We start from the raw sequence: 70,928 nt of genomic DNA on the forward strand, positions 1-70,928 counted from the left end.
TTCCTGAATTTAAACGGAGCAGTTAAATCAATAATATAAGCACATGCAGTCAGCTCATCAATGTTACCTTGAGGAGGATTCTCAATAGTACAAACTAGAGGAGAAGTTACATAGGCAGCTGAAAACTGACTGACTGCACGAAGTGTAATAGGGCGTGTGCAATATGATGACAGACTATGTTTTAAAGAAGAAGATGGGATGGCAACATCAAACAAGATAGGTCTGTGACCAGACAAACATGCATCCGCTATCTCTAAATTGCACACCGGGAAGCCAAATAACAAAACAAGGTCCAAAGTATGTCCAAGCACATGTGTAGGGCCAAGAAACAGAACTTTATTAGCGCTAGGTAAAATTACTGTTTAAAAGTCTGAAAATTTCTGAAGAAAATTCCTATTGATTTTGGGGGGTCTGTACACAAGAGCACAAAGCACAGAACATGACAACTCCACTTTACACAGCTGCACTTCAAAACTTGAATGCTCTCCCACAGTCAACAAGCAGCATTTAAAATGATCTCTAAAAAATGTTACAAGGCCTCCCCCTACCAGTGGTTCTAGGTGTATTAAAAAAAAATACAGTCACTTGGAGACAACTCAACAAGTCACCAGAAGTTAACCAGGTTTCAGTCACAAAGAGAAAGTCCAGTCCACGGGAGACAAAGGATCATATAGTATAAAGGTCTTATTAACCAGTGATCTAGCGTTGACTAACGCTATTCTAACTGGTGCCGGTTTTGAGACCAGTTCTGAAATGTTGCCAGATAAATGAATATTCAATGGATCATATTCCAGATGATCATGGTTACTAAAGTTGACACCGCTGCTTTGGCGGACTCAAGGCCCTAAATAAATCCAAGCAGGGCTAATTGCCAAATGTATATTCAGAGCACACATCACAACTTCCCCATTTGTACACACAGCCAAGTTTATACCATGTAAGCCAGCAAACCACTGAAACCATCTCAGAGCCTGTGTCTAGGAAAAGTGGTTGAAACTACATACCCGACACCATGGATCACCAGCAACTTGCAAAAGTGGGAGCTTACTCGCAACTCATGAATAGCCAAGAAGACACCCGGTGGAACAGGGCAGCAAGCACTCACGTTAGGCAGGTGATGGTATAGGTAAGTCAGATAAAATCCAGGAAAACTCCAGGTGTTGTGAAATCCAATTTAAAAGATTAATCCAGTCTGTAGCTCTTCTTCCCAATCCCAAGAAGTAGCATCAATCCACCAGTAAACTGCATTAATAAAAAATAAAAACAAACACAGGGGAGCAGCGGCAGACAGGCACGCCAGTGTTTGCTTCCCCGGAAGTTAAACTCCATTAAAAGTTATTTAATGTCCAAGGCCAGCCTTACCTATATTCTTTGGGGACCTGTTCTGGTGTGACTAACATGTCCAGAAGACGAGCAGAGGGGTTCTGGATTGAGGCAAACAATGAAGAGAGCGACTTTGCCTTTCCACCACTGACAGACTGCAACCAAATACCCAACAACAGAACTGAGACACCCACACCCTCCATTTCCCCTTTCTCAAGTCTGTAGCAAAACAGTCCTGACATTGACCCCAATGCAGAAATCCTCCTCTTATTAGGGAGAGATATCATCTGAGTGCCTAAGATTAGACAGCAGATAAATGATCCATATGATGCATGCTTTTTGGCTGATCTGGGCTCAGTTCTGGTAAAAAGGTATGTTTTCAGGGAACACACAAATCAAATGTAATCTTAATTAAGACCTGTGTTTTTCAGAATAGTCAAACATCTTACCTCACATCATGTGACAGCTTCACATCTCTTCTTGGTGTCATACCTTAAATTGTAGGCCTGAAAGATCAGTTTATGATGTTCTTGGGTAAACTTTTTGAGAAGGTCATGTGGAACAAGCAAGAAGAGTGCTGGTACTTGCTGTTTTGGGGGTTTACAACCCGTAGAAACCTGGGCAGTTTAGGGTGGTTTTTGGCTCAAGTGTGCAGCACCACGACATGCCCTTGAACAGTGTGCTTCTGACAGGCCCACATCTTAATAACAGTTTGAAGGCGGTCCTCATCTATTTTAGAAAGGAGAAGGTGGCATTTACAGCTGACATTCGGCATGACAATCACATTTTCCACTGTTTCCTGGTGAGGGTGGACCACAGGAACTTTTTTAGGTTTCTGTGGTTCAGAGATAATGATCTCACGAAAGACATCACTGAGTACAGGATGAAAGTCCACGTCTTCAGCAGTAGATCTTTGCCAGCTGTTGCTATTTGTATATATGAACTGAGGCAAGCTGCTGAAGCAATTAAATGTGAATATGGAACATATAGACACTAGTTAATTCAGAGGCATTTCTATGTAGACAATGGTCTTATGTCCCTGCCCTCAGATGAAGAAGCCATTGATTTCCTTAAGTGAATCAGGGCATCTATCTCCATCTGCATAAAATTGCATCCAACAGCCCAGTGGTCATGGAAGCCTTCCCTCTGGAAGACCATATCAAAGGTATAAAAGATTTACATCTCACAGGAAAGACAGAGCCAACACAAAACAGCTGGCGCTTAGCTTGGAGATAGAATTGTATGTCTTTACCTTCAGTAAGTCTGTCAGTGACAAGCCCTGTTTTATTTAGAGTAAACAGTAAACTCTTCGACCCCCTCAGGTTTGTGGATCCTGTGACCATGTAGGGTCAGGCCCTCCTGTGAGAGCTGAGCAGCGATACTTGTGAGTGGGATGAGCCATTACCAAAAGAGTGGCATTAGGAATGGATGACCAGGAGAGACTCAAGGCATACTCACACTATGCCTGGTTGCCATGTGCCATGCCCGAGCACGATTGTCCCCCTCCCCACTCTGCCATTGGCCTGTGTTCACATTGTGCTTAACGTTCCAGGCTCAAGCACATTTATGTCATAACAAAGTGACATTTTTTTGTGGAAGAAAAGCACTGTCACATAACACAATGTAGTTCAGTATCCTAGTTCTGACACCAGTGTAGTGCCAGTAAAGAACAACATGTGGGACACATTTCACTATGTAGGCCAAATGCTCTTTTATCAAACTGCCTGCAATGGAGAACTGTCACTCAGCACTACCCAAATGGTTGGAATAGCAGGCAGGTCACATCTAGCCAGACAGTTCTCCCTTATGGTAGATAGTAGACCCACATGAACTACCTACAACCCAATACAGAATAATACATGCAACACATGTACATGTCAACTAACATCAACAGCTTAAACTACAAACATTAAAGACTCTCTTACCACAAGTCCTGCGCCTCCTTGCATGGCACACTCCTATGGCAGTGCGGCCAGAGGCAATATGCCATAATATAAAATAATAGCTTAAAACTTATACATTTTAGAGTGTTACATATTAATAAATTAAATGCATAATATTTTATACTATGATAGGTTATTATTATTGGCAGTATAAATGCTTTTGATCATTTTCAGCTATTCTTAAATGTGTTCACATGTTTATTTTGCATATTATTCCACTCCTGGAGCATATGACTCTTGATTGTTACCATATTGGTTAATTTTTCACTTTTTCCATTAAATAAATTCATTGGTTTTCCTTCAGCTCATGTTTTTCATTTATCAACTCCTATTTTGTTCTTATTTACCATGTTTCTTAACGATTTATTTAATACATTTGCATTAATCTTGTATTGATCTGGTCCTGGTTGCTACTAGCTAATCATAGTTAGTATATTAGTTTATCTTATCATTTTAATTAATCTTAGTTAATATGTTAATATAAGTTACTATATTAGTTAGTTATTACATTAGTCAATCTTAGTTGCTATATTGGTTAATCTTAGTTATTGTGTTGGTGAATCTTAGGTACTACATTAGTTAATGTTAGTTTCAGTTATTTATTCTTATTTACTATATTAGTTAATCTATCTGTTCATTCTGTAAATGTATGTGATGTTAACTACTGCAGAAACAAGCAACTCCTTCTCATGTTCATTCAGTGGAGTACACTGTAAAATGTGGCTCGTCAGATCTACCTAAAAATTGCTTCATGTGGTAACAAGTAAATTAACTAGTTTTATTCAACCTAAATAAATACTTTGAATGAACGATTCTTTCAATCAATGTACAACCCGATCTTCAAAAAAAGTTGGGATGCTGTGCAGAATGTAAGTAAAAAGAAAATGCAATGACTTGAAAATCATGTTTGTAAACCATATTTTTAAAGGAAACTGCAAAGACAACATATGGAATGTTGAAACTGAGAAATTTTATTATTTTTTGAAAAATATATGCCCATTTTGAATTTGATGCCAACAACACATTCCAAAAAAGTTGGGACAGGGGCATGTTTACCACTGTGTTATATCACCTCTTCTTTTAACAACAGTCTGTAAGTGTTTGGGAACTGAGGAGACTGACTGCTGTAGTTCTGAAAGTGAAATGTTTTTCCATTCTTGTTTGATATGGGATTTCAGCTGCTCAACAGGTCGGGGTCTCTTTTGTCATATTTTTCATTTCATAACCCTCCAAATGTTTTCAATGTGACAGGTCTGGACTGCAGGCAGGCCAGTTTAGCACCTGGACTCTTTTAATACGGAGCTATGCTGTTGCAATACATGCAGAATGTGGTTTGACATTGTCTTGCTGAAATAATCAAGGCCTTCCCTAAAAAAGATGTTGTCTGGATGGCAGTATATGTTGCCAAAACATGTATATATCGTTCAGCATTAATGGTGCCTTCACAGATGTGCACGTCACCCATGCCATGTGCACTAATGCTCCCCTATACCATCATGAATACTGGCTTTTGAACTGTGCACTGATAATAAGCCGAGTGGTCTTTATCCCAGAGGACACAGTGTCCATGATTTCCAAAAAGAATTTTAAATTTTGATTTGTCGGACAACGGGACACTTTTCCACTTCACCTCAGTCCTTCTTAAATGAGCTCAGGTCCAGTTGGCACACCAGTTTCCTCCACTGTCATCATCATATACATCCCCGTTTCCAAAAAATTGGGATGCTGAGCAAAATGTATATAAAAACAGAATGCAATGATGTGCAATTCATTTAAACCCTATATTCAGAGGTGTAAGTAACAAAATACATTTATTCTCGTTACAGTACTTGAGTACAGTTTTCCCTGTAACAGTACTTTTTGGAGTAGAATTAAATCATAGTACTTTTATTCTTACTTGAGTTCATTTTTAATGAACTACTTTTACTTCGCTACTTTAATTTTTAATAATGGTAAAGTTAATTACCAATTAAAAAACAGCAGCTCTGGCAGGACGAACACTACAGAGATGTCCAGTTTAGTGGAGAAGGACAGAGGAGAACTACATGAGGAACAGGCTGCATCCAAACGGTCATCTGTATTAATTTCCGGCAGCGTTAGCCGAGCTAGCTGATCCGAGCTAAACAGGTGCCGTGTTTATAGTTTTCTTATTTCTTTTATAATGATTCTGTTTATTACACTGGAAATCTGTTGCGTATATTTTATTACAGTGTCTGTCAGCTGCTTTAGTTAACAGGTGTCGCCCACAGCCTGCAGTTTACCTGTTAAAAATACAGCCTAGCTTTTTTTGTTGGTTTGGAGGTACACGGTCGTTTACGGTCATGAGACAAGAAATCTAGTCTAATACAGGCTCTTCATCAACTCTGGATTCTGTGCTGTACACAGACCAATCAGAGCTCACCTCACATCAATCTCTCTCTCTCTCTCTCTCTCTCTCTCTCTTTCTTTCTCTTTCTCACTCTCTCTGTCTCTCTCTCTCTCTCTCTTCCTCAATCTCAAATTGAAATTCAAATTTAAAGTAGCTTTATTGCATGATGTTTTGAGTACAATGTTGTCAAAGCATATAAAATTCAACTCAAAGCAGAACATACTTTGTAGAACTATATATATATAATAGTAACAATGATAACAGTCATATTGAAATAACAGCAATATTAAAATAAATAAAGTCAATAAATAAAATAAGACAACATATATAATAAAAATAATAACAGATAGTATATTTAACATATATACAGTGAAGAGTTTGGGAGGGGGGTCAGTGAGGTCAGGGTGTGGAGTGTTGCTGTGCTGCCTTCTCCAAGGAAGATTGATAGTTTTTCAGATTGTTTTAGAATTTCAAAATTTGGGTGAATGTTTTTCAGTTTTGTTATGAAATTTTCTTGTGCCAATTTGAATTTTTCACACTGAAGGAGGAAGTGCAGCTCTGTCTCGACCTCACCGCTCTCACAGTGACCACTCAGTCTTCTCTCTCCGGGCAGCCAGGATTTTTTATATCTGTCCGTTTCAATGGCCAGACTGTGGTCACTGAGCCTCTACTTGGTCAGGATCTGTCTCTGCTATGTGTCTCTGACGGTGAAGAGATACTCTGCCAATTTGTACTCTCTGTTTAGGGCTGGATAGTTCTGTAATTTAGACTGAGTTCTGGTTTCACTGGCCCAATGTTCCAGATAGGTGTTTTTACTGTGTTTGATAATCTGGTTTACTTTGATTAGGGGTCAGTTTGTTAGTTAGTCTTAGAACCAGCTGACAAAGGGGACGGGTTTAGGGCTGAGCTCTTGGGTTTTAAGTGCTTTATATTATAGTGAATTTGGATTACTGAATTTTAGATGCAGCCAGAATTTTAAAGCTCTTTTCTGAATGGGTATAATCAATGGAAATTGACCTAATTCTGCCCTACATGCATTTCTCTCTCTCTCTCTCTCTCTCTCTCTCTCTCTCTCTCTGTCTCTCTCTCTGTCTCTGTCTCTCTCTCTCTTCCTCTCTCTCTCTCTCTCTCTTCCTCTCTCTCTCTGTATCTCTCTCACTTCCTCTCTGTGTTTCTCTCTCTCTCTTTCTCTCTCTCTCTCTCTTTGCCTTAGTGTTTGTCTTTAACTGTGAGAGGCTGTTTAGCTGTAGCCATTTAACTTTAACCGTCAAATGCAGTAATAATGTCTGATTCTGTATGAAGTGATCAGCATGATTAGTGAAATATAATGCAGTAAAATCAAAGCTGGGTAAGTTGCTGATGTTGCTGCTGATTTTAATGGTAGAAATGTTCTGAACAGATATCAGTGAAAATATAGAGTTTGAAGGCTGTGATTGTGTTTACTGTCTGTAGTGGTTCACACCCGATAACGTAAACTAGACAGCTGATGGGCAGCAGGATTCTCACTAAAACTGCATCATTAATTAAGCAATCTACTCATAATTTTGACTCAGTTTTTTTCTTTTAAGTGAACTTAATTAAACAGTAACTGCCTCTGCACAGTCTTTCAGGGATTCTGAAACACTTTATTAGAAACAGATAAACTAGAAAGTCTTATATAATCATCTAACCATGAAATTCCATGTTTACCACACCAGATCTTGCATCATCTTTTATTTAGACAACAGTCTGTAAACATTTGGGAACTGAAGAGCCCAATTGCTGTAATTTTGAAAGTGAAATGTTTTCCTTTTCTTGCTTGATATAAGATTTCAGCTGTTCAACAGTTCTGGATCTCCTTTTATTTAATTTAAATAAAAGTTAAAAAAGTGGAAAAACATATTTATAGACTTATACTCATGTACTCAAGACTCACACATGAATGGACAACTTGACTGGGGTCCACTTGGGCCTAGGTGGGGCCCATAATATTCACCCAACTGGGGCCACAAATGTAACCTAACTACACGTCATGTAGGGTCCATGGGGGACCATGGGGTCCATGACTGTAGCCTAACTGGGACCCATGGCTAAAACCCAGTTGGGGCCCACATGCTGCGCCCATCAAAAATCCCACTATAAAACCCACGTAAAACCCATATAGGGCCCACATGGGTATATTAGCATGTTAGCAGGGATGCCATGTGCACTGATGCACTCTCATACCATCACAGATGCTGACTTTTAAACTGTGCATCTAAAATGAGCTCAGGCCCAGAGAAGGTGGATCCTGTATATATATATATATACACGTTTGTGGATATAGTGACAAACTGTGTTCACGGACAGCGGTGTTCCTGAGCCTATGCAGTGATTTCCACTACAGAATTGTGTCTGTCTTTAATGCAGTGCTGCCTGAGGGCCCCAAGCTCATACAGACAGTATTGCTTTTTGGTCTTGTACTTTGCATTCAGAGATTTCTCCAGATTCTCTGAATCATTTAATGATATTATCTACCATAGATGATGAAATCCCCAAGTTCTTTGCTGTTTTATGCTAAGAAATGTTCTTGAATTGTTGCACTATTTGCCGGTGCAGTTTTTCACAGAGTGGTGACCCCCTCCCCATCTTTACTTCTGAAAGACTCAGCCTCTCTGGGATGCTCTTTTTTATACTCAGTCATGTTACTGACTGGTTGCTAATTAACCCAATTGGTTGCGAGATGTTCCACCAGGTGTTTAACATTACCCAACTTTATCAGTCTTTTGTTGCCCCTGTCTGCACTTTTTTGAAACATGATTCAGATTCAAACTCTGGCATCAAATTAAAAATATTTTTCAACAAAAACAAAATTTCTCAGTTTCAACATTTGATATGTTGTCTTTGTACTGTTTTAAACTAAATATAGGGTTTAAATATTTTCCACAACATTGCATTTTGTTTTTATTTACTTTTTGCACAGTGTCTTTTTTGGAAACCTTTTAAAGACAGTGCACACCAGTCTTGAAGTCAAATTCCAACACCTATCACTTGATGACTACAGCTGCAATGTCATGAGCCTGTTTGTTATTTGTCACATCTTCAAACTTGAATCTCCTTTATGCCACACTCTGTAACAGTGAAGAACCAATGACAATTGTACAATTGTACTGTATTGCTGATATCAGCTGTTTCATCTAACATTACATCAATGAAAGCTGCTCTCTTTATTTCATTTTTGATGCTTTCTCCAATTACTTCAGCAACGACATTCATCAAGTTTTTCTGTTTTGTACCTGAGGTGCCACTGAACACCTTGGATGAAGATAAGTGATAATGTAAATCACCCAAGGTCAGCTGCCCCTTGTAATAATCTGTTAAAACAAAAGTAACTCCAGGTAACTGCCATGATTCACAGTCTCTCTTCCTTCATGGCACACTTAACCCACTCTAATTTACCCCACAACCTGACACAACAAAACCATAAACATATTCCAACTGGTGAACAACAACATGGTCATGTCCTTTGTGCAGTGGCTCCAGGTGTGCTGTCCTCCTCTACCCCTGATAGGCCAAATTACAGCTCCGTGGGAGTCCTCTCCATGAGTGCTGTAGCAGGGGAAGGCCACTTAACTCACCTATTTCCCACTTACCATAAACACAACTACTTAGGTTTATCTCAGGTTAGCGTTTTCCTGTGGATAGGGATTAATTGATCTGATTGTGATACACACAAACACACACGACAACAAGTGATAATTTTAATTAAGGGTCATAGATTGATAAGAAATATGTAGGTACTAAATAATGAATAATGGATAAGCAGAGAAACTAAAAACATAAGTTTCACTGGAAGAACATACTATAACATACTGAGACTGGTTATTATTAGTAGTAGTTATTTTATGGCATTTGAGCAGTACACAGAACGGAATATCAATGCTAGCATAACGACTGACCTAAGTTTAGATAAAAAAACGGGAACCATGTAGAGCAGAAGTGAAAGTACGTCTTACAGCCTGGAGTAGAGCCGTGCAGCACTGAGAGGGGTGCTCAGGTCACAGCGGAGTCACTGGGCCATTACCCCAAGACACCACAAAGACTGGCCTGAACAAATGAGCTTGGTGAGCCTCAGCTGGCTGAGCTCTGCAGGCGCAATGAGTGAAATTACTGTGTGAGTAAAGATAATGAATGGTAAATTAGATTTATATCACCTTGCATAAACTAGGCCATAGTACCGAAGATGCAGTAACTACATTGGTCCACTTTGTGTTAAAACATGTGGACAAGCCTTATACATATGCTAAAGCACTTTTTCTGGATTTTTCTTCTGCATTTAATACTTTCAGACCTGATATCCTACTGTCAAAAATGGTTGAATTAGATATTAATCCTGGTATAGGAATTTTCTTATTAATAGAGTACAGCCTATTATAACTCATGTTGGAGCAAGTTATTAGCGTTGTTGACAGATAATGATGATATTGATCTATTTCAGCAGGGTGTTAATGGGCTGGTAGATTGGTGCAATCAGAAGGCTCTTATTATTAATACAAAGAAGACAGAGGAGATTATTTTTGGTCTTTCTCCTGATTCATATCCACCTCCTTTAAGAATTCATGATCAGGAAATTAGGTTAGGTCATATAAATGCCTTGGTGTACATATAGATGCAATGCTATAATGGAATAGTCATATTCATTATGTCTGTAGTAAGGTACAGCAACGTATTTATTTTCTCCGTAGGTTAAGATTGTTTGGGGTCAATAATCAGATTTTATTTTTGTTTTATACTACAGTAATCCAGAGTGTGATGCAATTCTGCAACAGCGTGGTATAGTTGTCTCTCTGTGAAATTAAAGACAAGATTGTTTAGACTGAAACAAATCTGTTCCAAGGTTGTAGGTCAGCCTTTGGAGGAAGAGTTTATAACAGCCTGTAGGAAAAGATTGAAAAGATTAGCTTGTGGTATTTTGTCTAATCCATTGCATGTGCTGTATGGTGAATATAATATTTTGCCTTCAAATAGATGTTTTAGAGCGCCGAAGTCAAGACTTGACAGGTTTAGGAATTCCTTCATCCTTCAGTCAATTGTGATACTTAACCAAATGAGCGAACTGTTTAGATAAGTGCTTAGGTAGTAACACACAGATCTTGGGTTGTAAGGTGTATAGTGGAATGTGGTGATAGCGTATTGTTGTGGTTTATTGTAATGTTTGTGTTTGTCTGATTGTTTGTGAAAGCCATCTTTCCCTCCCCCTACCCCCTATTTTCCCATAGAGCTACTATAATGCAAGAAAAATTTTAGAGAAATCTGATAATAAAGTGTATTGTATTGTATTGTTTCCTATCATATAAACAAAGAAAAAAAGATACAATGAACTGAGACATAACAAATTTAAAAATTTAAAAATCTGCAGATGTAAAAGTGCAAAAAGGAGACAGGATTTCTTCTTTTACATTTTGGTCAGAGAGTCATTTTCTGTCTCACACTGTCTCTCTGTCTGTCTCTAGTAATAGGGAAATATTTCTTGTGGGTGGAGCCAAGGTGGCAAAAAAGGGTTTTCATACTCAATTTCTAATGAACATGCAATTTCTTTGTCTGTGTGTCTGCTCAAGTTTTGTCATAAAACTTTACATACATAGATTTCTGAGCTAACCTTATGATATTTCTAGGAAAACAATTAAATGAAAAAAATGGTTACAAATTGCCAGAAGAAGGCTCCAAGTCCTAGTAAGAGGATAGGTGGAACAAGAAAAAGAGAAATACAAGGAGGCAAGGCAGCAAAAACAGGCACCCTATGGGTCGTAATGTGTTCCCCTATGGGTCGTAATGTGTTTTTTTATTATTATTATTATTATTATTATTATTATTATTATTTTAATGTTACAACTTCATAGGTCTAGGGGATTTTAAGAGAGGTCGAACATAAAAAGTCCAAATGCCAACCCAACCGCCAGACCAAAACACCATAAATCCAGATAAGATGGAAAAATATCAATTTATTTCTTTTGTCAATCAGACATGAATTGCCATTTTTTGAAGGTAACATAGTAAGATAGCAGAAAAGAGATTTGTTTACATTAGCCATCTGCTAGTTGTAATATAGTAAGATATAATGAAAGGAGATGAATGACTTCAGAGGAGAACTAATGCCCAAAACAAGCTAGAAACAAAATCAAACTAGCTTACCTAGGATGAAAAGAAAAATACAAACAACTATCCTGCCTCCCTGAACCAAACCAGGAGAAAACAGTAGCAAACAAGACAGGGCATTCATCCCCTACTTTAGAGAACAAGACTTACATGATTCATTACAAGAAACATCAAGGGCTGAATAAGACAAGCTGAAGCTAGGGTTTGATCTGCTCAGTGGGAGCACGGGTGGCACAAATGTAACAACCGAAGCAGCCAACAACCATCTAGCTGGCCCAGGCCCTTTTATAGTAGGAGCATCCCCTGCTGCAGCCAAAAAGAAGGCTCCAAGTTCCTGTCCTAGTAAAAGGATAGGTGGAACAAGAAAAAAAGAAAGTCAAGGGGGTAAGGCAACAAAAAACATGCACAGACACCCTAAGGGTCGTAAAACACGAATGATCAAAGGTCAGCTACATAATAATCTTGATCAATGAAATTGGGTTACAATTCAAGAATCATGAAATAACTATAAAACTGTAGGGAGTCTTAGTATCAATTCACGTCTGACAATACTGCATGGGACACCATATGTTGAGTTACACATTGATATTTTAACAGAGACACAGATATTTTTCACAGTTCAGTCTCTGGATTTTGTAACGTGGGATGGCTCACCAGAGACAGGATGTGAACCCAGCCATCTGAGTTATAACCCAGAGGCCTACCAGGTGAGCCACCACAGGTTTTAGGGAGATAGTGCCAAGCTAATGTACAAGAGGAAGGATGAGCTCAACTAAGAAACTTAAAACAAGTGATGTGGCCAGGGGTTGAACCCAGGCTGTACCGGCACTGTGCTCTACTGCTACACCACTGAAGCCATGGTGTAGAGTGCTTAAAGGAATGCACATTATAAGGAAGTGCCTGGGTGGGAAAAATATATCAGAATTCTAAACCTACCCATTTTGGTTCAGGCGGTAAGAGAGAACAAAGGACGCCATGGAAAACTAGGCTGAAGGCTGAACCAAAATGAGACGGTCTGCCCTACAGCGGATTTTCTGTTTGCGTCACAGCACCGCTGTTCCCGCCCTTACCGTTGCATCATGAAAAGCTGCTCCTGTCAAGTTATTTTAAAGTTCTTTAAAGATGGAGCCAGAAACCTTGATTTTAATTGTTTGTTTTTTCATTTATTAGAGCTGGAGATGCTTCACGGCTGGCTACTGATGAGATTTGTTTTTTGTTTTTTATTTTTTTTCTACATTTGTATTGTTAGTCATTCACCTCAGTTTAAACCCAATACTTATATTTATATATATATATTTAACTTATATGCACTATATGTGTTAAGTGTACTCTTCAGCCACCGTTCGCTTCTGTATTGATGCCGCCAAGTTCTCGAATCCTCGCCGGCATGCAATGAGCTTGGGATATGTTGGCTGGCGAAGGATGTACCCATTGGATCCTTCGTTGCCATGGAAAAGAGGGTCACATTTCTCGGCCGTATATGATTGAACCTTTGAAACGGGACAGCCTAATCGTGCCCAAGGATTTACGACTGCTGAGGAATGTTTAACATGTTTAGACAAAAGGGGTTTTAGAAAGGGGTTGGCATTGTAGGCTCAGGTTCATCTGGCCTGGTGTGTTATTTGACTTTTGCCAAATGTCTTTTTCTGTAGGGTAGATGAGATATATGTGTGTGAGTAAGGCAGAAGGAAATTTCCAAAAGTCATAAAACTCAGTTTGTATCCAGAATTTACTTGCATTAAGTCAAAAGTCTACAGACCTACTAGGTCAGTTGAGAGGGAAGATGGTTCTGAAGTGAGCCCCCTGCCTCACACAATGCTGCCATAAGGTGAGAGAGCAGATGAGGGGGTTGGAATAGTGTACTTAGAGCCTTCTCGGTCATAAAACTTTATTAGTGGGATTTCCCTCAAATATCTGATGCCTGTGGATTGCTCATTGTATCTTAAGCTAAATATTTAGCTCTGTCCAAAAGTTCTGATCAGTTTAAAAATTAAAAATAGCCAAGTTCACTATAGCGCACTGGAGTGGAGGGGCAAGAGAGCTCGGCATCCTCCTTTTGAGTGCAGCAGGATTTCTTACAGCTCACCCTAATCAAGTCTGCCGCTATTTAGGGTATCAGCAGTGGCAACGGCACTGCTCTCAGCCACTCTCCACTTTCTCCACTATCCACCACTTCATTGATGTGAGGGTGCTGCTCATGTGAGCTGGAGCCCTGACTCTCTGCCTAGGCCCTGCCACTAGCTGCTGTGACCAGCTTAATTTGTTGAAGCCCAGAGCACCAGCTGCCACTAGGAAATCTAAGCTGAGTATGTATCCTCTATGGGTGCAAGTCAGAATTTGTACACTTGGCTCAGACCCTCAAGGATGACTGGGTGACACTTTCATCTATTTTGTCTTTTGTACCATTGTCTATTAAAAAAGTCATCACTGACCTTTTAATCAGCTTATGAGGTAGGAATATTTCTTATCATTCAACATGATATCTTTTACATCAGCCTTGAAGTACATCAAAAAGTAAATGATGTCAAGTCTAATCAGCCTTAGAAGCATCTTAAGTAAGTCATGTCAAATAAGTTACAGTAAACTATCATTGGCCTTTTAGTCCATTTAGTCTGGAGGGCAAAAGGTGTTTTCCATCAAACACTAGGGCTGGTGAACTTCACATCAGCCTGGGAAGCATACAACAATAAAACAAGCCATAATGCTTCTTCCAGTCAGCCTGTTTTTTATGTCTCTTGCATCGTAATCAGACTGAAATGATGCACATTTTCCTTTTCAGCTTTGGAATCACTTAACAATAACATTCTGATGTGACTAAAATACACCAGCATTTTTTTTATATGACAGTCCTTCATTTTTTATTCCCCTAAATTTCAACTTTTCAACACTGCATCAGCAATGCTACATGTTTGCTGCATGGCCTGTTAGCTTGCTATCTAGCTAACCAACATCCTAAAAATGAGTTCTGCTGTGTCCAGCTCTGCTCTGTGTCCAGATTTTAATGATATTTCTAACAATGTAATTGCATTTAAAGCTGACTTTACTTTACAAACAATATGCGTTAATGTCTTCAAAATTATAACTTATCATACATTCAGGAGCAGCAGTCATGGGGCTGAACTGACTGAACTTAAATCCCAGCACAGGTTTGTGATACAGCAACCTCACTGGTTTTGTTCGAAGGTGGAGCTGTTTGATGATGCTATTTTTAATAAGGAACTATGTACAATGGAATACACAAATTATGCCCTGTATTGTCATTATGTGTGATTGTCTCACTCCACTTAAAGCTGGTAAAGAGCATTTCAAATGCTATATGAGGCATTAGGTATTGAAAATAAAATTCCTTAATATTTTAAAGACATTAAAAAACTCACTTCACTTCATGACCTCTATAAAATGTTATATGTAGTTATAGGGCATTACAACATTAGTGCCTACAAAATGCATGAACAGATATTACAATATGCTATGGAACCTGATTTTGTAAATTTACATACTCTTCCTTCACTTGCCACCAAATTCACTTGACTGCCTTCCCCCTGAGCCTCTCAGCATTGTCCCCATCATCACAGTCTTTGCTGGGTTCTGCCTCTCATGCCGTTCGCCTGAGAAGTTTCTGAAGCCCATACCACTGGTGGGGGATCATAACCCTGCTCCTGACACTAATGTGACATTGGTAGCAAGTAAGACACAAAAGTAGTGATTATCTGTTGTAAGAAGTGATCTTTATTCTATACACCAGCATAAAGTTATATACAGAACACCAAACTCACAGGGGAGGTCACCTCTAGCTACACACTTCTCCCTGATGGTGATTAACCCCATCACAAAACACCTACACAATAACCCCACTGCCCAACACAGATTAACACATTAACACATACACATCACTTACACTAACAACAACCAACACTAAACAACATAATAAGTCTCTTTGTCGGAGGGTGCCATATACCATGAGCCTTTGTGTGGGGTCAGCTGCATAACCACACCTCCAGAGTCTCTCAACACCAGTACCAGCCTGTAGCTGGTCACTACAATGTTATCTAGCAGTTTGATTTTTGAAAGTGTCTTATCTGGTGGATTTCTATAAAAATGTTTTCTCTCAATGTTTTATTTGTAGGGCAGTTGTGGAAAGTATATAAAACGTGTTTTTGTAAAGTATCTTTTTAAGATGTGTGATGCTTTTTTTCAAGCCATGAAGAGAGGTTTAGTGTTTATAATATGCACTGTAGTTGATGAGTGAGAAATGTTGAGGGCTATAGTGTGGTTAATTTGATTTCAGTAATATTTCATTCTTGGGCATCTCGATGCCCAAATATGCAATATAATTAGTAAGAGGGATAGGCATTGTTTAAATTGTGTCAAGTGTGTTTTTATATTGGAAGAATAGTAGAGTTGGTCCAATTAAAAGGATAATTTATTAATTGTCAGGATATTAATTGATAAGAGATTTTTTTTTGATAGTTGAATAATTTCTGGTATTAAGGTAGATGAATTTTGTTAGAAGAGTAAAATGTCCTCTACATATAAACTGATTTTAAGTTTTTTTTATTTTGTGTACATATTCCTTTAATATTTATATTTGATATGTTACTGCAAATAATGGTTCAATGAAAATGGTTAATAAATGAAGGGAGAGTGAGCTTCCTTGTCTAGTACCTGTGTGTTGTGTGGAAACTTGTGATATGATCCCATTAGTGTTAAATGTGGCCATTGGTGAAGCATATAAAATCTTAATCCATTTTATGAATGATTCTCCAAAGGCAAGCCTTTTTCAAGCCTTTCTGCATCTAGAGAAACAATTGCTGTTTGTGATTTTGTAAGGGATAAGTTGTGGATTAGCTTAAGAAGTTCATGCGTTTTAGTGAATGAGTTTCTACCTGTAATGAAACTTGTTTCGTTGGGATGGATTAGATAAAGGATTACTCTGTCTTTTATGTTAGCTATGTTTTGTTTAATTTATGCTGTTCATCTACTAAAGAGCTGTGCTGGAATAGGCCAAACATTAATATTCCGTCTCTGTTGTACAGACAGTGTAAGGTTGGTGAATGGTAGCAGTCGCTGTGCTGGGAGAGTGGAGGTTCTGCACAGAGGACAGTGGGGAACAGTGTGTGATGATGGCTGGGACATGAGAGATGCTGCAGTGGTGTGTAGAGAGCTGCGCTGTGGAGAGGCTGTAGATGCACTGAGTGATGCCCACTTTGGACCAGGATCAGGACCAATCTGGATGGATGATGTGGACTGTAGAGGATCAGAGTCAACACTGAAGAGCTGTAAATCAGCAGGATGGGGTAAACATGACTGTGGTCATTCTAAAGATGCCGGAGTCATCTGTTCAGGTTTGCATGCATCTTCAAATGAGTGTAGACTGTTATTTCTTTTAGTTCTTCTAATGTTGTTGTAGATGTTGCAGATACTCAATATTCCTTTATCTGTTGTTAACAAAATTATTGTAAAGTTTTTAAATGATTTAGTAACTATAATCTGAGTAAGCACTTTCTAATAAGATTTTTTTAAATAGCACTGATCCTGTTCTCATATAAAATGATAGAGTTCAGGTTGGCTGGTGGTTCCCACTGTTCTGGGAGAGCGGAGGTGCTTCATGGAGAGACCTGGTCCACAGTGTGTGATGCTGACTTTGACCAGCAGGATGCAGAGGTTGTATGTCGAGAGCTGGGCTGTGGGCTTCCTGTGGAGGTACTGGGAGCAGCTGCTTTTGGCAGAGGGGAGGGTCAGGTGTGGTCAGAGGAGCTTCAGTGTAGAGGCAACGAGTCTCAGATTCACTTCTGTTCAACATCATCTTCACTCAAACACAACTGCACCCATGACAGTGATGTAGGACTGGTGTGTGCTGGTAGGATTTACATCTTTGATCATTTTTCCTGTATTTCTCTGACTGACTAATGTTTGATGTGTCTTTAGTAATGTTCTATGTATCTACTATCTAGTTCTAGTTTTCTATTTTTATGGTTTTTCAACGTTTTTGACATTAATTGAAAAAGGCAGTTGCCTTTTATGTTGTGTCAAAATTTCATAATGGATGGACTAACAGGAATGATCCAAATTTACTTGGAAAAAAAAAAAAATTCTCCATTTACTGTCATTAAAGTTAAGAACATCTTTCCTTGTCCTGTAAAGTTACCTTTTTGGAGATATAAGGTTTTGTTCTGACAGCAGTGACATGTTCACTGTAATACAAATGAAAACAATATATATATATATGATACATAACAACATTTCCAGCATATATTAATCTTAATCCAACACCACGACACCAACTCACACCAGTTTGGAGGCAAAATTGAGCAAACATCACCTCAGTGCTTGATGATAAGTGGTCTATGAATGCAACATAACAAACGTAAAGAATCATTGATGCATATGTTTATAGAGATTGACATGTTGAAAAAACTATGCGAGTCTTTTGCTTTTTAAATGATCTTGCAAAGCACTAGAGCCTAGATTTAAAACACTGGCATCGGCCAGTGTCAAAGGTCTAGTTGAGTCAAATGTGAACACAACTGTCAAGAAACTTAAGGAGATAGTCAGAGATGGTGTATAATAATTGTGTTGTATAGCAAAAAAAATGTTTTGCAATTTATATGTCATAAATTTATATTCATGCAATTTTTATCCTATTCTTGTCAGATACTTCCTCTCATCATAGTTTGCATAATAAATATTAAAAACTAAAACTGAAACAAAATAAAAAATAAATTAAATTAAAATAAATGTATTCACTCTTACAATGAACTGAAATAAACTGAAAACAGTAAATAATTACACAAATAATAAATATAAAAACGAATGAAAATTTCACAATTATGATAACAGTCTAGAGCTGCATGAATATGTATGCATTTCTCTTCCTTTTTCTCTCTCACTCCCTTTCTTTCTATCTGCACAGTCAGTGTAAGGTTGGTGAATGGTAGCAGTCGCTGTGCTGGGAGAGTGGAGGTTCTTCATAGAGGACAGTGGGGAACAGTGTGTGATGATGGCTGGGATATAAGAGATGCTGCAGTGGTGTGTAGAGAGCTGCGCTGTGGAGAGGCTGTAGATGCACTGAGTGATGGTCACTTTGGATCAGGATCAGGACCGATCTGGATGGATAAAGTGCACTGTAGTGGATCAGAGTCTACACTGAAAAAATGTAGATCTTTAGGATTGGGCAAAAATAACTGTGACCAGTCTAAAAATGCTGGAGTCATCTGCTCAGGTAAGTTACTCTAAACCTTAATGTAAAAATCAATCAGTCTGCTTATCTGATCAGCATTTCATTTGCTTTATGTTAATGAAAACATAACATATTTTGAAACCCTTTACCTAAACATCCGTAAATGTACATATTTCATAATGTTTTTATACACTTTTTAAGTTTTCTTTTTTCCCCCGAGACATTTAAGACCATTCATCAAATACTTTTATTTCAATGCTTTATACTAATACTTATTAATCAGTAAGCGATCCACTAGAATATTCTCTTTTCACTCATGATAAAATTTTAGGAGTCAGGCTGGTTGGTGGTTCTCGCTGCTCTGGGAGAGTGGAGGTGCTTCATGGAGAGACCCGGTCCACAGTGTGTGATGCTGACTTTAACCAGCAGGATGCAGAGGTTGTGTGTCGAGAGCTGGGCTGTGGGCTTCCTGTGGAGGTGCTGGGAGCAGCTGCTTTTGGCAGAGGGGAGGGTCAGGTGTGGTCAAAGGGGCTTCAGTGTAGAGGCAACGAATCTCAGATTCACTTCTGTTCAACATCATCGTCACTCAAAGACAACTGCACCCATGACAATGATGTGGGGCTGGTATGTGCTGGTAAGTGCTGCATTTTTTACAGTTAATATTATTTTTGTTGTAATAACTACGATTGTGCCTATATGTCAATTTCTCTTTCTCTCTCGCTCTTTCTCCATCGTGTACTCTTTCTCACTCTCACTGTCTCTGTTGTACTTCTGTTGTACAGACAGTGTGAGGTTGGTGAATGGTAGCAGTCGCTGTGCTGGGAGAGTGGAGGTTCTTCATAGAGGACAGTGGGGAACAGTGTGTGATGATGGCTGGGATATGAGAGATGCTGCAGTGGTGTGTAGAGAGCTGCGCTGTGGAGAGGCTGTAGATGCACTGAGTGATGGTCACTTTGGACCAGGATCAGGACCAATCTGGATGAATGATGTGGACTGTAGTGGATCAGAGTCTACACTGAAAAACTGTTCAACATTTGAATGGAGAAAACATAACTGTGATCATTCTAAAGATGCTGGAGTCATCTGCTCAGGTAAGCTATATTCAACTTTGGTTATATTCAACAAGTTTAAATTATTTCCGATTTTCCCATCTTTCTACCTCTCATACTTTGTTACATTTGTTACAAACTGTTTTAATACTACTACTACTACCACGCATAATAATAATAATAATAATAATAATAATAATAATAATAATAACACATGAGAAGACAAGCAAACACTATAGAGAGGCAACAGAGTAGAGGACAAGGTAGAGTTGTAATGAGAAGGTAGAATAGATTTGAAGGTAAATTGCAGCCAGAAAATGAAACAAATCAAACAGAAATCATCAGACAATTCCAGAGGAGCAAATCTAGAAAATGCTCAGTTACCAAAACGGTGAAGGTTGGATGGAGGAATGGTTAGCAAATTGGCTGAGAAATTTGTGTTTCAGGCAGGTCCCCAGATAAATTTGGGTGTCATCTGTGTTGCAAAACGTCCAGTTTAAAACTTCATATGTTCTGTCTGAGGGGAAGTATGTAAGTAATAAAGAGCAGAAGCCTGATAACTGACCCTGTGACCCTTGAAGTTGCTGAAATAAGGCCAGAGAGAAATAAACTGCTTTCTATCCATGATGAACAGGGCTGGGTAGTAAGGGAATACATGTAATTAGGACAACATAAAAGTAACTGTAATCAGTTACAGTAAAAAAGACAGTAATCAGATTATAGGAACATTCTAAAAATGAGATGATTACCAGCAGGATTACATTCAAATCACAAACATGCAGACTCGTCACCTTTTGTCTAAATTCACTGTTATAGTGATAAATGTCCTGCAAATCATGTAGATTTGAAGAGTTTTTGGTAATGTTAGAGTACTATTTCACAGTTAATAAGTAACTAATCAGGGACTAAGCAGGAATGGATGAGTAGTGCTGCATTAAAACTTAAGTAACTCCTGTCAACTACCAAGGACTACTAGTTAATTACTCAGTAGGTAATAGTGAACTAATGATTAGCGTAGATCACTGTTAACTAAGGATTAACTACTGAGTCTCACACATGATTACTTGGTCACTATAGTTTCTCATAATAATTACTCATTAATTACTGGTGACCTACTAAAGGATGTAGTGTATTCCAACACTTCTAACAGTATTGAAATACACTACACAGTGTGCAGTCTCTACAATGTAAAGGGTTATGTCCTCCATTATAATTCATGGAAACAGGTATCCTCAGAGAAGGCTGGGGGATCACACCACACTGTACTGACTGGTGTCCCTCATGTGTTTGTTTTGATCAGAAACCTTAAAAGTGTGCTGTGTCGGCACGCCACTGTGCTGTCTGTTTACTGTGTACAATGTATGTTTTATTTATGGTACTTACTATATTGTTTCTAGTTTAATGTTTTACACACTTACATCTGCACATTTGCACTTTGTCTGTACTGTCTATTTTGTTCCATGTTGCACCATGGTCCTGGAGGAACGTAATTTCGCTCCACTATGTACTTGTACACAGATGGAATGACAATAAATGCCTCTTGACTTGTCTTGACTAAAAGGCTAATGCACATCTTCATATTTGGCAGTGTGAACAAATTTGCAGATCAGCCTACAAATGAGACAACTACTAAAATATTGCAGTCTTCAGTAGTCCAGTCTGTTTACCTCTCACCTTTAGAAAAGAATACATCATATCTTCTACAGGAGCATGTGTGCAAGTGTTGTTTCTTCTGAACAGTAGTCCTCTTGTAGTCCTCTTTAGGGGAGGGTCAGTTAAAGAGAGGGCTCATAGAAATACATGGTTGTGTATGTGTCCTACTTTCAAATTCACTTGGTTTTAAATATTACCAAGTGATTATGTAATCCGTTAGATAATGAAGGAAGTGCTGCTGCCCTTCATTATGAGTTAATGATCTTCAGGAACAACATTATAAAGTAAAATAGATTGTAACTCATTGCTAATAAACAAGGTGTCACTGTGTTCTTTATTAGGACTTAATGATGATAAGGAACATTATAAAGTGAAACCTATAGTAACTCATCATTAATGAACTAGGTCACTCATGAGTTCTCAACAGTCCCTCAACCCAAGTTGATTAGTGGTGCCATCTTTGCCTTTCCTATCTGTTCTAAGGCCAGATGTCTTTCTTTTTTGTGGGGGAGATGAGATTTGTGTATGTGAGAGGGGGACAGGAATTTCAAAAAAGCCATAACTTATTTTGTATCCAGAATTTACTCTGGTTAGGTCCAAAAGTCTCCTCAGGATGTTTAATGGAATGCCTTCCTTTTTTAATGTCACTCTTAAAATGTTAGTCAAAAAGGACTTCAGACTTATGGGCCAGAAGTAGGAATGTTCTGAGGTGAGAGCAGAAGGAGGTTGGGAGAAGTGTGTTTAGTCATGAATTTACAACCCCATTTCCAAAAAAGTTGGGATGCTGTGCAGAATGTAAATAAAAACAAAATGCAATGATGCGGAGATCATTTAAACCCTATATTTAATTGAAAATAGTACAAAGACAACATATCAAATGTTGAAACTGAGAAACTTTATTGTTTTTTGAAAAATATGTGCCCATTTTGAATTTGATGCCAACAACATGTTCCAAAAAAGTTGTGACAGGGGCATGTTTACCACTGTGTTTCATCACCTCTTCTTTTAACAACACTCTGTAAGTGTTTAGGAACTAAGGAGACCAATTGCTGTAGTTTTAAAAGTGATATGTTGTCCCATTCTTGCTTGATACAGGATTTCAGCTGCTCAACAATTCAGGGTGTCCTTTGTGGTATTTTTAATTTCATTATGTGGCAAATGTTTTTAGTGAGTGACAGATCTGGACTGCAGGTAATCCAGGTTAGCACCTGAACTCTTTCACTGCAGAGCCATGCTGTTGTAATATGTGCAGAATGTGGTTTGGCATTGTTTGCTAAAATAAGCAAGGCCTTCCCTGAATAAAAATGTCATTTGGTTGGCAGCACATATTGGCAAAACATGTATATATCGTTCAGCATTAATGATGCCTTCACAGCCATGTGCACTAATGCACCACTATACCATCATGAATGCTGGCTTTTGAACTGCGTATTGATAATAAGCCGAGTGGTCTTTATCCCAGAGGACACAGTGTCCATGATTTCCAAAAAGAATCTCAAATGTTGATTTGTTGGACCACAGGACAGTTCTCCACTTCCCCTCAGTCCATTTTAAATGAGCTTGGGCCCAAAGAAGGGGGCAGCATTTCTGGATCCTGTTTATATATGGTTTCTTCTTTGTGTTTCAGAGTTTTAACTTGCATTTGTTGATGCAGCGACAAACTGTCTTCACAGACAGTGGTTTTCAGAAGTTTTTCTGAGCCCATGCAGTGATTTCCACTACAGAATCATTTTTAAAGCAGTGCCACCAAAGATCATGGCCAGTAAACACTGTTTTTTGGCCTTGTCCCTTGCATACAGAGATATCTTTTAAAGATATTATATACCGTAGATGATGAAAAGCAAAAGTTATTGAATTGTTGTGCCATTTGCCCATACAGTCTTTCATAGAGTGGTGAACCCCTCATCATCTTTACTTCTGAAAGACTCAGCCTCTCAGAGATCCTTTTTTAATATCCAGTAAATTTACTGACCTGTTGCCAATTAACCACTAGGTGTTTTTTTTAGGATTACGCAACTTTACCAGCCCTTTGTTGCCCCTTGTCCCAACTTTTTTGGAATGTGGTGCATCAAATTCAAAATGGGCATATATTTTTCAAAAAAATAAAAAGATTTCTCAGTTTCAACATTTGATCTATTGTCTTTGTACTATTTTCAATAAAATATAGGGTGTAAATGATTTGCACATCATTGCATTTTGTTTTTGTCCCAACTTCTTTTGAAATGGGGTTGTATTATATATAGAATATAGGATTATTTGAATATTTGCAGAAATGTAACTTATGTACATTTGTGCAAATATAGTTATATTACAGAGAAGTTACTGTAATATAGTAAGAAAGTTTGTTTAGTGTAGTTAAAGTTTAAAGTGCGAGGTGACCACTGTGGTTAATGAGCACTACAGCTCTGGGGAAAAAGCTGTTAGCATGTCTGGTTGTGTTGGCTTTGATGGTCCTGAATCTTCTATCAGAGGGAAGTGCTGGGTCAGCTGTTATTTTGCTGGTGTGCTTCATCACCCTGTTGCTGTAGATGTCCTGAAGCTTTGGCAGGCTACGTCCAATGATCCTCTCCAGTCCTATCCTGTAATGATTATATGCTTATTAAGAACAATTATGTGTTCTTATTAAGAACAAGTAAATAAGTCTGTTGTAATGTAATTGATAGTACACAGTAAATAATATGATAAATACCAAGTATTATTATTTTTTAATCTTAAACATTTCATCAGCAATTACATACATGTGTATTAGAGAAGAACATGATTGAGGAAAGTAAGGAAGTACCTTTATTCCAATGAAGTAATTTGTTCCATATTAATTTCTGCAATGCTATGATAGTAGGACTGTAAAATAAAGACTTTGTACATAGTAATTACACAGTAACTACCCATTCTCTTACTGTCATCATATTGCAGAAATTAACGAGATATGCCACCAGGTACAAAGTGGTAAGTTCTCAATAATATGATGCAAATCGGACCATAAATAAATGTATTAAAGTGTAGCTTTTTACATATTATTTTCACAGGAAATATTTATTTTCTTGGCTTTGTGGTATGCGGAGCATAACCATACATAATCTTCATAACCATATTAGTTTTCACATAATCATACATAGTCTTCATAACCGTACATAATATTGCATAATGAAGCTGATCTAACTAGGTTAAAGAACAGTAATAGAAAGTAGAAAGTGATGTCTATGTTGTAGTGTGAAATATGGATGAATGAAGAAAAAACACACAAAAATAGAAATGTACTGTACCAAAGCAGTTCAGGTTTGACCCACAGACAACATAAAAAGACAAGATTCCAATCTAGCTGGGAGATTATGGAAGATCAAGGTAGAGAAACAAATGTAGAGTTACACATTCAGTTAGTACAAGCTAACACACCAGTGAGCACATTTCAAACAGACCTGCACACAGATGCAAGAAAACTTGGAAGACGTTGACTGGAGCACAGGATTGTACTGGATCAACTGTTATTACTGAATTACTGAGTACGGTCTGATACAGTTCAATAAAGTACTTCAATCCACATCTTCCAGGTGATCATACATGCCATCACTGCGGGACACGTGGGAGCTGTAGTTCTGTGCAAGCTCATCATTAGACCCTGTTCTGAGCTGTGTTTGAATTGTTACTGAACTCTGCTGTCTGCTTTTTGGATTTGTTAGCTTATTCATTTATTATTTATATTATTGTATATTATGTAGATTCTTTGTATTGAAATTTCACTGAGGCTTATACAATTACATTTCCATTTTTACCTTTTTGTGTTTAAACTTCACTCATCCATATTTTACCTTACAATATAGACATGACCTTTTACCATTTTTTTAACCTAGATCTGAAAATATAATGTATAGTTATGAACATTATGTGTAGTGACGAAACAGGTAGTTACTATGTAAAATCTATATACAAAGCTACACTTTATTTTACAGTCCAGTTTCCATCATTTTACAGAGGACTTATTAGTAACCATACCAATTAATTTGGAATAAATTATTGTACTGGAAAAAAAGACACTTACTGAGTACTCAGTGGTAGGTACCCTGCAGTTTTTCAACTGTACCTGTAATCTACTCTCTGTTATCAAATAGGCATGTATTTTATGAAACGGTTTAGTAGTACAATACAATCAAAATCTGAAGAGTGGATAAGAAAATTGTTGAGGTAAACTATGCAACAGTGATGTGGAATGGCAGTAACCACCTGCTCCATCAGCCTTTCAAAGGTTGCAGGCCAATTAGAATGTCCTCCATAGCCTCTGTTCCAGGGTAAACACGGTCTTTCTTTTGTCTTACATCTGCATGTAACAACTATGCAGATCAAGAGAGCTGAAACACAAGGAACCAGCATGGGTGTTGAGAGCGGTCATCAGTGTGACTGCTTTAACCCCTTAAAATCCCAGGCTTATTACATACTAAGGCTTATTATTCAGTAACTACAGGGGCTTCAATGTAAAGTAGTGGAGCTTTTCCTAGATTAAGGAAATGTGTACTAAACCTTTGGGCCCACCAGCATACCCTGGCCATTTAAGGGGTAACGCCTCCTGTGTTCCACACAGAAGCACCAGATTCCCTTCTACTTTTGGTCTAAAATAGCCAGCACAGCCCTATAATGGCAGCCACTGCTGCCTTGTGCACCTTCTCTTTGTAACTGCCAATGCCTCGAAGATGTCCATGTGTGCCTCTAACAGCCTTCATAGACTAGTTTGCTCCCTGGCCATTAGCCCTTCACTGTTACAGCTCTGTCACTAGCTCTCTGGTTGCCTACTGTCTATATGTATTCTTTGCAGAGATCCACTTTCTGCAGGCTTTGTGCACTTTTACTTTTGCTTGCGCTCTTAAATATACAGTCTGATACAGATACAGATGATGGACTAGCATTTCAGTGTTAATTTCCTGATATTTACATCTAGATGTGTTAAATAACTCAGAACATGACACCTTTGGTGGCAGACCACCCAGTTTTTAGGTGAGCAAAAGTATAGGAACAAATAATCAAAGTAAAGTAAGTAAATAACACTTAATATTTGATTGCATTTCCCTTGCTTGCAATAACTGCATCAGGCTTACTGACATCACCAAACTGTTACATTCTTCTTATATGATGCTTTTTCCAGGTTTTTATCACAACTTTCAGTTGTCATTTCTGATTAGGGGTTTCTCACTTCAGTCTCCTCTTTAGGAGGTGAAATTAAGGCCCGAAACATACTTCACGCAAGGACGTGAACGCAAATGACAACACTCTGTCAATGCACTGCAGATGCTCGGTCCTTCTGTACAAACCCACCACACGTACTTACACTGCTGTGGTGGTTAAAACACTAAGTACTGAAGGGGGCAAAAGAGGACAAACCAGAGCGGGATCTACTGTTATCTCAGCAGCCTCCAAAGCTAAACATGGACAGGAGAGGAGAGTGAGCTGTTTTACCTCTTCCCTTGGAATGGAAAAACAATAATGGATCATATTTTTTATGATTATGTAATCCATCTCTGCGTGAGACTCAGCTGCTTGTCTGCTATGGCAGTTCAGAAAACATGCTGGCGGTACAGGACTACTTGGACAGGCTTGGCTGTCATTACACCGTCCCTTGCTGTAACGCTCAGAATGCAGCTCGAACTTACGTTGCGTTATGAAATGCGTCATGAAATATCTTTGAATGCAACTACGCACAAAACCCCATCTGTGTAGCTCGAAGCATCTGCGTTTGCATCCTTGCATGAAGTATGTTTCAGGCCTAATGCTTAACTTGGTTAAGGTCTTGTGATTGACTTGGCCAGTATGATACTTTCACCCTTGCTCTGTAGAGGTTGGTGATGTTACTGACTATTGTTTTTTTTAGTTTTTCTTCACAGACATCACAATGTTTCTGTCATCAACTGCTGTTGTTTTTCTTTGAACACCACAAATAGACATTTAAAGCTATTAACTGTTTAAACAATCAATCACACCTGGGCAACAAGAACCACCTGTCAGTGAAGTTCCAATATTTTTTCTCATTTAAAAAATGTGTGGGTTCAAGCAAAAGGGGCAGTTTACACAACTAGATGTAAATATCTGGAAATTCTGATGTGTCATCTATCTTCATCTTTTGATCTCAAATACAAATGTCTTCAGTGTATAGCAAAAAAGTAAGGAGTGACACAGTCATTCCAGTACTTTTGGCAGAAACTCTAGCTAATTTTCCTTTGCGGACTTAATGTGCCATTGTAGCTGGGTTTGCTTTCTCTGCAGCCAACAATGTTCTATGGCTAAGCAGACTCTTGTTGAGGTCAGGAGACAGCCATGAATGTTGTTAACCTACTCTGTAAATTCACCATTTAGCAGAGTCACAACAGGGTGGGATCAAAACTTTCCCTATGTGGAGGACACTCTTGCCTAGGTCCAGCCTCCACTGGTACAGAAAGTCTATTTCCACAATGTATGGGTGTTCCCCTATCTCCAACCCTTTCTATGCATAGCATATGCATAGTCCTCCCCATTGTGGATCCCAGGCTTACTTCATCCTCCAGTGCTGCATGTGTGGTACAGGAAAATTCCCTGTGACTTCCAGTACAACTCCTGGCATTGCTTTACTTTGTGTTCTTGCTTTCCACATCAGCAGGTCACCACTGACTTTAACAGTGGTGTTTTGTTTTCTTTCCATGTCACCTCCTCCTCATTATCTTTGCTAGTTCTCTCACTCAAGCAGCAGAAGTCAGGGTTGGTGGTTGTCATGCACAGCCTATGTGAGTGTCACATTCTATAAAGACATAGAAAGCTTGCAAAGCTAAATATCATAGACAGTACACTCCTAGCGGCAACCCTCTCAGGCCTTTGGCATCACTCTGTCTCTCTTTGCATGGTAAGGCAAGTTTATTTATATAGCATATTTCATGCACAAAGGCAATTCAATGTGCTTTACATAAATGAAATCAAAAGAAACAAAAAAGAAAAATAAAGGCAAGTGCTTAAGAATAAATAAAAAAACAACATCGAATAAAAAACATTAAAAGAAAAGTGCAAAGTAGAAAAAGTAGAATTAAAACATAAAAGAGAGTTAAAGCAAAGTACCAAATTGTTATTAAAATTAGCCTATTAAGGGTAAAATGCAGTAAGAATAGAATGCAAATTATAGAACTTAATCATAGGCACATGATAGCCCTGCATAACTCATAGGTAAAACTACAAAGGCTTTGTTTATAGAAGTCATAGGGGATTTGAAGTTTTATTGTTCTCCATGTACATTCAGCTTTCCTTCATTCTCTTTTCAGAGCTTTTACCATCACCACGTTTCTCCATGCTGCTTTCTATTTGCTCAAAGTTTGCTTGACTTTTATTGGTGCAACAATATCCATGACATTTGCAATTTTCAAGTTAAAATTATCCAGAAGTACATCCTGTATCCACACTCAAGGTTGGTGACATAGCAATGGCCTCCATAAACTGTGCACTATTACTCTTGTTTATGTACCTTTTTCTTAAAAGAAACAGAGCATATGTGAAAATCTGGGTTGATCACTAAGTGAAAGAAGACACAAAATGATCAGAAAGGGCTAAGTCCTTAACTGTGACTGAATACATTTTGAGACTTTTAGAAATAACCAGAACCAGAGTGTGACCTAGAGTGTGCATACGTTCTAGCATGTGCTGTGAGAGACCAAAAGTTTCAAGTAGTGTAAAAACTTCTTTGGCGCTATTGTCCATGTTATGATCTAGGTGGACATTAACACCTTAAAATCCCAGGCATATTGCATACTGAGGCCTATATATATTCAGTAACTACAGGGAGTTCAGGGCAAACTGACTGAGCTATTCTTAAGTTATGGAACAGCGTAATAATACTTTTGGCCTGCAAATGGGTCCTGGCCATTTAAGGGGTTAAAAACCCCAGTTATGTTGCTTTGTTTTAATTAGAACTTAAAAAGGAAAAAAGGAAATATAATAATTCTAATACCAAATGGTTTAGATTATTCCTTTAAACTTTCAAAACCAAGGGAAGAAACAAATAGGACATCCATTTGTATTTCATAACAGATAGTTTAACCCATTTTACTTGAAAAGCAACACACATTAAAAGACACAAGCAAACATTGTATGTAATCTCTTGGTATTGTTTGTTATGAATAAAATTCAACCACAATAGGGTTGTTAACCAAGGGAAATAAACCAAATAAAAGAAAAGAAATGAAAAGAAAAACCACCTACGCAGGTAACATACTTATTAGCATTCTAAACCCACTACAATCAAATGGCTATATTGGTAAATCATCAAAGTGATACACTACGTATCCCTGGCATCAAATAATAGAAAATATACATTTTTTAGGTAAATAACATACTAACAGTATTGCTTATCATATTGAATATCATGCAGACAATGTAAATACGAGTTTTCTTTCAACATAAGCAAATGGCTTTATGACTGTTCTCGTCACTTGGTGGTGCTATGGGTCCATATCTAAAATATCACTAAAATCCAAAAAGGGCTTACTCTGTTATACATTTTCATAACAATTTCATTTTTGGTGTCTCCAGTTTTCTTGAAATGAACCATGATGAGTGATTGCAATGTGGAGTTGATACGCACTTTAGAAATTGCTTAGAGAGTTTTTGGTTAAGAGTTATCCTGTGTTCTCCAGGCAGGGTGTTTTATTGCTGCATTGTGTAATCTATCGGGCAGAAGGTTTATAAGACCCTGCTGTGTCCATGCTTGGACCCAAGCTAACTTCCTTTAGGGCAAAAAACTTGTCGAAATTTTAATCCTGTTTATGGCCTTTAGCTTCTTCTTCTTTTTCTTCTTCTTCTTCTTTTTCTTCTTCTTCTTCTTCTTCTTCTTCTTCTTCTTATTATTATTATTATTGTTATTATTATTGTTATTATTAGTCATAGTAGTATTATTTTGTTAAACCTAACACCACCCCTCCTCTTTAGAGGACCTATAGTACTTTGCTTTTAATAATGCATATTTCATGAATCTATGAGGTCTTCTTCCAAGAAGGAGGACATAGAGGAAGGAAGGAAGAGTGCGTGTGGGTGTGTTGTGTGCACGCGGGGGGTGTTTGTGGGCAGGCTAGCAATTATGTTGAGTGGTTGTGTATGTTTGAATAACGAAGAGAACTGAGTCTAGCAATTGGATTATTATTAAGTATTGGTAGCTTTTGGGGGGGTTATTGTTCTTGAATGGACAACATTAATTAATTGGGTTTGGAAAGTTATTGTTGTAGGAAGGTAATGAATGTTGATCAGGTCAAACTGAATTCATTGCATTTGTTTTTGATTGAGGTTGAAAGATGCTCCATTGATATATAATCTATTGTTGTTTATTTAAATAGCGATGATGTGAAGATGATGAAGAAGTCTCCGCTGACACCGTCTTGCTTGTATAAGATGTTTTATTATTACAAAGTAAAACAGTATCATATCAAGCACTATAAAGTACCTGAGAGAGGATCCGTGCCAATTCTAAAGTGTCCCCCTCCAGACCAATATATGCAGCTGCTTATATAGGGTGCTTGTTTTTGGGAACAGAACATATGGTCCTTTTTAGAATGATCTCATCTATTTGGAACTAACAGAAGAAGGGAGAGGGAGGCTCACTCCCTATGGGGCCTTTGGACCAGGGGCACCCTAACTTAAACATTCCAAACCTGCAAAAACAGAACACATAGAACTCCTAGATCCTACAACATCAACTTATACTGAATTATATTTTGCCTTCTTCTGTAAAATTGTTCTCTTCACATGTCTGTCTGATCTTTCCTGCTGAGTCTTTAATTGGATTGTTGTTTTTTTTTCTTTATTGCGTTTAATAATATTTGCTAAGAATTTTCCAGTTTTGTTGCTATATGGAAAATGTTCATGTCTGAATTGTTGTATCAAGAATTGTGTTTTCTAATTTGTAAGTTTATTGTATGGTAATTTGTGTTTACTTTATTTGTCATGGGTTTCAACTGTGGGGTTATCCACCATTTTATTCTCTAATTCCTCTTTTGTCTGTTCTAAATTAGATTCAAGCTCCATGTCTTTCTTTTTCTTGTAACAGCAGTAGGATATTATTTTTCCTCTTAGTTCTGCTTTCCTGGTTTCCCATAATAATGTAGCAGGAATTTCTGGAGAATCATTTAATTTTAGGAAAGATGCCCACTCTCTTTTGAAATGGTTTATAAATTCCTGGTCCTTTTGTAGGGATGTGTTACAACACCATCTAAAGCTTGGTTTAAGTGTATGTTTTAATTTTCATGTAAGCGAAACAGGAGCATGGTCACTGGTATTAATAAGGTGATACTTTATATTTGATATATTATGCATAATTGAATTGCCAATTAAAAGTCAATGCAAGAGTGTGAGCAGTGGACTGGTGAGTAAAAGGAAAATTCTTTAGAAGATGGGTTTTAAGACGTCAACCATCGCCAAGTCCAAAATCAGTCATGAATTGTTTAATTTTCTCTGTAGATTGCCACATTCTTGTATTGTGTAAGCAAGATGTTCTGTCTTAATGTGGGTCAAGGATGGTATGAAGATCACCATCAATAATGATAGGTGAGTCAGAAAGGCTGGAGAGGTATGTAAAAATGTGTGAAAAAAGCATGGATCATCGGCGTTAGGGCCATGTATATTTGCAGTGGTTGTAGGAGTGTTGTTGTTGTGATGTTAATGTTTATTGTAATAAATTGTCCTTCTGAATACATTATAGTGGTATTGTGTGTAAATGAGATTTTTATTTAGCAGGATAGATACACCTCCTTGTTTGGTGTTTGGTGGAATGAAGAGACAATGTGACAACTGTAGTGACCTTATTTTGTGATGGATGGATTTGGAAAGATAAGTCTGTTGTATTGAACGTACATTTGCTTTTAATTTAGTAAGTGCAGAGTCAGAATTTTTTTGTGTGTGAGCCAATACCGCATTGTAACATTCCAAGTTATAAAGTTTAGTGATCACAAATGAGTAAGTTGGATTTTGCAACATATATCGGTAATGTGGTGCTGCTGTGTAGGTCTGTGAGTGAGTGAATAGGTGTGGAAGTGTGCTAGTGGGTGTATGTAAATCTTAATGTATGTTGGATCATAATGTTTTGTTTTGTTCTTTTGTTTATTGTTTTTTTTTCCCTTTGTGTACTGTAGTGTTGTGTGAAAACATATGAACAAATCTCTGTGACACAAGACTAGAACAAGGATATGTAAACAACTAAAAAACCACCAAAAAACAAATGAAAAAAAAAAGAATGCTTTTTGTTTTAAACACATGAGGTAGCATTGGCACATTTGTGCATTCATTTTACCTTTTATCTTATAACTTGTAAGTGATTTGGTCATTTGTTACCTGGACTATTAATAGATCTTTGACAACAGTTGTGGTACCATCGCTTTTAAAAATAGCTAAAGTGAAACCTTGGCTAAAGAGAAATTATTTTGACCTCTCTGTTTTATCTAACTATAGGCCAATCACCAATTTACTTTTTCTGTCTAAAGTTTTGCAGGAGGTTGTAGCAAACCAGTTACAGACTTGAAATGTAATATGCTGTATGAAGTTGTTCAGTCTGGATATGGTACATTTCACAGTACTGAAACAGCACCAGTTTGAGTCGTTAACGATCTTTTATTGGCATCTGATTCAGATTTTCCCAGCCTGCTCATTTTACTTGATTTGAGTTCAGCCCTTAATACTGTTTTCCATGCTATTACTTTGTAGTGCATGCAGGCCATAGAGACTTCAGGTATTGTTTTAGACTGGTTCAGTTCCCAGGGGTTCAGGCCCCAGGGGGTCAGTAATGGGTGCAATCCTGTTCTTCATTGATATGATTCCTCTGGGCAGTATTTTTCACAAGCATATTATTTTTTAAATTGTTTTGCTCATGAAACACAAGTTTATTTTCAAACACAACATGCCTTATTTTACACAGCTAGGTGTCTGGTGATATACTTGGTTAAATGGGTATTTTTTTCCCTTTGCAATTGAATAGTATAAAATATGAGAAGATTCCTTTAGATATTTCTGGCCAGATTTGTCAGGCTGAATTTGACAATTTTGCTGTAAATAGTCATTCAGTGTCACTGTCTCCAGGTGAAGAATTTTAGGGTTATATTGGACCCTAGGTTGTCATTTGATTCCCCTATTACTTCTGTTTGTAAAAGTCATTTTACCATTTTCACATTATTTGCAAGGCTCAGGACATCTCTGACTCACTGTGATACTGAGACGTTGGATCATGCATTTGATACCTCACGGTTAGATCACTGTAATACCCTCATGTCTGGATTTCCAAATAGGAATATACAGAGAATGTGCTCAGAATTGTGCTGCACGTATTTTAAGCAAGACTTGAACACATCACTCCAGTTGTAGAAAATTTGCCTTGGTTACCCTTTAGAGAGAGAATTCATTTTTAAATTTTACGTTTGCTTTATAAATGTTTGCATTCCTAACTCAAGTATATTTGCTTTTACATCCCCTGATGCTACTGTTTCACTTGGGTCTGGATCCTTAAATCTGCTGGTAGTTCTAAGTTATGCTCCATAATATAATATACAAAATAACAAAATAACAAAAAAACATTTTAGTATCCTTATTATTATTATTATTATTATTATTATTATTATTATTATTATTAGCACACCTGCATCCGACATACCTGGTGACATCACCACAACTGATTTGTATTTGTAATATTCAGTAACTATTTGTTACTGAAATGCTGTCTATGGTTATTTTACTCACCAACTGAATGTGGGGCTTAGGACTCACAAAGCAGTTCATGCATAGGTGTCATAAAAACAAAAACATTGGTAAGAATCACAAAAAAACAAGATCACCTGGAAGATGCAATACTGCATAGTAGGTGTGTTAATGACTAGGGTATATGAAGTATCCATGATAAACTAGGTAATAAGTGTTGGTTTATTACATTAATTTCCAGTCAACACAACAGTTTTATAGATATTAAATAGAACAGCAGTGATCACCTTCTATACAAATAGTAAACAAATAATAAAATTAACATTTGTGAGTCATCAAAGATTCTTGAATAAGCTTTATTTTGGTCATGACAATATTTCAGGAGTCAGGTTGGTTGGTGGTTCTCACTGCTCTGGGAGAGTGGAGGTGCTTCATGGAGAGACCTGGTCCACAGTGTGTGATGCTGACTTTGACCAGCAGGATGCAGAGGTTGTGTGTCGAGAGCTGGGCTGTGGACTTCCTGTGGAGGTGCTGGGAGCAGCTGCTTTTGGTAGAGGGAAGGGTCAGGTGTGGTCAGAGGAGCTTCAGTGTAGAGGCAACGAATCTCAGATTTACTTCTGTCCAAAATCATCCTCACTCAAGCACAACTGCTCCCATGGCAATGATGTGGGTCTGGTGTGTGCTGGTAAGTGCTGTTTTTCTGCTTTGGTTGTTTGGTAGGACTGCATAATAACAATTGTCTATAATAATTCAAATTTTACTTCATAATTAATTAATTACGAACTACTCAGGTATTCAGTTTTTTTTTATAAATACTGAGTATATTATTGTTTAAGACATATGTAAGCTATTAATGCATAATTAACTAATCAAGAAGAAATCAGGGAGTTGTTATTCACTAGTTATGAACTAATTTTAACCTAATTATTATGAAGGAATGTAGTTTTTAAGAGTTCATTTTTAGTTATCTATAAATTGTCTATATGTGTTAACCCATGTGTATAAGGTGAATTTGATTATATATGCACACATGTATACTGTTATTAATGGTAATTATAAATAAATTGGGAATTCAGATGTCATTCATTATTACTGAATATACCATGCATTTACAAAAGACATCTATTGTGTTAATAAAATGTTGAATTTACATAATAAGCACTGGCATAGTAGTGGATAAACAAAACCCAGAGAATATTTCTAAATGAAATAGTACTATTAAAATTTTGCAACTTTTTGAAGGTGCATGTGTCTTCTGTATTTGCAACACATTTATGAAAAACAGTTCAGGTGTAGTCATGTTGATGAAAGTGTTTTCTGAGTTTGCAGCATATTAATGAGTTTGTAATGCTTTTTTTCACTGTACTGTGCACTGGGTTGTGTCAGGCACCATAAATAACTCTTAAATCCCTGATTATTTCATTATTTCTTAATTATAAAGTGTAGATAATAGGTCAAAACATCAATAGATAGATGGATGGATGGATGGATGGATGGATAGATAGATAGATAGATAGATAGATAGATAGATAGATAGATAGATAGATAGATAGATAGATAGATAACTTGTGAAGATACATTTTACAGTCACAAGCAAAAGAGGACCAAAACTTTACCAAAAGATTTACTAGTGAGAAACAACAACATTCCTGGTTTGTCACTTATTATTACTTAATTACATAGTAATAGCTCAGATGTGTCTTATAAAGTAAAGATTATATATTACTAAAGAATGGATAATTTTAAATATTTAAGTGGTTCATTATTAGTTAATTATGAAGGAAAAGCTAATAGATGTCTTTTACACCATAGTGATTATAAAGTGTTACCAACATTTTAACACATGTAAAACATTTTGTTGTAAAAATAAAAGGTTGTATATGGTGATTTCTGATTTGGTTTCACCATCTATCATCTTCAATTTCTGTTTTGTTAATTTCTCTGTCTCTCTTTAACTCACTCTCTCTCTGTCTCTTACAGACAGTGTGAGATTGGTAGATGGCGGTAGTCGCTGTGCTGGGAGAATGGAGGTTCTTCATAGAGAACAGTGGGGAACAGTGTGCATTCTTGGTTGGAACACAATAGCGGCTATGGTGATTTGTAAACAGCTGGACTGTGGGGAACCACTGGGTGTTGATGTTGCTGTACCAGGATCAGGACCGATCTGGATGAGTAACGTGGAGTGCAGTGGATCAGAGTCTACAGTGAAAAACTGTGGATCACTGGGATGGGGTGAACTGGGATGGGGCTGTGCTCATGAAGCAGATATTGAAGTCATCTGTTCAGGTATGCTGCAATCAGCCTTAACATAAAGTACTGCTGTTTAGAGCAAAGCTTTACCATCTTTGTCTGAACAATGATTTTGTTGCTGTTAAAACAAAACCTTGTATATCCATGTTTCTTACTTACATGATACATAAGTAAAAAAAAGCCAGTTGCTGTTTAAGCTGTCAAAAGTTAATTATAAATGGAGCAATAGAAAATTATGTAGTAATGATGTAAAAGATATTATCTTGTCAGCTTACACTGAGTTAAGGATATTTTTTCTTCTCCACTAAAGTTACTTTTTTGAGATATGAGGTTTTGTTGTACATGTAACAAGCTGTAAAAAAATCGGTGCAAAAGTCACCTGAGACAATTCTATTTGAAAAGCTATTGATCTGAACAGTAAGTGCTCAGAAAAAACAACAGTAGAATTATTCTACTACTCTAATAGTATTACTAGACTAGTAGTATTATTTGTAGTTATTGTCTAGTACCTGGTTTGTCTAAGTGACCACCAGAAAGCAGGTATTATTTGGGTGGTGCTGAAGTTTTTAAAGTGTCACTTCTGGACTGAGAATAGTCCATCAACCAAAAACACAGTGTTTAAATATTACAAAGTCCTTAAACTGAGCTGGAAGCTGCCCCTCCTTCTGGGTCATGCAAGGGTGGGGGACCCCCCAGGCTAGGGAGTAGTCTGCACTGAATGGAGTTGAGGAGAAGCATTGGGAAAAGAAGTCAAGCTCGGCAGGGGTTCCCTGTGCTCCACCAGCCACCCCACCCAGGATGGCTGATGCACCTGACTGCTCTGGTGCAGCTGCCAGGGTCTGAGATAGCTCTTCCCCAGCATGACCTCCCTGTGGTCTGATGCAGCTCCTGTGTGCGCTATGTCTATGCAATCTTGGAGCCACCAGGTTTACTTAGGGCCTGCTGGTTCTGGGGCAAAAGCTATAGATGGACTGAGGAACCCTAGACCTACTGAACATCCCCTCAACCAAGGTATTGATGAGGGTCCTGGCCTCTTGGTCTGGCAGAGCACAGAAGACTGGCCATTTGGTGAAATAATCCATAGCAGGCAACACAAATTGATTTCCCCCAGCAGTCCATGGAAATGTCCCTACTATGTGGACTCCAACCCACTGCATGGGCTCACCCACTGAAAACTGCTGCAACTGACCTTGGGACTGCCCTTGAGGTCCTTTGCATGCAGTACACAAGTCAGACCTTCTGCAAAACTCCTCTACATCCTGTCTCAGTAGAAACTCTGCTGGAGACAGTGAAGAGTAAAAGCATGGCTTTTAAAACTTCCTCCTACAGCCTCAAGGCATGACTATCTGCCATTTCTTCTCCCAAGTCACTGACTCAGTCCAGTCTCCTCTATTCAACTTCCTGTAATAAGAAGCTAGCCCTAAAAAGTTCTTCAGCTGCCTCTCAGGTACAAAGGTAGGACATGTAGTCCTTCTCCACCTATGCTGTGCAGTGCTTTGTGCAAAGTGGCTACAGCAGAGACAAATAAGCTTCCATGCTCTAGTACATTGTCCAAGAAGTCCAGACACTCTTGTTGTGGGACCCTGTTGCTGGCACATTGCAGAGCCTGAAAAAAAAAAACCTTGAAATGCCATAGCCCTCTGCCTGTGCAGAATGCTATTTTGGGTCTAGCCTCTGAGGACAGTGGGACCTGCGAGTACCTGCTTCTTAGGTCTAAGGATGAAAACTTGGATGACCCAACTAGATCTAAACATTCATCTACAAGACAAATGGGCTATGAATCTTCCTTTGTGACCTCATTGAACTTCCTGTAGTCTACACCAAAGCACCACTTATGGCTCATTGATGCCTGTGCGCTGCATTTTTTTCCAAGGTTTGGTCTGCAGCCTCCTGTTGGCCCAGGGGAAGATGTCAAGGCTGCTGCCATATTCATGTGGCCTCCCCAGGGTCAATGTTGTGCTGTACTAAGTGAATCTGCCCCAACTCCTCCTCCTCCAATGCAAAGCAATCCTGAAATTCCACTAAAATCTGCCACAGCATATCTTGCCGCTGGTTGTCCAACTCACCCACATTTTCTTTTTCAAGATTACCCTCATGGCTGTCATTTTATTTTCTCCTTTGTTAGGTGGGGCCGGAGTCTCTGATTTTTGTGCTTCTGGGGCAGAAAGAGCTCTTTTGGGTAAAAGGGTAAGCATTCTGCTGGCCATCACCCTCCCTGAGGTATTTTGGGAGCTGGAAACAGCATTGGGTGAGGACGCTGTGGGAGAAATGACTTCAATTGCCCTATAGTCTGCTGCAGGTCGCTTTTCTCTCTGGGTTACCTGTATATGGCGACGGAACTTCACACCCATCCATGCCAAACACCATGTGTCTTTGTGGGATCTCCCCCAGGATTTGGGGAAATACACCCCTGCTTCAAGACAGCTTGCTGCTTTCTTTCATCATCTTTGGGAGAGTGTACTTTTCCCCTGGGCTGTTGAGGCCAGCTCTTCGCAGTATCTTCTTGTCCCCCCCTTGCTTCCCTCCACTGCTTCAAAGCACCATTAGCCTTTTCAGCCAGGGGCCATGTTTGACCCTCACTCTGTTTCAGATGTCTTCGTCATCACTACATGCCCCCCTTTGAAGTGCGGCATGTGCGAGATCTATTTGGTACTTATTATTTTTCAACTGTCCCCTGACTGTCAGGGTCAGGCCTGCTCTTCACTGGCACTAACTCACCTGTCACAATACATAGGTGGACTGTCAACCCGCACAGGAACCACTTCAGGATGGGTCACCGTAATGGTCGACCCAGTATCCACCAATGCACTGTATGGGACTCCCTCAATGTGGATGGAAATATGTGTCAAACAGAGCCGTGGTCTGTGGTTTGTGGTGGTCGGCGCGGTGGTAGGTGTTCTGCCCGCAAACCCTTACCTCGAAATCTGTAACTGAGCGACAGATTCACAATTCTGGAAGAGTTGAAAGATGATTCTCCTTCTTCTCCTGTTCACACGGATACTCCTCCGTGGCCCCACACTGAGCAGCAGGCCTCATCGCCAGATTTTTGCGAGCACCGTGTGGCCTCCGCCACTGCCGGAGCAAGGGAGTGCTCCCTCTCCGCCCTGCAGGGAGGAACGTGGCCCTCACTGGATATTGTGGATCAGCAGCCTCGCTTGTCACCCTCTCTCAGGTGCCCCCACACAGTGCCCCGCCGCTCACATGTGCTGGGATTCACTACGCGTCTGACTTGCCCCTCCACTCCACAGGACCACTCTAACAGAGCAACTCGCCCTCCATCCACCTTGGTTGTAGGTGACTTCATTGTGAGAAATAAACACCATTCAGCAGTCCCTCTCAGGTGCCAAGGTCTCTGACATCACACAGCAGATCCCCAGCCTTCTTGATTAGTATCATTTTATTCAGAAAGTAATTATTCATGTTGGCTGCAATGATATAAGAGATCAGAGCACAGAGCTGCTAAAACGTGACTTTACATGGTTGTTCGCTTTTTTAAAAAACTGTGGCAGAACTTTTTTTATCTCTGGCCCAGTGGTTTAGCCACATTTTAAACCTCCACAGCTGGTTGCAAAAAACTTGTCTCTCCACCAGCATGTCTTTTATAGACAATTTTAACCTCTTGTGGAATTGTTCATCCTTTTACTGGAAAGATGGAATTCATCCAAGCAGCTTGGGTTCAAATGTTTTAGGGAACAATATTTTTTACTCTGTTTTTACTACAAACTGACTACTGGACTCCAGTATTGACTGTTTTAGCATTCTTGTGATTAGCACCCAAAGGAAGAATAGTAGCAGAAATGCTCAGTAGCAGAAATGCTCCTACAGTTAACATAAATAATCTCATCTATATAAAGCCTTCACCATCACCTCTTAGATCACATTCAGCTCCACAGGTCCCAGAATCTGAACGTCAGGTATAAACCCTGATATGTTTAAAAACAGAAGTGGACTAGGCTTAAATCATTTAAATATTAGAAGCCTCCTGCAGCAAGAACGACTAGACCAACTTAAGGTTCTGATTTTACAGACTGACCCGGATATCATGGCGCTTACAGAATCTTGGCTACGGAAGCATACAAGTGACTCTGAAGTGGCCTTGAATAACTATAGTTTGTAAACATAGATGTGACAGAGATTCAAGAGGTGGTGGTGTAGCAGTGTATGTCAAGTCATGTTTTACTACAACAGTTCTTGATGTCATCACTGTGAAAAACTGCTTTGAAATTTTAGCTCTGAAAATAACTGTGTGAGAAAACACCTCAGGCAATGTAATAGGGGAAGACCTTCATATGCCATTGTATTGCAGAGCTGTTAGCCAAGTACTGTAACTCAGAAGCATCATCATGGTGGTTTTAACTTAAACTGGCAAAGCAGTGCATCTGACCACCTGAAAGAACTGTGTGATGATCTTAATCTCTCACAACTGATCACTGATCCAACCAGGCCAAACTTAAAGGATCACTCCAAGTCAACCTTGATTGATCTAATTTTAACTAATAGGAGTGATACAATTACAGCATCAGGAGTCTTTGATCTAGGTTTTAGTGACCATTGCCCAATTATGTGCATCAGGAGCACTCGAATTAAAAAGTGTGGTTCTAGAATGGTGATCAGGAGAAATGTTTAATATTTTAATGAGCAGGCCTTTTACATGATTTTGCACTTAGTAATATTCACTACAGTTCTGAACTTCAGAATGTTGATACAGCACTTAGGCACTTCAGTACAACCTTTCTCTCTGTAGTCAACAAACATGCACCTTTTAAAAACTACAGAATTAAGGATAGATCAAGCCCCTGGTTCTCTAATGAAATATCGTTGCTCCTTAAGGCAAGAAATAATGCCTGGAAACTTGCTAGACAGACAGGGGAGGAATCCCTCTGATTAGGAAAGCTAAATCAGACTACTATTTGAATCTTATTTTTTGGCTCCCAGTCAAATTTTGGAAGGCTGTTAACTCAGTGAAAAATAAGCCCTTATCTTCTGTCCTACCTCACCTGCTCTCTATGTTGATTTATCCAAAGGTTTTGATACTGTTGATCATCCACTGCTGCTAGAAAGATTACACAGCATCGGCTTTGACCACAATGGTATTAAATGGTTTCAGAACTACCTTTCTGGTAGACGACAGCATGTTGCCCTGGGAAGCGTGATTCTAGTCTTCTTCCAGTCACTAAAGGGGTTCCTCAGGGTTCAGTTTTAGGCCCGGTGTTAATTTCAATTTATATTAATGATATTGATTTCACAGTGAAAGACTGTAAAGTACTACACATACACTTTAAAGTGTACTGCAAATTTAGCAAGGGTAGCCATTGAAAAACTGCAGTGCTCCTTTGACACCCTACAAGTCGCACTCCAAAGCCACAAATTAGCCCTAAATGCAGACAAAGTTTATGCTGTTTTCCAGACTGCTCATATTGAAAATATTGAAAATAACATTTTAAATGTTTTAACTATACATGGATTCATTATTGAAAAGTAAATTAGTATAAGTACATCGGCATCTGGCTTGATGAGAAACTTGATTTTAAAACTCAGTAAACTTTCAAATAAACTGAGGCAGAAGCTCAGATTCTTTTATAGACACAAATCTTGTTTTCCTATGCACAGCAGGAAAACCATTGTGGAGGCAACTGTCCTGTCTGTTCTTGATTACAGTGATGTGCTGTACAAAAATGCCTCAGCGAGCACTCTGAAAGCTCTGGACCCTCTTTATCACTCTGCTCTGAGATTCATTATGGGAGATCCATACAGGACTCATCACTGCATGTTATATGAGAGAGTGGGATAATCCTCTCTTTCTGTAAGAAGGGAAACACACTGGCTACTGTTTATCTATAAGGCTCTTGTTGGTCAGATGCCAGAGTATATTACCTCCATGCTCACTGTAAAGGATACACATTACAAAACCAGATGATTTTATTTCACTTGAGGTTCCCCGAGTTTTTGCTGAGCTGGGTAAAACTGCCTTTAGCTATGGTGCACCAGTGAGCTGGAACTCACTAAATGTTGAGTTCTTTGCTCAAGTCTTTTTGTAAACCTTTTATTTTTGTGCATGTTGAATAAAGATTTGATTACATTCCCAACAGGTCACAGAAAGTCCAGACTTACTGATGGTCCTCATTCATGCTCTGGGAGAGTGGAGGTGCTTCATGGAGAGACCTGGTCCACAGTGTGTGATGCTGACTTTGACCAGCAGGATGCAGAGGTTGTGTGCCGAGAGCTGGGCTGTGGGATTCCTGTGGAGGTGCTGGGAGCAGCTGCTTTTGGCAGAGGGGAGGGTCAGGTGTGGTCAGAGGAGCTCCAGTGTAGGGGCAACGAATCTGAGATTTCCCTTTGTCCAACATCATCTTCATTCCAACTCAACTGTACTCATGACAGTGATGTTGGACTAACTTGTTCTGGTTGAGTATAATATTTGAGATTTCCAATATTTTATATTAATTCCTTATGCTTCATGATACAAAAGCAGTTCTTGTGCCTGTGTTTCTGTTTACTTGCTGTTTTAATAAACTCTTTGTGTGTTCAGGTCACACTGGAGCTCGACTGGTGAACGGTTTGGACTGTTCTGGTCGAGTGGAGCTCCAGTACCTCAGTGAGTGGGGCACAGTGTGTGATGGAAGCTGGAATATGAAAGCTGCCAGTGTCCTCTGTGGTCAACTGAAGTGTGGGAGTGCTGTGGCTGTGTTGGGGTCAGACTGGTTTGGGGAGGGGAGTGGCCAGATCTGGGCTGATGTGTTTGATTGTCAGGGGAACGAAACACACCTGTCAAAATGTCCCATTTCATCATGGAGTCGAACTGCATGTTCTCATAAACAGGATGCTGGAGTCATCTGCAGTGGTGAGCTCTTAGAATCATGTACACTATGGTGTGCATTCAGAGTTGGTTACTCATGTCAGTTCAAATTTTGCATTAATAAATATACAAGAAAAAGTATTCATATTGAGACTCATGTTAGATGTGTGCCTAAACTAATTTTCTGAGTGGTGCATTCAGTTTATTGAAATTACATTAATGCGTCTAATGCCAGATTTTTCTTGGAGTCTAAACCTTTCTGTTTTAAACAAGCACTTTCTTTCCCAAATAAATTGAGCAATAGAAAATTGTTGCAAGTCCAAGAACCACCGAAATCAACAAAGGAAAACCAAGCTGTCTAGGTTGTAATCTAGTTCTTTTGGTCCTAACTATAACAATGACACACTGCCTCTTTGTGCTGCAGTTTAAAGAGAGACATATGCACAAGTGGTTAATTCTAGTTGGAAAACCTAACTAAGCTAACTCACTTGCAGTCTGAATCTATGAATCACCTGGAAAGAGGCCAGACCATAGTCATGAGCCCGTATTCATCCAGCTCAAGCTGTGTTCACAACATTGGTCAAGTTGAGAGCCAGGGAGGAGGCCATTGCTGTGTTTTTTTTTTTTATTTAGTTTATTTAAACTGATAAAACAGTCTAAATAACATTAAACAAAAAAGAATTGTATGGATATAGCCTATACAGATAAGAAGTAGGTAAGACAAGTGTGTCATACCATATTAATCACATTTATAAAAGTCTTGCAAAGACTGCTCATGCATTTTTGAATAATAGAATATGTGGTAACACCTCTTTTAAAACTTCTATATATAATGCATTATAAATGCATTTATAAAGTGTTTTGTGACATGGCATAAGCTTGTGTTATTACTCTTAAATAGTTGTAATTATATACATAACACTTCATAAAGCAAGGGTATATTGCTAAAGTTGGGGCATTTGGCAAAGTTTGGAAACATATGCTGCCATCCTGACAACGTCTTTTTCAGGGAAGGCCTTGATTATTTTAACAAGACAATGTCAAACCACATTCTGCATGTATTACAACAGCATTGTTCCATATTAATAGAGTCCGGTGCTAAACTGGCCTGCCTGCAGTCCAGGCTTGTCACCACTGGAAACATTTGGCAAATTACGAAATTAAAAATACAACAAAGGAGACCCGCGAAATGTTGAGCAGCTGAAATCCAATATTGAATAAGAATGAGAGAACATTTCACTTTCAAAACTACAGCAGTGTCTCCTCAGTTCCCAAACACTTACAGAAGGTTGTTAAAAGAAGAGGTGATGAAACACAATGGTAAACATGTCCCTGTCCCAACTTTTTTGAAACGTGTTGTTGGCATCAAATTCAAAATGGGCATATATTTTTCAAAAAACAACAAAATTTCTCAGTTTCAAAATGTGATATGTTGTCTTTGTAGTATGTTCTTTAAAAATATGGTTTACATGATTTGCACATCATTGCATCCTATTTTTATTTACATTCTGCACAGCATCCCAACTTTTTTGGAAATGGGGTTGTAAAATCACTGCACACAATCTAACACTTGATAGGGCTTTATATGTAAGGCCATTACAGGTTATAAATGAAGTAATTTTTCTTTTTTTAAATGTGCTGTTTTAAATGTGAAACAATTTTCACTTCAGTACATTACACTTTATGGAGCACTATAAACACTCTTTACATGTTTTTGGTGAAGTGAGATAATTGCATTCCAACTGGTAATGCAGAATACACAAAATTTGAAACTGTGTGTTTAGTATTACAAAGATAATTTAAAATAAATAAAAACAATTCTCTTTCTGTTTTCAATATTTAGAGAGAATGCCATTGACGGGTCTATCTTACGCACTAACAGATGTATATATAGCTGCTCTATCTGCCATTGCTTTGTTAGCCCCCTTTTACCCTGTTCTTCAGTGGTCAGGACTCCCATGGACCCTCACAGAGCAGGTACTATTTGGGTGGTGGATCATTCTCAGCACTGCAGTAACACTGACGTGGTGGTGGTGTGTTAGTGTGTGTTGTGCTGGTCTGAGTGGATCAGACACAGCAGTGCTGCTGGAGTTTTTAAACACCTCAGTGTGACTGCTGTGCTGAGAATAGTCCACCAACCATAAATATCCAGCCAACAGCGTCCTGTGGGCAGCATCCTGTGACCACTGATGAAGGACTAGAGGATGACCCACACAAACTGTGCAGCAGCAGATGAGCTGTTGTCTCTGACTTTACATCTACAAGGTGGACTGACAAGGTAAGAATATCTAATAGAGTGGACAGTGAGTGGACACAGTGTTTAAAAACTCCAGCAGCACTGCTGTGTCTGATCCACTCGTACCAGCACAACACACACTGACACACCACCACCACGTCAGTGTTACTGCACTGCTGAGAATGATCCACCACCCAAATAGTACCTGCTCTGTGAGGGTCCATGGGAGTCCTGACCACTGAAGAACAGGGTAAAAGGGGGCTAACAAAGTATGCAGAGAAACAGATGGACTACAGTCTGTAACTGTAGAACTACAAAGTGCACCTATATAGTAAGTGGAGCGGATAAAATGGACAATAAGCATAGAAACAAGGGTCATAATGTTATGTCTGATCGGTGTATATTCTTGTGTTATGCATATAACTATAACTGCTTGTAAGCAATTATACAAGCTTAGACTAGCAATTCTCAGAAATTATATATGCCATATAACACCTTATAAATGCATTTATAAAAGATTATGTATACAGGATTTATACCATTAACTGATCATTAATAGTTATAAACAAATCAATAACTGGAATTTGATAATGTACAAATGTACATGTTTCATACAGGAATGTACACAATAAAATGTTGAATTTATGATGTTTTACCTCATTCACTGATTCAGAAAAATCGGTGAATGAGGAAATGTGCAAATTATTGTTTCTTGGATGATTTATGTCTGCTGTGGTTTTAATCCTTCTGTCATCTAAATTACTAAATCAAAACAGTAATATCAACTGGAGAACAAAAAATCACTGATAACTCAGCATATTTTCTTTAGTCATTAACAGTAATTGCATGATATTACTAATACTTCATCATTAGCTAGCAGTATTTGTGCTCCTTAGTAAAGCGGTAGTCCTCCCAACAGTGATTACATGTAAATTCATTAACGATCATTGTGAAAGCATGAGTAATTAACAGGAATAATGTGTTATGAATACTTTGTCAGTAGTTACGGGGAAAGTAGCAATAATTTTCTTAATATTTACCATGTTTGTTAATGATTTGTTCCATGAGTAGTTAATATGGTCGTTTATAATCTGTTCCCAGTTACTACTATATTAGTTAATTTTAATTTTAGTAATCTGGCCACCCTATTAAAGTACTTTATCTGTTAACTATGGGAACAAGTAGATAGATAAAAATAGATAGATAAATAGAGTACTTTAAAAAGTAGATAGATAAAGTATCTATCTAAGTAATTCCTTCTCATGCTCGTTCATTAGTGATGAAACATAATGCATTATTGGTTTCAGACTGTTATTATATTTGTTCATGATTTGTTCATGCATAGTTATTAGGTTTTAGGGAACCATATCGTGTTACCAAATAATTTGTGTTTTACATTTGTGAGCAATAATTGCCAACATAACTTTAATATGCTGTTGACTTCTAGCATGAGCTGTTTGATGATTGACCCATGCTCGTAGTTGGATCACTAGCAACGGTATTTTATTTAATAGTATCTGGTTTGCTCAGCTACTTTCAAACAAAAGTTCATACAGTTCCTATCCTTAAACCTATATAATGGTCCTCCACTCATTTATCTCCAAAATGCTGACAGCATCAATGCAAATGCAGGACTTAACAAAAACAGATAAACAGTTAAAAAACACATTACGTCTCTAACTAGACACATCAGTGTGTTCAGCTGGAGCCAACACATTTTGGGTTACCATAAGATTAAATATGTCAAAATATTCCTGTGCTCAGTTACGGAAAACACATTGCGTGTCACTTTTAACACAGAAAGTCTTAAATCAGAAAACAATATGACACAAAAAATGTAAAACAGGTAACATGAGTGTGTTATTTTTAAGACATTGCTTTTTGAGTGTACTCACTTAATCACAGTCTCTTTCACGATCATTCCAGGAATCTCATCAAAAATGTAGCTCTCACTATCTCTCATCATTATGGACTACCATTATAAAAACATGTTCTTTTCCAGTTTCATCACGATATAATAATATTTTGTTTTAAAATGTACCTGCTTTGTTCGAGATATAGCAATTATGGCACTCTTTCTCTTAAGAGGGGCAGTTTGGAAAATGAAAAGGAATATAGTAGAACTTGATAAAATGTGCTTCTTTTGATTTACCCACTCTTGTAATGTCAATGTTGTAATTTTTGTTCACTTGCTATGGCCACCCAATGGCCAACCCATTTATACAGTCCTAAAATCACCACTGATGGCAAGTGGAAATTCAGTATTATCTCCTCACCATACATCCATAACTGAACTTTGAATGTGAGCCGGTGCTCTCCAAAAGAACAGTATGTTTCATTTACAATTATCTAAACTTCTTATGTTGTAAACAAAATGTAAAGTACTGTCAACAAAGCCTCACAAAGTCAGCAAAAATCAATTATATTTTGTGGTAAATGTTCCCTTCAGGTTCCTCTCTGGTGTTTCATGAGGGGCGAGTGCGGTTGTCTGGAGGGATGGAGTGTGAGGGGGAGGTGGAGGTATACTTCATGCAGGACTGGAGGAGAGTTCTGCTGGACTCCTGGAGTGAGTCTGAGGCCTCTGTGGTCTGCAGACAGCTGGGCTGTGGCTCTGTGTTCAGCTTCTTCAGCTCCTCTCCATCCAGTCCTGAACACAGTCACATGTGTGTGACGGGTTTCAATTGTTCTGGGAGTGAAGCTCATCTGGGGAACTGCAGCAGAGCACAAGCAGTCAACTGCAGCTCCAGAGAACAGCTCTCAATCACCTGCTCTGGTAGGAATTTTGGAATTATTTTGGAACACCTTAATATAACACACTGTAAAAAATATACATCATCGCAATCATTTCTGCAATTATCATCAGAATAACGTGTTACAATTGCAAAAGTTAGTAAATACTTGGAAAATACATACTAAATACCCATTTCTGGTGCATTAACACATTGATATACATACATGAAATGTAACTTAAATAGTAAAAAAATAATTCTTGATGTTTCAATTTTCATACAGTTGTTTAAACCAACAAATAAATCAACGAATGTTTTAATCTAGTGCAGTCACTGCTGTACGGGACCAAGTAAACATCAAGTAACATCATAACATTCCTCATATTGATATGTGCCACAAACTCATCTTTTAGCCAAGTACTTATTAAATACAACAAAAATCTGATAATACACATACATTTCCTTTCAATCCACCTCCTTTCAAGACATCATCTGGTACTTACAGAGGAAACTACAGGTATGTTAGCCTGATCTTTTAAAGGTGGGATGGTCAATATTCCAATTGTCTCACTATTACAAATAACCAGGCCACATATGTAGAACATGATGAAAAATCATTATTTACATAATGTCATCAACACAAGCGTAGTACATACGGAAAAATGTGTGTTGTGAAGCTGTCTTCCAGCTATCAATGCATACATGCTAATAGGCTAGATATGGTTGAAGTCGCCTGAGGAAAAACAAATCTAATTGCAACTTAAATCCAAGTTTATTTTTGGCATAGAAGTGGTGCCATTTATACACAATAAATTATTTGTGTTGTTTCTACAGTATTATTAATCTATTTTCTACAGTGTTTCATTGTTTTCACACATTACTGCGTAAATACTTTACTGTGTATCTAAAAATAGTATTAATTCCTTACTGTACATCTGAATACAACAATATTAACTGACAGTTAAAAAATAGCTCTGATAAAAAGTGGATGTAAATAGCTTAACTAAATCTAGTTTTACCATACAGCATTTCTTTAATCAGCTTTTTCAACAGGAAACCGACTTAGCTAATGGTATTCATCAACTCAGTAGTTTCTAGCAGAATAACAGTGTTGCAGTTTTACTTTATATTTTTATTGAATATGTGAGGGCTTGTCCTTCTGTAAAGCATATCATCTTGCAAATGTCCAGGACATTGCGTCTCATACTCAAGCCTCAGCATTTTATATTGGGTAACTGCCAACTGGTGAAACAGAACATTTTAGTCTTGCCCTCAAAATTGAAGTGATGTACACAGTAATGATGTACACTGTAATGTGTGTTGTCAGTCCATAGAGATAATATCAAAATGTATCAAATATGTCAAAGAACACAAGGAATCCTGCCAACATGTTGTGGGATTTCACATGCGCTTATAATTTTGCTGCCATTACCTTACAATCCCACATCTATCAGCTATTCAAAGCTTACATTTCCTAAGCTTAAATGGCTCAGAGGTCAATATGTCATGCTAGATTCAGGTTTTTACCTTTATTTTTACATCTGTATCAAGATTATGGCAGTGTATAATTTCATAATACAGATGGCAAGAAAACTGGATGCCTTTTTAAAAACTGCAAAAATAATTTAAAATTGCATATGTAAACCAGGAATGACTGTTTGCCAAAATTGTAACTAACTTGACTTAACTTTACCAAATTTCTCTTCTTTTTCTCTTTTGTTCCTACTTTTTGTAGGGAATTGGTGATTGGCACTGTTTTTTTAACATGAAGCTATATTCACATTATATGCTTTATTGCTTCATAATGATTCCTGTTCGATCATTCTACCTTGAAGGTTTATATTCATGACCCATATCTGTCATTGGTGTGAAAATATATTGGCCCTTAAAGGAAAGTATGCACACATTTTCCAAATAGATATGAAAATGCCTTGAAACCTTGAAAAGCAGCTTTAACCTTGTACCGTTAGAGTGGGCAGATGGGACTCATTAGCTTGAGAATGCAGCCCACCTAAGAGAAGGAAATCTCTGATTTTAAACCTTCTTTGCCTTGCGGAGTCCCTCAGTTTTGGAGTTGTTATCAACCTCGCTCTGGAAAACACCAGAAATGACACTGTGTGTCTACACCAGACAGAACAAAAGAAAAATGAAAATGTCCAGCCCTCAAGCCAGGCTCTTGGAATGTAAGGACCATGATGTAAGATGTGAGTGACACTCGCAAGACCCCAAAGTTTGCCTTGCCTACCCGACACTGACATCAGTTCCTATGGGACACCATACTGCAATGTCCACCTTTCGTAGGAAGTGCACTGGTTCGAAGCCCACTGATGTCCCTTGACTGGAAAGAAGAGGTTCTCTCCCAGTGAGAAGAACTTGCAAGTACTCCAGTCTGCTCAGAGCCTCATGCAGTGGGCTCCCAGGCAGTGTGTCAGTGATTACTGGCCCCAACTCTGCTCCAAGATCCAGGAGGATTTGAACACTGGTAACACCTGAGGGATGCACAATGAGATCAAGCTGGCCATCTGTCCATCACAAAGCAACACTGCCCCACTAAAGTCATCCACAGGTGAAGTTATAAAGGACCAAACTAACTAGATGGAATGTTAGGTAGAACATTATTCAGAGTTTGATGCCAGAGAGACAGGGGACACAGAAAACTTTTAACATACTTGAGGCTGCCACAGTGTCCAAACTTGATGCTAAGCCCACCTTTGAGTAAAAAAAAAGACCCAGGAAAAGATAACATTCCCATTGAACTCCTCAAATGTGCCAAGAGTACCCTCAATCCAGAGTAGCATGGAATCCTCCTTCAGTGTTAGAGAGGAGACAGCATACCACAAGACATGATGGATACCAATATTGTCACCAACTACGAGAACAAGACTGACAAAGAATGACTGTAACAACTGTAATCTCCCTTCTCAACACTGTGGGGAAGCTATTTGCATATGTTGCCCTGAAGAGGCTCCAAGTTCTTGCAGAAAGAGTGTACCCTGAATGTCAGAGCTGAACAGTTCAGATATGGTTTTCTCCTTTAGAGAAGCGCAAGAAAAGTGGAGGCAGCAGAATAAATCAGCATACATTGTCTTCATTGAACTGACCAAGCCGTTTAACCTGATGATCAGAAAATACCTCTTTGAGATCCTGGCTAAGATTGGCTGCCCCCAAATTCTGCTTAGTATCATCAGGTCATTCCATGAAGACACAAAGTGGAAGCATTGTGTACAGCAGCTCCACATCCAAGCCCTTCAACATTCTCAGCAGGGTAAGGCAGAGATGTGTCCTGGCAACAAGAAAGTTTGGCACCGGTTTTGCAGTTCTGCTCAAATTGTGTGTGGAACTGCCACAGAGGCCATCTTTCTTCACATAAGATTAGAATCTCTTCAAATTTTAAAGACTAGAGAAGAGCAGACAAGACAAGAGCAGAGACCAAGGTGCTGATGAAATGCCTCAGAGATTTCCTTTTATCCCAACAATGTAGCTGTCCCCATTTATACTCAGCAGGCACTGCAGCTGCTCATGACACACTTTGTAAATACTTACAAGAAGTTTGGCTTGAAGATGACACAGGTGATAGGTCATTGACATTGAGCCATCTATCAGCATTTGTGACTATGAACTGGACTTTTCCCATGGGTTTGTATATCTGTGCTTTATATTCTCAGACAAAATGTCACTTGAATGCAAAATCAATAAGTGCATTGGAAAAGCTGCCACTCACACCCAGCATTTTGCAGTTGCCCACAAGGAGTCTGGCCTTGATCAATTTGAAAAAGAAGACACAGGTGATAGGTCAAGACATCGACATTTAGCCTCCTATCAGGATTCTCAACTACAAAGTGGATGTTGTCCATGAGTTTGCGTATCTGGGCTTAACAATCTCAGACAGCCTGTCACTTGAAAGCAAGATCAACAAGTGCATTGAAAAAGCTGCTACAATATTTGCAAGGCTAAATAGGGAAGTCTGGGCTTAAAACAAGCTTATTGTGTTCAGTGGGCATGTTTCAAGCCCAGACTTTCCACATCTTTCCATGTAATGCACAAATAAGATCTCCATTCTTTTCTGTCAGCTGGGAATGTCACAGTAAATATGGCAACTCCAAAGCTTAAAATTCAATTGAAATTTATTATAAACACATTATTCAGTAAATAGTACTTTGCCAAATAAGAACTCTTTTGAATTAGATATAATCTCTATTGGGTCATTTTATACATATTTTAAATACTTATAATTATATATTTGATCATACAGAATTGTGATCTATTAATGTAGTCCTTGCTCACCTATGAATTTACAGATTTTATAGTTATAGATATTATAGTAGATTGTTTTTTACATTTACATTGTAATCAAAAAACATTATTTCATTGTTTAACCATTATGGTGTTTTAAAGAGCATTCACTAATTAAAGAGCTTAAAGAGATTTCAACAACCTCTAGGTTAATTATTTTTCAAACTTTTTTTTTTAAAAGGTAATGACACAAATTTAAAAAATGACTGACAGATATAGACATTAATACTGTTTTATTGCAATAATTTGTTATTTTGCAGTTAAGTTCTTTGATATGTATGTTTTCTGCTCCACAGGAGCTAACATCGTTCCTGTCCAAAGAAAAACAAGTATCTCCAAAATGGTCAGTTTACAGGAGAGGGCAAAAACACTCTTACCTTTCAATGTAAGTTAATGTAAAAAGGTTTCATTCCAAGTGATTTTTGAGCATTTCTATTTGTCCAATCATCAATCAATCAACAATCAATAAAATTTTCACATGACATAAAGGACAGCTGGAGTGTTGAAATGTTGTAGAAAAATAAAAATGGACAAAAATGGAGATACATGGTTTTCTTTGGACAGCGACGATATGTTTGTAAAATTAAAAAAGAAAATACTGCTTTCCCTTATAATATAGGCTTACTCTTGGTAATTCTACCAAATCATTAAATATAATGTAATTTACAGCTCAAAGAAATTGGTCTAATTAGTTTTATAGCACTTTAAAGGGCACTGTAATTCGTTTGAAAGTATGCTAAAAAGTATTAAGTTTAACAGTAATTTTACCATAGTATGAAATACAGCAGCTTTCTTGGATAATTGTTGCCATTAAGTTACTAATATTTTAACAATAAACCTTTACAGTGTGTGAAGAGCAGAAAAGTTTAAAACAGTTAAGAGGAGGGAAATCTATTTGAATATTATAAATAACTAAATAAATAAACATAACAAAATAGATACGTTTGTAACGGTTATTGCAATTTTAATCTGATTATGACTCTGATTAGTATTGCTTAAACTAAAGTAGGTTAGCGTAACTTGGATTTTGTTTAAAGTCTACAGACCAATGCAAGGAAGAGACAGACACTCGTGCCGAGGATGCTTTTATCAAAGTAACTTTATTGGCTAGATATGACACTACGACTGGATAACTTGGTTAATAGACAAAAGGAAAGAAATAAAAACAAGGGGGAAAGAAATAAAAACAAGGGAATGGCTCAGGCAATGTAACTTATTTCACAGTGTAAAGTGGTAGGCAGAAGTGGTGGAGGTCACTCCTTGGGAAGAGACTCGGTCCTTACGGACAAAGGATCTATAGGGCCACTTAACCTAACTAGCATATATCTAAAAGGGGAATTCTTATCAAATGAAATAGCGTCGAACCTTGACTGCACAAATGAAAGATAGCCAGCCTTACTCTGAAGTCGAGAGACAGGACTGCAGCTCCTCTGAGATGGGTCGCTTGAGGATTGGCTGGAGTTTGCACGCGGGGCGTTCCTTCGCTGGCCCTGGAGTCTTGGTGGGACTTCACCCAGGCGTGGTTTCTCTGCAAGCGCCTTCACAGGGACTTCCCCCTTTGTTCCCTCTAGACTTGAAAGGCTTAGTTAGATTAAACCCACAGTTTCAGATCATTGAATTAAGCACCTAAACCACACTGACAAATCCTAACATTTGTGCATCAGCCTACAGTTTTCCTCCACATTACCTGAAACAACTATTATAAAGGTAGAAATAGTCTTACAGGTAACCCTTTAGGATGTCTTTCCATGGCAGGGGATTTAACACAGTAAAATCATCACTTCAAAGAATAAACAAGTAAAATCAAGTAAAAGAGGATAGTGAGATAGAGGGATAGATATAATACATGAAAAGAAACTCTAGGTGCATACTTAGTGTTCTAAAATCACTACTTAAATGGTTATTTTAGTAACTTTCAGACAGTTATCCTACACATTCCTAACGTCTGGTAAAATAAAGGAGAATACACACTTTAAGTCACTGGGTACACAAATACAAGCACCATCTCTTGAAGATTGGATAGTGTTGATAGTCAAACATGCATATCAATGAGTGTTCCTGGGGTCCTTTGTGGGCAACAGTCCTTACGGTGGTGATGTGGTACTTCATGTTTTCGCACCTTGGGGTGCTGTGGGTCCATGTTTGAGGTCCTCAGGGGAATTTTTAGAAAGTCTTAGATATTCAGTTCCGACTGTCATAACAGTTCTGTTTTTGGTATGTCTGGTTTAGTTAAAATAAAATAAGTCCTAATTGAAGAAACCCGGATTTATTTGAAGTCTACAGACCAGGGCAAGGGAGAGAAACGCTCGCACCAAGGATGCTTCAGAAAAGGGAATTTATTGGCGAAATATCAAACTACTTTTGGACTACATTCAATGATAAACAATAGAAAATGAAACCAGAAAACCAAACAAAACAAAGTGATAGTAATGAAAGACAAAATAGCTCAAGTAAGCTAAGAGTGATTCACGGCTAAATGGTATGAGGCAGTGTGGTTTGGGGAGTCGCTTGGGAGAGCCTCTAGAGATTTAACTTAAGCCTGGACGGGAATAACTATATGGCTGGATGTACCGGGCCCTGACTGCAAATTGATGGTTCCAGCTTACGTGGGAGTCGGGGGCTGATTTCAGGAGGGGTCGTCACAGGACAGACTCGATCGAAGGCTGGAGCTCACGTGGTGGTTCCTCTCCTAGCTGGCCGTGGATGCTGCGTCTCCGTGTGGGCACGTGCCTTTCCGTCAGTGATTGGGCGGAGGCGTCTCGTGGTCGTCTGACAGTGGAGCTTGGGCGGCCTTTCGAGGGTCGATCTGTTCACAGATCAGTGCGTGGCTCTGGGTGCGATGCTGGGTCTCCGTGGCGTCTGAACCTCTCCTACTCCGCTGGCGAGGTTCAGGTTGCAATCAGGGTTCTGAGGCTGGTGGTACCAATTTAACTAACTACCTCTCTTTAGCAGAATCGAAAGTTATGGATATATTCTCCCGGGCCAGACAAGAAATATCCACCTTCCTTCTCTGAGGGTGGTTCAAACTTAAGGTGTGTAGACGAACAGGCAAGTTACAAAACAAACAAAGGTTTCAGATCTGCAAATTTAGCATCCTAATACTTCTGACCTGTCTTTCTGACCGAGGCCGGCACAAACTTAGAAACTTTTGTTGCGAACGCAGGAGCTCCCGAAATTTTGCGGTGCACTCTAGTTTTGCTCGGCTGGAGGCCCTACCCTTTGGAGGTGGTGCCAGAGTGCTGATAGGTTGACTAGCTTGTTTCTCACTCTGATTGGTTGTGCATAATTTGAGGAATACCTTCCCCAAAATCACTGCCTCCTTTGTTTCAGCTAGTTTAAACAAAGAAAAAGAACATTTCTATATCATCCAATTGGTTTAACTTTCAAAATCAAGGAATGAACAATTAGGATATTCAGGCATGTTTCTAAGAGAGAGTTTAACCCTTGTTACCTGATACACAATACATGTCAAAGAACACAGGTACTATTTGCCTATCATCTCTGAACATGACCCATTGCATGAAAAAAATAAAATCAACAAAAAGGAAAGGAACAAAGGAAGAAACGAAAAGAAAACCACATTCAGGATACATATTGGTCAATGGTCTAAACTCATAGCAATTAAATGGTTGGGTCTGACTGTTATCAAGGTTATACTCTACGTATTTCTAGCACTTAACGATAGAAAAAGATACAGGTAATATTTAGGTACTACCCGATAACAAGATTAATACCACAAGTAGTATTACTTACAGATCATAGAAACGTCGATAATCAAGTAAACAAAGCACAAAGTTTCTGGCTTCTTATAAGCACAAGTCCTTATGGTGGTGATGTGGTAATTTGCGGTTTCACCCCTTGCTGTGGGTCCATGCTTGAGATCCCTAGGGAATTTAGAAAGTTGGAATTTTGCCGTCCAAAGTCGTACAAATTCCATTTTGGTATGTCTAGTTTAGTTAAAAAGAGTTCTAACGAATGGTTGCAGTATGCAGTGGACATATACCTTAGAACTGTACTTTCTGTTACTTAAGATAAAAAGTTGTCCACAGTGCTTTGGAGAGGCATCTGCCACATTCCAGAGCAAGTGTCCTGTTTTTCTGCTGGGTGAAGGGAGAGGACTGCTGGTTCTTGATTCGGTTGTAAATTCTGCTAAGTCTGGGTTGGGGTATCAAGCTTGACAGATTTACACCTCCAATCAGTCTTGCTGGAGCCAGAAGGCCCTTAACTTTGGGTAAACACTCAGCTAGAGTTGAAATTCCAGCCATTGTTCGCTACACATTTTAAGAATTAAATGAATAGTGGCATATAAAACCTAGTACAGATCAAATTAGTCAAAGTAAGTTGACAAATTTTAAAGTGAACATTACCTTTTTTTTTTTTTACAGTTTAGAAAAAACAAGTATAACACAACTGTATGAGGTTTTCAGATATATACATTTCTTACTTTTATAAAATCTGAGCTGAATGCCATCCACCCTGGCTACCTTAGGTATTATCATACTTAGACTTTGCTTTGAAAATCTGTTTCTTTGTATGAGGCTTTGTGTGTATTTATAATTTTAGCTCACAGCTCCATCAGGCTGGTTGGTTCTGGGGGAGACTGTGCAGGAAGGCTGGAGGTTTTCCACAGTGGCTCATGGGGGACAGTGTGTGATGACTTGTGGGATATTAAGGATGCGCAGGTGGTCTGCAGACAGCTGCAGTGTGGAGTGGCCCTCAGTGCTCTGGTACCAACCCAGTTTGGACCTGGAACTGGACCCATATGGCTGAATGAGGTGGAGTGTGAGGGGAACGAGACATCCCTGTGGAACTGCAAATTTCAGCTGTGTGGAGAGGATGAATGTGGACACAAGGAGGAAGTAGGAGTCGTGTGCTCAGGTAAAGTGTGATGACAACTGCTGTTCTTGGATTTTTAAGTGTATTCATTTATTTTTAAAGTGTTGATTTATATTCAAACATCTAAGATTAGCATAGGCAGTGTTTGAACATGCACCTTATTGTTACTGTTATTAAAGGAAACCTTGTGTCTCTGAAGTGGTTACTCAAAAAAAAAACATCCATTAATTTAATTTAAAAAAAAAGGAAAAATGTATCTAAAAGGTTTCAATTAGTCCATTCACATTAAATGTTAACACAATGCAAAGGACACATATTCACAAATGCCATTAAGAAAGTTAATTAAATATTTATGTGAAAATGCATTCCTAATTTGCTTTTTTGAATTTAAAACATTACACTATGTTGACTCTGAAATACCTGCAATATGTAATATAAAGCATCTTTCTCTCACCAGAGTTTAAAGAGATCAGACTCACAGAGGGCTGTGAGGGGAATCTGGAAGTGTTCTACAATGGAACCTGGGGTAATGTGTGTGTAAATGGGATGGATGAAGAAACAATAAGTTTGATCTGTCAAGAGCTGAACTGTGGAAGATCAGGCAGTTTGAGCCAAACCAAAGCAAGAGTGGAATCAGCTCCTAACTGGCTGGATGATCTGAAATGTAGGAAACACGACTCCACTCTGTGGCAGTGTCCATCTTCACCCTGGGGACAGAACCAGTGTGATAATCACAATGAAGTGGCTCAGATTACCTGCTCAGGTAGGCAGTTCAGTTTTATTATTTATTGTAAGTTTTATTACACACTTCTATAACCTAAGAGATTTTAAGGGATATAAAACATCCGCCGCTCCATCACATTTACCATGAGTAGATTTTTTTAAAAATAAAAGTAGACATAAAGAGGTGAAGTGAATGAAACTGGCAGAAAATGTTCAAAACTTAAAAGTTAAATGTCTCCAAAGTTAAATTTGTAAGTGAAACAGATCAGTGGTTTATAAAGAAAGTCTTTTTCCACACTCTCAGGGGATGGAGAAAGCCTTGCACTGCAAAACCATCTGAAATGCTCCTCATTTCGTAACCAAAGACAGTGCTCAAGTAAGTACACCTAACAACACAGTTCAGTATTTAAGTCTTAAGTGTTCATGCACTCCAAAGATTAGTCCACATCAATAATTTATGCAGTAATTTGTTTTACTGTCAGACTCATCTAAGCTTCAATTCTGTAACTGTTTACCCCAGATATTCCTTGACATATTAAAAGTACTTAATAATTAATTGATAAATAAATTAATTAATCAATTAATTAATACAGACTTATTTATAATTGATATATAGTTATTGATTGTTGTGCTGCAGTAGTTAAACTTTTGTGCTGTATCGTGTGATGTGTGTGATGTAGATCACCTGCCTCTCAGGCTGAGGGGAGGAAAGGGAAGCTGCTCTGGGAGGCTGGAGGTGTATCATAACGCTGAGTGGGGGTCTGTCTGTAATGATCTGTGGGACATCAGAGATGCTCAGGTGGTCTGCAGGCAGCTGGGCTGTGGGTTGGCGCTGAGTGCTGATGGGAGTGCTGTCTTTGGTGCTGGTGAAGGGCCTATCTGGCTGAGCAGAGTGAAGTGTAGAGGGAATGAGATTCACCTGTGGGACTGTCCTCATTCCCTGAAGAACCACACTGACTGCTCCCACAGGCAGGACGCTGGAGTCACCTGTGCAGGTCAGAGGAGTCTGATAACTTTCAGGGTTGTAGATCAAACCAACATTTTACTCCTGGAGTTTTTTTCAAGGCAACCACAATTCTTTTTATCATGTCTATTTATTTTACAGTATAGACAATAAAGGTAAAGAATAAAGAACAAAATACAACCAACATTATGAACAGAACACAATGTGCAGAGAATGTTAAATAGCCTAGAAAGGGCTTGTACAAAGTATGAAAAAGGAAGGTTAAAAAAGGAAATAATTAATAAAAAAACATTTAAAAAACAGACAACACAAACATCAAAACAAATGTGTATCTAATCTTTAATTACTACGTAGTTACTCATTAACAATGCATGTAACAGTAATGTAACTTGTGATGTGTTCTTGTCATGTTACATGACCATGTCACAACACAAGCATACTACTTTAGCTAGCAGTGTCAGTGATCACATAGTGTAGGTAATTGCACAATTGCTGTTACAATCAGAAAAGTCTTCTTAGATTATGTAAATATGTGTAAAAAAAAAAGTTTGTTAGTATAAAAGGAGATGACTTTTAATCTGTTTTTGAGGCTGATAAGACCAGTTTTTATATGAGGTGATAGGCAGTTCTACATTGAAAGTCCACAATGAAAGAGTATAAAACAGAGGTGCTCAGTCCTGGTCCTGTAGATCTTTCTTCCTGCAGAGTTCACATTCAACATATCTGGAGCACCTGTCAGATAATCAGATGCACCTGAAAGCCTTCAATACCTGGATCAGGTGCGATAAATTCCATGATGAGTCCATCTGTTTCTGTGCTTTGTTTGTTATCCCACCTTTACTGCTTTCATCAATGCTCAGGACCTCCACAAGACCACCACATAGCAGGTGTTTTTTGGGTGGTGGATCATTCTCAGCACTGCAGTGACACTGATGTGGTGGTGGTGTGTTAGTGTGTGTTGTGCTGATATGAGTGGATCAGACACAGCAATGCTGCTGGAGTTTTCAAACACCTCAGTGTCACTGCTGGACAGATAACTAACCAAAAACATCCAGCCAACAGTGTCCTGTGACCTCTGATGAAGGACTAGAGAATGAATATTACAAACCGTGCAGCAGCAGATGAGCTATCTTCTCTGGCTTTACATTGATAGACCATAGACCAACGAGGTAGGACTGTCTAATAGAGTGGACACAGTGTTCAAAAACTCCAGTAGCACTTCTCTGTCCAATCCACTCATAACAGTGCAACACTCACTAACATGCCACCTCTATGTCAGTATCACTGCAGTGCTGAGAATGATACACGATCCAAATAATGCCTACTCTGTGGTGGTTCTTTGGGGGTCATGACCATTGGTGAATGGGGTAATGGTTGGATAAATTATGCAAAGAAGCAGATGAACTGCAGCCTGTAATTGTAGAACCACAAATTGCATCTATTTGGTAACTGAAGTTGACAATGACAAAGGATTGTGCTCAGTGGGGGTCGCTAAACCTGGGTTGCACTGTGCATCAATATACATTCTTGATTATTCTTAAAATGAAAGATAATATTAATCTGGAAAGCAGCTGCATTATATTAGTAGTCAGGCTAAGGCCCTACTGTTATATGTCATTGTAAGAGAGTTTGAGGTTGTAGCCCTCTTGTTCCAATACAGCTTTTATAGGTCACTTGTAAAACTTCTAAAGAGTTTATGAGTAATAGATATAAAGGCTAATTACAATCTAGAATTATAGCTGTATTTATCACCATACTTTTAAAAAACGTTCTTAGATATTTGTTTGGTTATCTTTTATGTTTCTTATCATGAAAGGCAGAAGTGAGGGCAAAATACAGGCTATGTTGAACTCAGTCATGAATGAGCTATATTGAGTGAGGCTGAAGATTTAGGGTCTTTTGGAGAAGAGAAGGGCCGTCCTGGAAGCAGTTCAGGAGTTACCCTACTCGGCAAATGCAGCATGTCCTTCTGGTCTCAGCACTGAGCCCAGGGAGGCACAGGATGCAAGGCAATGGGACCACTCAAACTGCAATCATTTCCAGTCTACAAAATGTGTCACTCTGTCCATGACAAAGATTTGATTAGATTAGATTCAACTTTATTGTCATTGTGCAGAGTACAAGTACAGAGGCAATGAAATGCAGTTAGCATCTAACCAGAAGTGCAAAATACAGCATTATTTATATATAAAGTGCACGAGGTAACCGTGGTAAGTGATGCTGTGGTTACAATATGTACAATTGAGGATGGTATAAATATAATATACAGTATGCAGAGTAAAACATGTACACTAACTGCCTGTCCAAATACCAATAGTCCAGTAATAGACTGGGTAAATATGAATAGTGCAATAATACCAGGACATAAAGTACAGTAACAGTGCAGTGAGTGCAAAGATGCAGTTAAAGTGACGGTGTGGAGTTCAGCAGGGTCACAGCCTCAGGAAAGAAGCTCTTCAAGAAGCAGTTTTCACCACCCGCTGGAGCACTTTGCGGTCAGATGTGGAGCAGTTGCCGTACCACAGTGAGATGCAGTTCATGAGTATGCTTTTAATGGTACAGCAGTAAAAGTCCACCAGTATTCCAGGACACAGGTGAGCTTTCTTGAGGCTCCGTAGGAAATAAAGACACTGTCGCGCCTTTTTGACCAGGAAGGAGGAGTTTAAAGACCAGATGAGATCATCTGAGATGTGGATATCAAAGAACTTGAAGTCAGACAAGTGCTCTACCTCAGCTCCGCTGATGTAGATAGAGGAGTGTGCCTGGCTCTTACCCCTCCTGTAGTCCACTATGATCTCCTTGGTTTTCTGGGTGTTGAGCGCCAGGTTGTTATCCTCACACCATGCTGCCAGGTGCTGCACCTCATCCCTGTAGGCAGTCCCATCGTCCCCTCTGATCAGACCTATCACTGTGGTGTTGTCTGCGTACTTGATTATGGAGTTAGAGCCATGAACAGGAGCACAGTCATGGTTGAAAAGGGAGTACAGTAAAAGGTCTCTGGCCAGAGTGGCTGAAGTAAAACTGACCCTCACACCAGATTAGTTTGTTCTGAGTTCTCATTTCTGATGCTGCAATCTGGACTAGTGGTACTCTGATGGGTATCACTGTAGTTATGGACCTCCATGGTACCAACTTCTTATTACATTTTAGTTTTGAGAGAAAAAAAAAATCTGTATACTGAAGACATCACTGTGGGAATAGGGAAACCAGTATTGTGCACTCTCTAGTACTGATATACTTCACTCTTTGCTGCTATTTTTAGGATGAATACTTTGAAGAGCTCTCTGTCTCTCTTTCTCTCTCTCTCAAAACAACAGAAAGTGAAATTCACTATAAATCTATGTTGTAATTGTTCCTGTTTTCTACAGACCTATCTGTATCACCCACTGTTACATCTGAAGTAACTACCATTACCATCACAGGTACTGTTTTTATACATTTCTGTGATTTTTGTGAGAATTTTCTTAGTGTAATGTTTCATGAAGTTTCTATTATATATTTGTATTTCCAGCTGGTCAGACAGAGAACGAAGCAGTTACTCCTCCACAAACTCCATCACCAGGTGTTCCATCCATCTATCCAGTGTCTCTCCTGGTTCTGGGTGTGCTGCTCTTCCTGGCCTTAGTGCTTCTGGTTGTGCTGTTTTACCAGAACAGAGTGCTCAGGAGAGGTAGAGATTCAGAGATCATCTACAATCCACTTTCTGTACATTCTCTAAACATCATTAGTCCTTCAGTCTGTCATCAGTCTTCTTATCTACTGAACTGGCTCCATGTTTCTTTCCCTCACAGTGCTCTCTAAGAGGAAGCATAGGACTCTGCCTGAGGCAGTCTATGAAGAGATCGATCAGAGAATCATCACTAAAAGAATGACTAAAAAGGGTAAATGATGTAAAGTATTCTACTAGATGCAGTCCTAATGAGCTCCCAGTGATTAGAGAAAATTGTCCCTTTTTATGTCTCCCTAAAAATGCTGGCGTTAGTAATCATGAAGGTTGTGAGAATTCCTGGCTAACATTGGTTGAGCTGGTTGCTGCAGCCTGGGAAGATTTCATGTAACAAGTAGCAAGAATGTTGAAGGTTAAGAGCTTCCTAAAGTTCCTAAAGAGATAACATAAATAAACATCTTTGTCAGTACAGTTAATTTCATAATATGTAATTAGAACTAATTGTTCCTGGAAACATGCAAGATTTCCTTCATCAAAGGAAACATGAATGGAGCAGTATACCAGAACATATTAGAGGACAATTTAATCTCACTGACCAAGAAAGTTGAGAACGTGGATAATTCAACTAAACAATGACCCCAAACATACAGCCAAAATAAGTCAAGGCTAATTGCACGGCCTAGCCAAACTCTCAAACTTGAATCTCACTGGAAATGTACGGAGAATGTTTACGTTTTGTGTCCAACAGAGGAGGACTTCGTATCTTTGGGTAGTTAAAGCCGGTTTGCAAATTAAAATTGTCCAAAATTAAACCACTGTGCTGTAATGCAGTGCTGAATACTTTTTTCACTTTTTATGCTTTTGAATACGTATTTTTTGTTCACATATAAAAGTACAAAAAGACATTATATGTGTTAAATAACAAAAAATAAGGTGTCTGAATATTTGTTTCCCCCTTAGTTTTAAATCCAGATATAAAAACACAATAAAACACTCACAAATGTCACAGCCAAGTGTATATTTGTAGTGATCTAGAGAGGTAAATTCTCAGGTTGTACAGCTCTGACCTTACTAAAAACAGAAAAATCAAATCTATGTCAAATCAAATCAACTATAATTTTTCTAGATTTGAGAGGCCTAAATGCTCTCACACCTACTTAGTGCTTGAGTACGAGCCCCCACTGAGCATCATAGATCTAGTCCTAATTGATAAAACAGGTAGTGTTGTATAGAATTCAATATATATATATATATATATATATATTTATATATATATATATATATATATATATGGAGAAGGGCAATGCAAATTACTGACAGGATTGTTATTTAGCATTAGTATGTAGCATAATAGCGGTCATTGTTTAGTAATAGCTGGCCAGCTTAGTTGCTGCAAGAGAAGAAAATGATAACAACGAAGATGTGAGATACTAAATCAGCAGTTAAATAGTCTTGTTTTCTGTTACTTCGTAATACATTAGCTATTAGCAGTTTTTAGAAATAAGTGACTGACTTGCCCTATCACTCATTGGTAAATTGCAGCAACAAATCCTCTTCTTCCATTGGAAATCATCTGTTGCCTGCTAATGTAAATGTGGGGCAACTTGGTCAATGTATTGTAAATATAACCCAGAAGTAAGTGCTTTTGTGTGAAAGATCAGGTAGTGAGTGCTTGTGCATGTGTGTGTGGGTGTGTGTGTGTGTGTGTGTGTGTGTGTGTGTGTGTGTGTGCTGCATCATCCAGACAGATGCAGGAGGGGAAGAGAGGAGGTAGATGAGTCTGTGTAATTGCGTATTTTTTGTGTTTGTGAGTCTGTGTCTCTAACGCTGCCCTCTACTGACTGAACAAATATTACACCTTTCTCTCAGTTACACAGTTCACTGTTATTAATAGGAGCTTTTGGGTGCTCTAATTTGACATTATCTGACATTCTGAATGTATTTCTAACAGGAAGTATCCTCTCTGAAGAACAGCATTCAGGATATGAGGATGTGGATGAGGAGCTTCTCTCAGGTAAGAGGACCTGAACATGTGTGTCGTAAACTCCATTCAACTGAGAAATATTAGAATTGTAATTGTAAAAATGCTCAAATAATCAAATGAGTTCTTTAGCCAGGACTTCCAGGCTTGTGTAGATCATAGCTTCAGTTCCTCTGTAGATGTTGTTGATTTTCTCTTCTGTAGCTGATTAAATCTGACGCTCTTGCATTAGTGTCTTCAAAAATGTTGTGCAGGCTGATGGCATCTATGCATATATTTTGAAATATGCATGTTTCCATCTCATGAAGTTTGAAAATATTGCAGTTATTACTCTAGAAATTAGCTTTTGCAGGCACATCAGGCTGATGGAGAGATGTAGAAAATAATTTTCTCCTTTCTGTTCCAGAAAAGGCTGTGAATGAAGAAAAAGCTGAATATTATGATGATGTCTCCACCCGTAGCCTGAAAAGTGGGTGCCTTTATAGAGATCACTTCATTCAAAGACTTTATGATGAGATTAATGAACTCTTTGTGAAACATGTTTTGTATTCAATTTAGGTGAGGTGGGAACTAGAGACACTCCAGAGAACTATGATGATGTCATTTCTGCTGGACAGACAATGGCTAGAGAAGCAAGTGTGTTCCTGTTTTGTATTTTTGTATTACAAAATCACTCGTCTGTGCTACAACAAATCACACATCTCCATGCATGTCGTAAAATTTTGTGTTAACAGTGAGTTGCAGTGGAACTCACTTTTCTATATTGTGGATATTGTAGAGTAGTTTGGATTTAGATGACTTTAATTCACCATTGGTTTCTGTAAACAGACCTCAGACGCTGTGACAGTTATACCTTATCATGTGACAAGACTGTAAAATTAAGCTAAAAAATCAAGCTTAGTGGCACTAAAACATTTATTTCCACATTTTGACAGAGAACAAGGTGGAGATCTATGATGATGCTGTCTCTGCTGAAGAAAATCTACACAGTACAGCAGGTTTGTTTAGAAAATTCATGTGAACATATCGTGAACCAGCATCAGTTCAATAACAAAACCATATTGCTCACCGTTATCATCATTTTTCCACATATGTTTCTGCAGTGTACACACCAGAGAACTATGATGATGTCATCACTCCTGGACAGGATTTTGGAGATTCAGCAGGTGAGTCTCCTTTTTACTTTATTGAGGTGGAAACAGATTAAATGAGTTTTTTCTTGCTGTTGCATACTTCATTATAGAGTGCTGTTAGTTACACATGGATTTCCATCACTGTAATGTTACATACATGAAGGACTGTAGTGCAATGATAATGATGATTGATGTGTATATATATATATATATATATATATATATATATATATATATATATACATATATATATATATATATATATATATATATTATATATACACAACTGTGTTTGAGGGATTTGCAACTTATTGAACAACTTTTACTTTCAGGCTATGATGATGTGGTAGAGGTGTCTGAGAAAAAAGGACAGACCACCTGAAAGAGACCGAAGTAATACCTCTGCTCAGGAAATGACATTTGATCTTCTTAAACTCAGCCGAAGGTTAAACAACACAAGATGCTTTGATATTCTTTTTGAAGATAAAAGTTTATTCTTTGTGACTGTGCTGTTTGTTTATGAGGAAGAACATAGTGTTCTCTTTAACTAATTGCATTCTAAACCACTTTGCTTTCTTTTTCAAAATGATAAAGAAAAACTGCTTACATTACATACATTACATACTTTAATTTCATGGCCTGAGAAAGTTATTCACATTTAATTTCTTGCTTTATTAATTTGCTTTGTTGCTCTTTGTAGCTGTTCATCAGTCAGGCTACACATTCTGTATTATGCAAATGTTTATTCAGTGCAGTCTTGATTGCATAGCATAATAAGAAATAGTGTTTTTTTTTTTCTTTCTTTTTCATTTGAATTGTTTGGAGAGAGACAACATGATACAGCTGTACTCCTATAACCAGTGCAGCAAGCACAGCTGATGCTCACTTTGCTGTCTCTGCAAATGAGCTGAGCGCTGACCGATCAGATTGTTGATTTGAAGAGGAAAGCAGCTTTTGTTACAGCCATAGTCAAACTACACATCAACATCTACAGAGTGATTATTACAATGTTTGGATGGGAGATAATTATGTTAGCTGAAAATTTAATGTTTTTAAAACAATATTATTTTGCTTCGCTTGCTGATATTTTATGAGCACAAAATATTTTAAAGTGTTCTTTTGTTATTTTATTTCTCCTGAAATCTGGAGGTGCTGGATCCCACTCAGCACTCCTTCTTCCCACATCCTTGCTTCAGAGCACATCTTGCATGATTAGCATTTCAGTCATTGATATGAAATTAAAATAAAAGCTAATAGTTTGCTGTAGATCATGTTCATAAGGAGACATGACAATCACATAAGCCTTTCATGATAGCTGACATAAACCTGCATACACATTTATAAAGGCTTATTCCAATAAGCAGTTATTGGAATAAAGGCTGCTTTTGTCAGATTCAAAATCAAATTGACATGATGCCTTTGTGAGGTGTGAAATAATAGATGTTTCTAATAGTGTCCACTTCACACGCAAAAATAATAATATACTGGACATTTTAATCCTGACAACACTTCAAACCCATTTTCTTCCCAGAAATGACACAAAATTGCCTGAAACTATTCTACATCAAGGTAGATCTTCAATGATTATTGAATATTGTGTTGGAAAAGTAATGTCTTATAGCACCACCACCTGGAGAGAAAGGAAAAACGTGACTCCATGAAGCAGCGTTCTGAGTGACAGAATGTTCAACAAAAAAAAACAAAAAACAAAAAGCTGTTATGTCAGCTGTCATTTTAAACTAAATATGTAATTTAATTATTGAAAATGATAGCTGAACAGAATTAGTAAATGCTTTTAATTAAACAGTAAATGTGATTCTGAACTAGAAAGTGTTCCACAAAGTACACACATATGACAAGGTGGAATCCTCTTGTTCACTATGACTGTCACAAACTGTGGTATAATATGCAGAACATTATAGCAAGTCTGATAATAAAGTGTGAGTTTTTTGTCATAACATTTTTGTCTGTTATCTCTGTAGAAAAATATGGAGAATATGGAAATATGGAAAGCAAATACAGCTAAAATCCTACACTGACAAGCTCTTCACATTATTGATTAGAAAATATTGATAGCAAAGAAAGGATTTTCAAATTATTTAACTCTTTAACTGCCCCAATGTACTTTAAGAATATATATATATATATATATATATATATATATATATATATATATATATATATATATATGTAGTTAGTGCAAAAGTTTGCATCTCCCTAAAATAATCTGTAAGTAATCCCAAAATTTACCTCAATAATGCCATTATTCCTCAAAATAACATTACATACTCATTTGAAAGTGTTTTACCTATGAAAACTTTTCATGTTTTGATGAACATTCAAAGAATTTAACTTGAATATATAAAATCAGGTGTCCAGGACCAAGCAAAATGACAGAACAAACTGCCAGGCAAATTGTTTAAGTGCTCTGCTAGAATCCAACACAAACAGCCCTTGGCAAATGGAGTAAAGGTCCTCATTTCCACAGTGAAACCCAGTCGACACAACTCTGGATTGTTTGGGAGAAAATTACACAGGAAGTCATTGCTTACTAGACACAACACAGAATGCCTGGAGTGTGGTAAAGAGCATATTAGCAAACCAGAGGAAGTTTGGAACAATATTTTGTAGTCTGATGAGACCAACTCTGACCTTTTTGGTCATAATTCTCTTAGATATGTGTGGCAAGAAATAAAAACTGTGCCTATGAGGAGAAGAACACCATTCCCACAGTAAAACATGGTGGTGGATCACTGATTTTGGTGGTGTATGTTTGCATCAGGGACTGAAGCTCTGCAGAAGGTGGATTGAAGAATGAATGTGGGCCAATGCCAATAGATTTTAGAGCAAAGCCTCGTACCATCAGTCAAAAAGTAAAAAATGAGATACTGATCCAAAGCATAAAGCAAAGTCAACCAAGATGTGGTTTAAAAAGAAGAATGTTAAAGTTTTGCCATGGCCATCTCAGTGTCCTGACCTGAATATAACAGAAAATCTGTGGATAGATTTAAAGAAAGCAGTACATTACAGACAGCCCATCAATCTGATAGAACTGGAGCAAATATGCCAGCAAGAATGAGTTAAAATTACACCTGAGAGGACACAGAAGTTGCTCAGAGGATACCCAAAGTGGTTGGAGGAGGTTTTAAAGGCAAAGGCTGGACATACAAAATACTGGACAGCTCATGAAGAGTTCATTTGCAAAAAATGATTAACGGCATAGTTTAAAAAACAAGCTATCCTTAGTCATCCTTAACACATAATGAGTTCTGAACCTTAAATATGTTTTGTTACAAAAGCTGTTATTGCCCATTATAAAGGCATTGTAAGTTGCAAGTTCACAGCAGAAATGGTCAAATGTCAGTGCTGTTCTCAAGGAGAACCCAATAAATCAGTTCAGCAAATCATTGTGCAGTATTTGAGTCAGGTGACGCAACACTACTGCAAACTATTTTAGGCAGAATCTCAAATGGCTTCCTTCTCCCTACAAAGTGCAGATAGTAGGTCTTAAAAAATGGCTGCTGCATCTAAACAGTGCAGAGTCTGTCTAACAAAGAACCACTTTGGATTCAGCCATGTGTGCACAACTCACTCAGCGCACTACACAGGGAGCAGTGAGCCATTTCAGATTCAGCCTTAGGATTTTCCAAGGTATCCTAAAGATAAACTGTTTCTGTTTCAGTTTTCAGCCCTTTACCTACTTGTTTTATGTTAAACAATTATATATTTGATAAGGACATAAAATTACCTTTATGTCCAGTTCTCACTGGACAAGCGTGTGAGGGAGGGTGAGGTCAGCCTCTCATTTATTACCCAAGCACAATGTTGAATGTAATTATAAGCTTTATTATGCAAGGCCATGCAGAGACCCTTAGAGGGGCAGGTGCTCAAAGTTAAAATGGGGCTCATGGACTTCATAGGCAGAGTCAGCACTGCTGATAATACGTGTATCAGTCATTAGGCAGATCAAGCTAAACCGTATCATTCAGTAGAGCTTTCAGTTTTGTACAGACAGCAAGTGTAGGACTTTATAACTGGACGAGTGTCCAGGATTGCTGCTTTTTTTCTTTTTTAAAATCAGTCAAACATAAAGTAGCTGTGCATAAAAATGTGCTGATTTTTTACATAGTTTATATAATTTACTTATTTTCCTTTCAAAAATCAACATATGTAATTTCACCAAACCTCAGCATACAACTGCACGTGCATGTATGATTTCCAAAGTATTGTTGCAAAATAATATTTTCTGAATAACATTGACATTTTTGGCAGGAGGTTTATAATGTATCTCATGTTTCTTTGTATATATGCTATTTGATGGCAGATACACTTGTCAAAACGTTAAGTGATTTGAGCTCTACTGAAAAACCCAACACTGTGTCATACAGTTTAACCAGTGAGTGAATGTCACATAACATAGGTTTGATTATTATTTAAGCCAAAGGCCTTCCAAGACCATGTGAGTCAATGAGAGTGACAAGAAGGAGAGAAAAACATCAATGTCTTTTTATGCTCATCTTTTATTTATTGTCATTAATTTACTGCTACTAAAATCTCAAAAACAAACAAACAAAAAACTGGGCTTGTTTAAATGCTTTCACCATATTTAATTTCTGGTCTCAGTGAACCACAGGGGTGTTTAACTTTATTCACAAAGGGCTGCTATAACTGTAGGTTTTCATTACAAGCGAGCAGAACGACACATGATTTCAATGGATTAGTCAGTCAGTCTCAGTCTTTAAACAATTGATCATGTGATCTCCTGCTTTGTCGTAAATAAAATGTTCAACCACATCAACTTTTGCAGGTAAGAGTGGACACACCACATTGAACATGCTGTGCCTAACTATCAAAGACCCAAAACCGGCTACTCAGTCAGTTATTAATAGGCTGCCCCTCTCTGTGTACCCCTGCATACGAAAATGATCTAAATGTAAAACTACCACAGACTGACTGTCAATGCATCTGTGAAGTGAAGAACTGTTGTTGAAGCTGTCTTCTCATCACTGTCACGTGATAAC

General features: G+C 38.2%; 1 protein-coding gene across 1 annotated transcript; it reads left to right on the top strand.

The window, feature by feature from the left end:
* Positions 1 to 17,469: 17,469 nt before the first annotated feature.
* LOC118803602 (deleted in malignant brain tumors 1 protein-like) lies at positions 17,470 to 59,272 on the top strand (the record flags this gene model as incomplete). Its single annotated transcript, XM_036564074.1, is given in 14 exon segments — positions 17,470 to 17,608; positions 18,662 to 18,992; positions 19,715 to 20,019; positions 34,841 to 34,984; positions 36,280 to 36,589; positions 42,646 to 42,953; positions 43,079 to 43,390; positions 48,031 to 48,354; positions 51,739 to 51,744; positions 57,167 to 57,481; positions 57,897 to 58,202; positions 58,467 to 58,538; positions 58,843 to 59,157; positions 59,268 to 59,272. Coding segments are annotated over 14 exon segments (3,192 nt in total), but the record flags the coding sequence as incomplete, so codon positions are not given.
* Between the last annotated feature and the right edge of the window lie 11,656 nt (positions 59,273 to 70,928).

The sequence above is a fragment of the Colossoma macropomum genome, unplaced genomic scaffold, assembly GCF_904425465.1.
Source record: "Colossoma macropomum unplaced genomic scaffold, Colossoma_macropomum, whole genome shotgun sequence".
NCBI lineage: Eukaryota > Metazoa > Chordata > Actinopteri > Characiformes > Serrasalmidae > Colossoma > Colossoma macropomum.